General features: G+C 36.6%; 2 protein-coding genes across 2 annotated transcripts; one reads left to right on the top strand and one right to left on the bottom strand.

The window, feature by feature from the left end:
• Positions 1-32,479: 32,479 nt before the first annotated feature.
• LOC138856112 (uncharacterized) lies at positions 32,480-58,626 on the bottom strand (the record flags this gene model as incomplete). The annotated part of the gene is made up of 2 exons (XM_070106530.1): positions 32,480-32,720; positions 56,847-58,626. A coding segment is annotated over one exon (1,359 nt), but the record flags the coding sequence as incomplete, so codon positions are not given.
• LOC106623294 (venom allergen-1) lies at positions 41,232-42,666 on the top strand. The gene is made up of 3 exons (XM_014242751.3): positions 41,232-41,455; positions 41,522-41,919; positions 41,974-42,666. The coding sequence occupies exons 1-3, from the start codon at positions 41,312-41,314 to the stop codon at positions 42,242-42,244; spliced, it is 813 nt and encodes a 270-aa protein (XP_014098226.1). The 5' UTR covers positions 41,232-41,311; the 3' UTR covers positions 42,245-42,666.
• Positions 58,627-72,089: the final 13,463 nt, after the last annotated feature.

The following is a 72,089-nucleotide window of genomic DNA, read 5'->3' as shown; positions in this document are numbered from 1 at the left end:
TGGGTGGCCATTGCAGCTTAACTTATATATTACCGAATCAGACATAACCATCGCCGAATTCGATTTCACAATATCATCAATGTCAGGCAAAACTCCCCGTGCAGACAGATTTTCATATCCCATGCTTAAAAACTGTCCTTCAAGTCTTAAAAATAGAATTATTAAATTGTAAAACAATATTCTATATCAAGGTGTCTACCTCCAAAGCTGGAAAAATGCAGTGGTAGTAGCCATTCCCAAAACAAATAATGTCTCAACAGATGTACTTGGTTACAGACCTATATCACTCCTCTGCTGCATGGGCAAAGTATTAGAAAAAATTCTATCAAAACGAATCTCTGTGTTCGTATTAAAAAACAACCTTATAGCCGTATAGATGATTTACTTTATTTCGAAGACTTCGCCAAAACTGCCTTATTGAAAAGAAATCACGTATCTACTCTCAGCTTGGATTTCGGAAAAGCTTTCGATAGAGTCGGCTTGCACGTTAGAAAAGTGGAAAAGTGCTGAAAAAATATTTAATTTTGTTAAATCTTTCTTAATTAATTGTAAAATCACGCCCGAAATCAATAACACTTTTTCAAATACGTACAATATGTACAACGGGACTCCGCAAGGATCGCCATTATCAGTTATATTGTTTGTAATCGCATTTAACGAACTCAGTCTGATGATTTCTAAACATAAGCTCATCTCGCATATTTTTATGCGGATGATGTGCTGTTTTTCTCCAAACAAAACAATCTAAATAATGTAAAACAAACTTTCTTAAACATCCTAACTGAAATTTCAAAAATGTCTAATGGTTCAGGTGCGAATATCTCTATAAACATATGTAAATTATTCCATATTTGCAGAAAACACAAATGTAATAGCTTCAATCTACAGTATAATAAATAGCGCGATATCTCAGCTGTTATACAAGTCAGCTGTTATATAAATTCTATACGACAACACTGAAGAATACACAATTGAGGGAAAAAAATTTCAGACAAGAATTTCACACAGATGGCGCCACTAGAAGCCGCGCTGTTTAAAAAGTTCAGGAACTTTTTAATTATCCCTTGTAGGAGTAGAAACTATTGCGCCAGCTATTTAGACCATTTGGTCACAAGGTGACACACTTTAAACGCATTATTCACGCAAAGTTTTACCCCGATATAATCATTGTTGCTTGATTTGAATAATGGAAAGTGAAAGAATCACCCAAAAACCCATAACTTGGGATCTGTTTAAGCGATTTCAACCAAATTCGGTACATAACATTCTTCTTATATTCGGTTAATTCCCATATAACACCATTTTAAATTCCATCTTATTCTTTCACACTCCACTATGCAAATCAAGCAGAAAACAGAAAAAACAGAAAATTTGGGCCTCAGAAAAGTTTGTGCTCGATTTGTCCCGCAAACTTTGAAACAACACGAAAAAGACCTCAGAATTCAACATTCAATTTGACCAAAAATCGCATTCATATCATTAACCATTCACCCTATTCGCCTGATATGGCACCCTGTGATTTTTATTTGTTCGGAAAACTACATTTGGCCATGAAAGGAAACCGCTATGCTGACGTTGATGCCATCCAAAAGGCGACGACCGCCATCCTCAACGCTATACCGACAAATGACCTAAAAAAGTCATTCGATAACCTTCTTGAACGTACAAAACGTTGTATTCAGGCGGAAGGAGACTATTTTGAAACAAATAATATTCGTTTTTTAATAAAAGTCCTGAAACTTGTAATTATTAAAATATAGTGAAAGAATGAGATGGAATTTAAAATGGTGTTATATGGGAAATAGGCGTGGTTGTAATCCGATTTCTCCTATTTTTGCACTATATTATAGAAATATGAGAGTAATGTTATGTACCGAATTTAGCTGAAATCGGTTAAGCAGATACCAAGATATGGGTTTTCACCTAAACGTGGGCGGTGCCACGCGCACTGTCTAATTTTAAAGTCGGTTCCTATACAGTCATCTCATACCAACCCACAGATAAAATTAATTGTCTCTGGCGTATTTAGTGTTTGATTTATCGCGCTTTTAGTAGTTTTTAACAGTACCGTTATATGGGGAGTGGGCGGGGTTTTCACCCAATTTCACCCATTTTCACACTGGCGATAGAGGTGCTCTGGATCGTTTTTCCCAGATGCCGTTCCCTAATGGGATCATCTGTATCAAATAACAGTCTTGTATCTTATTGTGGAACATAGTTATGGCAATTAATGGCCAACCGTCTTATGGTACCAAGGAGTACACATATTTCTCGCAACATGTTGCTACAGAGTATAATAGTTTTGTTTACCTAACGGTTGTTTGTATCACGTAAAACTAATTAAATTAGATATAGGGTTGAAATCCAGGTGACTGTCTGTCCGTCCGTCCGTCCGTCTGTGCAAGCTGTAACTTGAGTAAAAATTGAGATATCTTTATGAAACTTAATACACATGTTTCTTGGTACCGTAAGACGGTTGGTATTGCAGATGGGCGTAATCGGACAACTGCCACGCCCACAAAACGCTATTGATCAAAAACAAATAAATTGTCGTAACTAAGCTCCACAATAAGATACAAGGCTGGTATTTGGCACACAGGATCGCATTAGGAAGGAGCATCTGCGGTAAAAAATTTGTTTAAAAAGTGTGCGTGGTTCCGCCCCTAAAAGGTTTAATGTGCATATCTCCTAAACTGCTAAAGCTATAATAACAAACTTCACTGAGAACAAATTTTTTTAGCACCTCTATCAAGCACTAAACAAGCCAGAGACATTAAATTTTATCTCTGGGATGGTGTGAGATAACTTTATAGAAATCGCGTTCACTATTAGTAAGTGGGCGCCCACTTTTAGGTGAAATCCTATATCTTGGGATCTGCTTAACCGAGTTGAACCAAATTCGGTACATAATATTTTTCTCATACTATTCTTCTCATCTACGAAAATGGGCGAAATCCGAATACAACCACGCCTATTTCCCATATAACAGCATTTTAACTTCCATCTGATGTTTTCACTTTCCAGTATGCAAATCAAGTAGCAGTGATTATATCGGCGTAAGACTTTGCGTGAATAATACGTTAAAGTATGCCACTTTGTGACCAAAAATTGTCTAAATCGAATCAAAACTGTTCAAACCCCTAGGTACTGAATATGTGGACCCTAGTGCCTATAGCTGACTTTTTACCGAAAATATCGGTCAACATAGAACAAGGCGGTAAGATGCACAAAGAAATATAAAACGAGTATACCGTTTGACTTTGCAAGAGTATAAAATGTTATTATTTAAGATCTATATAATTTAAGTTTCGAGCTGAAAGCCTCTGAAGCTAGTGCTCCTATTGCTTTGTATAATAATGATTGTATTATTATTTTTCATATAATAAATAAATAAATAATATTAACAAATCTAACGGAGGAATTTCTAGGCTCTTGAATGAAGCTATATCAGAGATAAATCATAGAAATTATACTGTACGTAACTAACATAAACCATAAAGGTCACAAATTTATATTAGGCACAGAATTATCTGCACAAGAAGCAGTATAATGCTGCATTGATCTTCATCTTTCGGAAGCAAATAATGCAGAAATACTTATAAATAACTCTCGGGCTGAGGAATGTGTTTCAATGGTAAAACCTAGAGAGGAACTTCAGAACATTCTTGCAGGTTCGACCAAAAATATTCTAAAAGACCGACGATCAGTTAGAAACTCTTTGCTTAGCTGATTTTGCATTTTTGCGATTAAAATTTTTCTCCAGAAAACTTAAATACAGATAAAATATAAGTGAATACCTTAAATAAGGCTATGAAATAACTCTCTGGCAAAATTTGATTTTTTTGCTACAGACAGACTTTGGTTGGTTGGTTGATTGAAAGTGCTCCCGGGCGGTAACTAAATGAAACTTAATCCAAAAACTCAGTAGATTTGCTAAAATAACATGATTTTTTTCCACCCCAGCTGCCCAATGTTTGAGAGATCACATGTTGGAGCATTGGGAGTTGTGGAATATGTCCCATCTGATCCCGCTAAGGCTAGGCATTCGTATTAACTTTGTTCCAATGTGTCATCATTCTCCGCGCATGCTCTGCATTTCGCCGAATCCAATTTTCCCATTTTCTAAAGCTGGGATCTTAACGATAGGTGTCCTGTGATGACCATTACACAACCCCGTTGCATTTATTCCAGGTGTTTATGTAATACCATACCGCAGACAAGCTTTGGTATAATACTATATCTTTAAATATCGAAAAATTCCTAGGAAATGGACAACTGTAACGTTTGCAAAGTAGAATTATTCAAAAATATAAAAACCTATTCTTAAGACAAAGACCTTATAATGCAAATATTTTAAATCCAGTAGAAGAGCATAAGACAGTGATCATGAGGGAGAAGAGGGGAAGATGATAATTTACCAGAAAGTAGGATTGTCCTGTCTCTTAAGGACGGTAGCTGGTTTGTTTAAAAAACGTACCAAACCTTGCATAATTCGGTATAGAAGGTTTAGCCCAGATTTGGCAAGAGTTGAGTATTTCCGCGAAATGGAAATGCTTTACTATCTATGGCGGAATGAACAGCAAAATCTTATTGAAAACGATAGTGAACAGTTATGCATAACATATCGTATTATAATTGAGGAAGATCAAAGAAAATATCATAAAAGTATCTGCGTCTCTATTTCAAACTAAAGTTTTCAGACTAAGTGTAACAGTAATACTAACAGTAAGACTAACAGTAATTTTAAAGAAAAATATATAAATTCTAATCAAGAAAATTTAAGTTACATGTAAAATTTGTGATTATATATTTATAACATTATATCCAATATATGTACCTATGTACAAGAAACTCTATTAAATCTTATGTTTAATATTGTAAATATTATATATAAATTAAAAAAATAATATAATATTTAAAGTTGCTAATATTTATTTTTATACTCTCGCAACATGTTGCTACAGAGTATAATTGTTTTGTTCACCTAACGGTTGTTTGTATCACCTAAAACTAATCGAGTTAGATATAGGGTTATTTATACCTATATATATAAATGATCAGGATGAAGAGACGAGTTGAAATCCGGGTGACTGTCTGTCCGTCCGTCCGTGCAAGCTGTAACTTGAGTAAAAATTGAGATATCTTTATGAAACTTGGTAGACATGTTTCTTGGTACCGTGAGACGGTTGGTATTGCAGATGGGCGTAATCGGACCACTGCCACGAACGCAAAACGCCATTAATCAAAAACAAATACATTGCCATAACTAAGCTCCGCAATAAGGTACAAAACTGTTATTTGGTACACAGGATCACATTAGGGAGGGGCATCTGCAGTTAAAAATTTTTTTAAAGTGGGCGTGGTTCCGCCTCTAATAGGTTTAATGTGCATATCTCCTAAACCGCTAATGCTATAATAACAAATTTCACTGGAAATGTTTTTAGAACATCTACCTACAGTGTGAAAATAGTTGAAATTGCAACTCCGCCCATTCCCCATATAACGGTACTGTTAAAAACTACTAAAAGCGCGATAAATCAAGCATTAAACACGCCAGAGACATTAAATTTTATCTCTGGAATGGTATGATATGACTATATAGAAACCGTGTTCAAAATTAGACAGTGGGCGTGGCACAGCCCACTTTTAGGTAAAAACCCATATCTTGGGGTCTGCTTAACCGATTTCAACCAAATTCGGTGCATAACGTTCTCTTCATATTTCTATGTTATAGTGCAAAACTGGGCTAAATCGGACTACAACCACGCCTATTTCCCATATAACACCATTTTCAATTCCATCTGATTCTTTCACTTTCCACTATGCATATCAAGGAACCATGATAATATCGGGGTAAAACTTTGCGTGAATAATACGTTTAATGTGTGCCACCTTGTGACCAAAAATTGTCTAAATCGAACCAAAACTGTTCAAGCCCCTAAGTACTAAATATGTGGACCCCAGTGCCTATAGTTGACCTTCTACCGAAAATATCAGCCAATCCACAAAGAAATCTCAAACGAGTTTGCGAGAGTAGAAAATGTTCGGTTACATCCGAACTTAGTCCTTTCTTACTTGTTTTAACATGTATTATTATTTGATTGATATAATAAATAAAATTTTTTATTCATTGTCAACAACTGCAATTCTACACGGCAAAAACAGATAAAACACAAAACAAAATAAAACAAGAAAAAACGTTAACTTCACCGAATCTATTATACCCTTTCACAAATACAAAGGCTCCTTACAGGAACTTGATTCCGATCATTCAATCTGTATAGCAGCTATATGCAATAGTCATCCGATCTTTACAATTTCTTCGGAGATTAGATTAAGGCATAAACTTAAATAATAAATCAAATGAAAGAGTTTTCCATACAAGCACTTGATTCCGATTGTTCAGTTTGTGTAGCAGCTATATGCTATAGTGGTCCGATATCGGCCGTTCCGACAAATGAGCAGCTTCCAGAGGGACTAGTTTGTATATACAGACAGACAGACAGACAGACGGATATGGCTAAATCAACGAAACTCGTCATGCTGATCATTAAGTATATAATTTATAGGGTCTCAGACGTTTCCTTCTGGGTGTTACAAACTTCGTGGCAAACTTAATATATCCTGTTCAGAGTATAAATATAGCAAAGGAAAACTCATTTCAAAGAAGAAAAGAAGTGGGAAGAGAAGAAAAGCAGCAAACACATTGGTGCACAGTGCTGTAAAACTTTACCTCTAGTAGCAGACGAAATCCCATTCCGACAATTTCCTATGATAAAAAAAAACTTCAAATAAAAAGTTTGTAAAATATTTTTCCACATAATTCCAACATTAGATAAATTATTTCTCATTCATATCATTCGCTTAATACATGCTTCATAAAATACATGCTCCATAAAAATTCGTGCTATCAGAAAATTCAGGCCTAGTTGACTTGAAGTTATGATTAACGATTTAAATCAATTATGAAACATTATGCCACAATCTGAAGTAAACGATCTGAGATTGATCGAAAATAGGTATTCTATATTTTAATTATTAAGAGCAGTCGTTACAACGCTAGTGTAAAAGCAATTGATAGTAGCATAAGAAAATAGAACATATAATGCCTTCAAAATGTATAAATACGTTCGATTTTTAAAACGCTTTTATTAGCTTCTATATGTTTGTGTATATGCATGTATGAATGTATGTATATATGTTTGTAACTTCTGTCTTTGAAAGCGAGAACTTGAGTAAACATTGAAATATCTTGATTAAACTTGCCACATTTATTCCTTGGCTACCAAGAGAGGGTAATCAGATCATTGTCACGCTCACAAAAAACCATTAAACGAAAACCTGTAAAGTTACACAACTAAGTACTAAATTAAGATACCGAATGGTAATTTGGTACAGGGGATCATGGCAACAAGATACACCTGTTGGCTGAATTTTTCTTTTATTTGGGTGTAGCCCTACCCTCAAAATGGTTTAATGTACATACAATAGCGATAGTTCACTGAATAAATGAGCCAGAGACATTAACCTTGACAGCCAAGATGGGGGAGAAAATTATAGGAACAAGTACAAATAATAAACAATGGGCGTGACCCCACCGACCATTAGGTGAAATCCTCTATCTCAGGATTTACCTGTTCAACTTCAACCAAATTTGGTATGTGAGGTCCTATTATGAAAATGGGCGAAACCGGACAACACGTCTACTTCTCATATAACACAATTTTAAATTCAATCTGATTCTAAATCTATGCAGATAATAGCATGAAGCATCCTGTAAAATAAATCCTCCCAAAAATTTGCAGCTAAAAGCAACAACTTTCCATGCTGTCATTTCAATAACAAATTTATTCAAACACATCTTTAAAGAAAGTGAAACCCCACGTGTGGCTAAATTATAAATATGGTTGAAAAGGCTAATAAACATGATTTTAAAGCAGTAAAAACTAAAAAATTAAAAATAACTAGTAAGGAAGTTCTTAGTTCGGGTGTAACCGAACATTTTATACTCTCGCAACTTGCAAGGATCAAAGCCCAAAAAATTACTTCAGGTGTTGGCAAAATCAACCCTTTCTTACACTGAATAAAAGGTTTAAATATTAGTTACAATATATTCTTACTGCAAGTTTTCTTAGAATAAATAACTACAAAACTAAAATATTTTTAAAATATATTTCAACCCTCAGGCACTTAAAACTCCACCCTAGTATTCCATAAAACAAAAAAAAGTTATTAGTAAATATAATACTTCATTTTGTATACTATACAGTTTGCTTTCAATTCTTTATATGTGAGGAAAAAGATATGTTCCAGTATTCCCCAAATAGTAAAAAAAATTTAATGCAAAAACCAAACATTACTTTAAAATGTTTATGCTTTCACATGCTCTCTTAAAACTCCGATTAGGTATGCCGCATTATACGTTGGAGCGTTGAATTTTCTCTCATGCAGGGTAGCTTTATCAATTTCACATACTAGTTTACCTCTTCAACGAGGTTTTCCAATAAATAGTTGGTAACCTCCAATTTGTTCAGACACAAGTTATTCACTCTATGTTACTTACCACATATTAAAAACAAATAATTTTTTAAGAACTTTCCCACATACAAACAAATATTCTAATACATGTACTTGCACAGCTAAAGTTCACATAGCGTGGAAAGTGCTCAGCAACCTACTTGACATGCATTTTATATAGAAGCAGTAAATTTAAGACTGAAGTGGTCGAAAATTAGAGCAACATTTTTTGAGGAAATATATTTAAAATTTTTCAACCACAGTTTTGCGGAAATTGTAATTTAAAATTTATATGAGTGAAAACTTGTAATCTTAATTTTGTTTGCAAAAAACGGTGTTAAAATATACATATTTTGCATAACAGAAATTGCTCAGAAAACCACACAATTGGTAAGCTAAGAAATTGGTTGGTGGTAATAATACGTACTTGAGGTGTTGAAAGCTCGCAAGAGAGCAGAGGATCTTGAATCTATTTATCATACTTTTTTCGAAAACTGAATTCTAAATTCAAACAAAAACAACCAAACACAAATCGACGGCTATCATCAAATAATACTTTATTTCAAAAGGTATGTTTTTCGACCGAAAACTTGAAATGAGCAGTTTATAAGCATAACATAATTCACAGCATTTATCATCAAAGGCGATTTCAAGGCGTAACTTCGTTGCTGTGGCTTGCTCCCCCACGGTAGTTTTGTGTAAGCATAAATTTGTTAAAGCCCATAACCGCAGGCTTCACAACGCCCAACAAATATACATATGATCTGCCTTAAGTGGAGTCAAGATACACTTTCTAGATTGTAAGATGAACCTTTGAACTTTGCACACACGGTTCGCCTTAAGTGGACTGAAGATATACTTCTTAGAACGTAAGCTGAATCTTTGTACTTAGTATTAAGAATAATAATGTATAAAAGAAAATCAAATAAAAATAAACGTGGCCAGTCGTTTTCTAGACTTACACGATCTTGGTCGTCATATCGAAGACTCTGTCTTTTTAGTAAAAAAAACACTTCATTTGTATGCTTTATCAAGTTCCGATGGTGTGTTGAAAAGTTTCCTCAAGGAGTCATTGCCAAATATATAATATATCAAATAAAAAATAACTTAATATTTATGTAATATTTGCAATATTTATACTCAATATAATAGCTGTCTTCGATTCGCCATTTCTCAGCTATGTCATTGCAGTGTTGCATCGCAAGCATCGCTAGTTTGTTTATAAATTTTGTATAGATTTTTCAATTTGCCACGCCTAGCGATTTATAAACATCTATTGTATGTTAATATAGGAATCCTTTTAGTCAGCGTCAAATTTATTAAGAGTTACTACAACATTCTATTATTGCTTCTTCTTATAACTTTTTTTCTAATTACATATACTTTCCAAACAACACAATATTAAATGACTACTAGGTAATTAAACAAATTATTTTTGTTATTTTTAGTTCGACTAGTATTCTTTCCATAAAACAGGTACATCTAAGATATTTCTGTTTGTAAAAATAATCCAATGTATATGGGATTTTTTGATCATTGGCAATAGAGATTTTATCTCCAAAGTGAAAAATTCCAATACATAATATTCCGCTTTACATAAAATTATTTTTTTCATAGAAACACTATCTTAAAAGTTATACACAGTTAAAGTTATACATCAAGTCATTTGTAGCTGTTTTTATGAAAATAATTGTCTAGACCTTTTTTGTTAGCGAAAAATCCTGAATTAGAATATATTTTTTTCAAAGTTGTGGACTAACTTTCTTAATGTGAAATATCAATCAAATTTTCAAAAAACAATCTACTTAAGAAATAACGAAAAGCCTAATGTATATACGACACAACCGAGATGGACATGCGTGGCGTATAAATAACTTTTTAATCTACCAAGAATAGGGTCGGTGAAATTCAACATATTTAATTTCTTAGAAAACTTCTGATTAGCAGAGTAAAGGAAAAATCAGATACCTTTTTGATACAGAAAACGAATTTCTAAAATACCAGTATATTCATATTTTTAAAGGGAACAAGTAAGGAAGGGCTTAGTTCGGATGTAACCGAACATTTTATACTCTCGCAAAGTCAAATGGTATACGCGTTTGAGATTTCCTTGTGGATTGGCTGATATTTTCGGTAGAAGGTCAACTATAGGCACTGGGGTCCACATATTTAGTACTTAGGGGCTTGAACAGTTTTGGTTCGATTTATCCGTCCGTCTGTCCGTCCGTGCAAGCTGTAACTTGAGCAAAAATTGAGATATCTTTATGAAACTTGGTAGACATGTTTCTTGGTACCGTGAGACGGTTGGTATTGCAGATGTGCGTAATCGGACCACTGCCACGCCCAAAAAACGCCATTAATCAAAAACAAATAAATTGCCATAACTAAGCTCCGCAATAAGATACAAGACTGTTATTTGGTACACAGAATCACATTAGGGAGGGGCATCTGCAGTTAAATTTTATTTTTAAAGTGGGCGTGGTCCCGCTTCTAATAGGTTTAATGTTCATATCTCCTAAATCGCTAATGCTATAATAACAAAATTCCCTGGAAGCAAATGTTTTTAGAACCTCTACCTACAGTGTGAAAATAGTTGAAATCGGGTGGCAACTCCGCCCACTCCTCATATAACGATACTGTTAAAACTACTAAAAGCGCGATAAATCAAGCACTAAACACGCCAGAGACATTAAATTTTATCTCAGAGATGGTATGAGATGACTTTATAGGAACCGTGTTCCAAATTAGACAGTGGGCTTGGCACAGCCCACTTTTAGGTGAAAACCCATATCTTGGGATCTGCTTAACCGATTTCAACCAAATTCAGTGTATAACGTTCTTTTCATATTTCTATGTTATATTGCGAAAATGGGCTAAATCGGACTACAACGACGCCTATTTCCCATATAACACCATTTTCAATTCCATCTGATTCTTTCACTTTCCACTATGCATATCAAGCAACAATGGTTATATCGGGGTAAAACTTTGCGTGAATAATACGTTTAAAATATGCCACCTTGTGACCAAAAATTTTCTAAATCGAACAAAACTGTTCAAGCCCCTAAGTACTAAATATGTGGACCCCAGTGCCTATAGTTGACCTTCTACCGAAAATATCAGCCAATCCACAAAGAAATCTCAAACGAGTATACCATTTGACTTTGCGAGAGTATAATATATTCGGTTACATCCGAACTTAGCCCTTCCTTACTTGTTTCTTTTAATAAACGCACATTCCAATATATACTTGGCTTTATTAATGGATTTATTGCCGTGTCAATATGAAATTTTCAAAATTTTTTATTGCTAAAGGAAATTAAAAGAAAAGGATTGTGTGGGTTTATAAAACCACGGTAAAAGTGAGACTTTTCTTTCACATTATAGCCATTTAACAAAAAATCGCTTCATCAATCTTAATTTTATGCTTGGAAAATGGAAATGATAAAAGTAGACTAGGTCTCCAACTAATATTTTTATTGAACGCTGTGTCTTAGAGTACGACATATGAACATAATACTTAACAATTATTTATATGATATACACATATTAAAAAGTTTCACTTTAAAAACTGAAAACAATATTTTATAATCGTTAAGGCAATTTGATCCATTTTTCAATTCTTTTCAATCATTCTATTATCAATTCCATCTTTATCATGAGATTCACAGTTTAAAAATATAACCAAGATTTTATGGTAACTAAAACCAAAAAATAGCAGAATGAGTCCTTTTCACTGTTAAATGAGAAAAAGAATGCTAATTCCAATGTTAAGAAATGTACGCTTAAAGATTCGTTTATTTACAATGCGCAAACGACTCTGCATATAATTTGTAGATAATCTGCATACATTCACAGATATCACAGGACATAAGTATTTAGTACATATACTTGTATATTTTCAAATTTACCTATTTTATGATGAATTCCATAAAATCTATTGAAATATATAATAAAGTAAGGCTTATATTATAACCTGAATATTTAATTTATATATGTTGTTGGGTCACCGATTGAAAACCAATGTATTATATCATATGTCATATGTTCTATATATTTTTGCTATTTCTTGCTCTCTACTTATTTGCCTAATATTCAAGGGCAAGCATTAGAAGTCAGTCACCTCAATGCAGTTAATAATTTTTTTTGCATTGTGTACATACTTACATATTTATTGCTTGCTTGCGCTTGCTTTGTACACTTATGCTACCGCTATGTTTTCGTCCACGCAATTATATGAATATTTGTTTGGGCACATTAGCAAGTCCCATTTAACATGTACTAAGCTTAATATGTAAGCAGCCTCTTGCAATTCTGCGTTCCCATTTTTTTATATTTCTCTTTTGTTAATAACTACATTATATACGAAGGAGCAATAGAGTAAAGTATGTACTTGGGTTACTCTCCTTTAATGAACTGTTTTTATATGACTTACATACTTATGTATATATGCACTAATAGAAAACGAAACTATGTACTTAGCGGAAATTATGTATTGAACGGTATTGCAATATTGCTTGGAATATTATTTAAGGAGAAGAATTTTGCAAATAAAGTTAGTCTAATAACTGACCACACATAGCATCATTACTCGGCCCTTTGTATTTTATCGCTGTTACAACTTCGCTTAAATATTTCGCTTTTTCGATATTTGCGCGGCTACAAAAAAAGCTTTGTAGCCCTACATGTTTTGGCGCCCTACGTGGGGCACGAGTGCGTTTTTTTGTTCTTTCGCAAATCATTTCAGAGTGTGGTCAGTATTAGACTGCAACGTTGGACATTATCGTCATTGGACATTATCGTCATTGGAAATTACCGACATTGGACTTTGTCATCATTAAACTTAGTCACCGTTAGAAATCTTTGGACATTGGAGTCACCAGCATTGCTCGCACAAAGCACAGCACACCAGTTTGCCACCGCTAACTCTCGTAGTTACCATTGCCTGTAGCTCATATTCGCATGTTCGTTGCATACCCACACATAAGTATAACTTGACTTTATAAATTTTGCGGTAAAATTAACTAATCACTTATTGCTTAACTACTCACTAGAAGTAGAAGTATTGTTATTTAAAATAATTTTGAAGCCTCCATAAAGCACGTACAAGATCCTGTTCTGCAATGTCTTTGGACGAGCTAAGACAACAACGCGCCAGCACCAAGATAAAAAATCACAAAAATATTACGCGCATTAAAAATATCGTCGACGCCAGCTTGCGACCAGGTGGAAAGGCTCTTTCAGCTGCGGAATACAAATGCCGTTTGGGCATCCTGGAGTCTTATTTTAAGCAGATTCTCTCAATTCAAACTGACATCGAAAGATTGGATGCTGATGATGGTGGACATGCTGAGCTGGAAGAACTTTACATCACAACTAAATTGATTATCCAATCGCAACTGGCAGAAGATAACAACGTTTCACTTTCGGACACAACTTGCGTGGTACAATCAAGTTCAAAACTTCCACCACTTAAGCTTCCTACGTTTGATGGCAAGTATTCAAATTATCAAAATTTTATCACCTCGTTCAAGCAAATAACTGATCGTGAATTCAATTTAACTAATATTTAAAAATTCAATCATTTGCGAAATTGTCTCCAAGGTCAAGCCTTAGAAACTGTAAATGCGTTTCAAGTGACAAATGAAAACTATCCGAAGGCGTTAGAACGGTTGAAGGTACGGTATGATAACAAAACTCTAATTTTTTTGGAAGGAATAAATTCGTTATATGATTCCCGAGCAGTTATGAAACCAAAGGGCATTCATCTAAGAAGTTTAATTGATAAAGCTTCAGCTATTTATGGTTCCTTGACATCGCTAGGTACCGACAGCCAAATATCGCAAGTTATGCTTATTCATTTAAATTTGCAGAAGTCTGATGAACAGACCAACAAAAAGTGGAAGGAGTTGCTAGATTTCAGAACGCTGCCGTCATGGGAGAATTGCATCGCAGTTTTGGAAAGACGCTACCAATGCCTGGAATCACTGGACAACACGCATGTTAGTACCTCGTCAGCTCAAGGTTCTAACAAATACTTCTGTTCGAAATCAAGGAATCAACCAAGAGGCTGTACATTTTCCAGCTCCAATATATCGTGTAATTTCTGTTCCAGTAACAACCATTAGGTTTTTTTAATTGCGAACGCTTTAAGTCAATGAACATTACTCAACGTTTCGAACATGCATAGAAAATTGGACTTTGCATCAATTGCTTATCAAAGGGACATTGAGTAGCCAATTGTCCATCATCACACAGGTGCAAGGTTTGTGCACGATAACACCACAGTTTACTCCACCGCGTTTCTACTTTAGTCCAACAAACACCTACTCAAGTATTTACAACACAAGAGGCAGTCGCGCATACACACAGGAATAATTCATCGTTGGATAACGTCATCCTTGCAACAGCGTGATGCATCGGGGAGCTACAGATTGGGTACAGCACTGCTAGATTCCTGTTAAAAGGTAAATTTTATCACAGATGATTTTTCGCAAAAGTTGCTTCCGCCAAGAAGTAAGCAAAACATACAGATTCAAAGCATCGGTTCATCGTCAACAAATATTAAATTCAAAACCTCAACTAATATCAAGTCGCAAGTCAGTGGTTTCGAACTTCCATTGACTTTTTGTATTACATCGCACATTGCTTATCAACCAGATCCGGAAATTAATATTTCAACATGGAATATACCAATCGACATGTTTCTGGGTACAGAAACGTTCTTCAGTCTTCTATCTGTCGGACAAATCAATCTTGGATCTAATTTACCAATCTTGCAAAAAACACTCTTAGGCTAGATTGTTTCGGGACGTTATAGGACGGGCAGTAACAACATATCCAAACCATCTTGTTTATTTTTAGCCAATGAATCTTTAGATGCCAAATTGGAAAAGTTGTGGAAATTGAAAAAAATCACTACCATACCAGAGGCTTGGACTCGTGAACAACAGAGTTGCGATCACATATACAATTCAACTGTGTCAAGAAGACCTTGCGGCAGAATAGTTGTCAAATTACCTTTCAAGGATGATTCGACATGTTTGGGCGAGTCATATACTACGGCATTGAGACGATTTAATGCACAATTGAAAACACACTACGTTGAATTTATGAGCGACTACGAGAGTTTGGGTCATATGAGCGTTGTAAAAAATCCAAATCTCAGCAAACTGCATTATTATATACCACATCATTGTGTGCTAAAGCCATCAGGTACAACAACAAAGCTTCGAGTTGTATTTGACGCTTCCTGTCGAACCACATCCCAAAAATCATTGAACGATATTCAGATGGTTGGCCCTACAATTCAATGCGAACTTTTTCTTCTTCTTATTCGTTTTCGATTCCACAGGTTTGCACTCACTGCCGACATAGTCAAGATGTATCGCCAAGTATTAATGCACGAAGATGATCGAAAGTTCCAGTATATTCTGTGGAGAAGTTCACCAACTGAAGATATTCGCACGTATCAACTAAATACTGTAACGTATGGAATGGCTGCTGCACCATATCTTGCTATACGGAGTTTGTTCTATCTAGCTTAGCAGCATTCAGAACAATTTACAATTAGACGACCTACTCTGTGGTGCTGATACTCTACCACTTTCTCAGATAAAGCAAGAGGTAATACAACTGTTAGAATAAGGACAGTTTAAATTAACAAAGTGGCATTCCAATTATCATCAATTCAGAGAAGACGACTCTTTAAAGGATCTAAACGTAGATACATCCATCACTAGTACACTTGGACTAAAATGGAACCAAAATCTTGATTGTTTTATTTTTTCATTTGAAGCAAAACTAGCACTGACTGGTCGACTTACAAAACTTTCCATCCTTTCTGTTGCATCATCACTTTACGACCCACTTGGACTTTTAGTTCCTGTTATTATAACATCAAAAATTTTGTTGCAAGAAATATGGCTACTAAAGTTAGGTTGGGATGAATCTGTGCCACAGAACATCGAATTTGCTTGGAAAAAATTTCTTAACTGCTTATCGGATCTTTCACAAATTAAAGTGCAGAGGCACTGTTTTTCGACAGATGTGGAATCTCTTCAGATACATGGATTTTGTGACGCATCGATTCGTGCACATAGCTGCGCAATATATACTCGCGTTCCCAACAAATGTGGCACTACTACTACCATTCGCCTACTCACTGCGAAGTCCAGAGTGGCACCCACCAAAAAACAATCGTTATCCAAATTAGAACTTTGCGGCGCTCTTCATCTTGCTCGTCTTTTAGCTAAAATTAAACCAACAATTTCCAACAAATCTTTTAACATTTTTCTTTGGACAAACTCACAAATAGTATTACATTGGCTTAAGAGACATTCTGCAACACTTTCGACTTTTGTTGGTAATCGAATTTCGGAAATTCAAGATTTAACCAAAGGCGCCCATTGGAGACATATACCAACGCATTGTAACCCGGCGGATGTTGCCTCTAGAGGATGTACTGTAAAGGAACTCGTTAATTCAATATGGTACACCGGACCAAAGTTTCTATACGAAAACTCAGATAAATGGCCAAAGAACAGCTGCGATGATATCGACATGGAAGTTGTCGATAGGGAGAAACGAAAATCAGCATTCAATACAATTGTTAGCACCAATTATATTTTGGAAATTGTGAATCAGCGGAGTAACTATATCACGCCTTTCTTTGCATAATTTGGAATATTCAACACATACATTTCGCTAATGAAATTCATCTTTTACAGAAAGAGCTTACGATAAATGGCCCGTTACGTTATTTAAATCCTTTTCTCGAGTATATCGAAGGATTTCAAATACTCAAAGTTGGAGGTAGATTGGAATCAGCAGATATTCCAGAAGAAAGGAAACACCCTATGCTGTTGCCAAACAAATGCGAATTTGTTGTACATTACGTTCGTCATTTACATCGGAAACTCTACCATGCAAGACCAAAGGCACTCGTAGCACTGATAAGACTTCAGATTTGGAAGTCAATGCGCGCGATTTAGCAAGACGTATCGTCAGATCGTGCACACATTGTATACGCTACAAGCCAAAGCTGATAAACCAAGTAATGGGACAGTTCCTTGTCGAGCGTTTAACTCCATCTCGTCCTTTTGCGCGGTGCGATATTGATTTCTGCGGACCAGTCAACGTATATTTGCGTATTCGAGGCAAAACACCTTATAAAGCGTACATTGGGATCTTCGTTTGTCTAGCGACAAAGGCGGTTCACATCGAACTAGTATCGGATCTACCCACGGAGGCATTCCTAGCGTCATTGAAGCGCATGATTGGAAGAAGAGGTCTACCCTCTTGCAACAAACTAGCTGAATTAAAATAATTTTTATTTAAAACCGAAAATAAAGATGCAATTATAAAATATTGTGCTAATGAATTTATAAATTTCAATTTTATTCCTCCAAGAGCACCTCTTTTCGGCGGTATTTGGGAGGCTGCAGTCAAATCGGCTAGGGGTCACCTCAACCGCACCATTAAAAATGCAAGACTTACAGCTGAGGAACTAACAACAGTCCTGGTTGAGATAGAAGCTGTATTAAATTCTCGTCCAATAACACCAATGTCATCAGATCCAAATGGTTATGAAATATTAATTCCGGGCCATTTTATTATTGGTAGTGCACTTAGGGCACTCCCAGAGCGGAGATTGTCAGCTAACATCAGCAACGTACAACGATAGAACCAGGTAATAAGCATTAATCAGATGTTTTGGAACAGATGGTCAAATAAATACATCAACGAATTTCAAGTACGATCAGAGTGGTTTTCGAAGCGACCAAACATCAACAACAAATCAATGGTTATCATCCATGAAGACAACTTACTACCTCAAAAATAGCACATTGGAAGAGTTATAAACTGCATTCCAGGAAAGGACTCTAAAGTGCGTGTGGTGGACATTCGAACAAAGAAGGGAATCATTCGGCGACCAATTCACAAGCTAGCCCTGCTACCTGTTTGAAATGCCTTTCAACGGGGCCGGGAAGGTGGGGTCACCGATTGAAAACCAATGCATTATACGGTCATATGTTCTATATATTTTAGCTATTTCTTGCAAGCAATTAGAAGTCAGTCACCTCAATGCAGTTAATAATTTTTTTTGCATTGTGTACATACTTACATATTTATTGCTTGCTTGCGCTTGCTTTGTACACTTATGCTACCGCTATGTTTTCGTCCACGCAATTATATGAATATTTGTTTGTGCACATTAGCTAGTCCCATTTAACATGTACTAAGCTTAATATGTAAGCAGCCTCTTGCAATGCTGCGTTCCCATTTTTTTATATTTCTCTTTTGTTAATAACTACATTATATACGAAGGAGCAATAGAGTAAAGTATGTACTTGGGTTACTCTCCTTTTATGAACTGTTTTTATATGACTAATGCACTAATAGAAAACGAAACTATGTACTTAGCGGAAATTATGTATTGAACGGTATTGCAATATTGCTTGGAATATTATTTGAGGAGAAGAATTTTGCAAATAAAGTTAGTCTAATAACTGACCACACATAGCATCATTACTCGGCCCTTTTTATTTTATCGCTGTTACAACTTCGCTTAAATATTTCGCTTTTTCGATATTTGCGCGGCTACAAAAAAAGCTTTGTAGCCCTACATATGTTTTATAAATAATATATTTATTTGCTTTGGTCATTAAAAGTTTTAATAATGATTGATCTGAAAGAATCAAGCGGTCGAACATTTATTCATATATGCATATGTATGTATGTATATAATTATGTGTGCATGTAAACAAATATAAAATAACGCATGATGTGTGTATATCTCTCTACATTCAACATATCTATGTAAATATGTACACAAATTGCTTCATGCGACATCTCCGGAGCCGAAGCTCACGTTCTTTGGTTTCATGTCAAAGGGTCAATGTGTCGACAAAGCGTCACAACATTTATGATAACGCGCTGAGACAGATGGCGCACGAACAGTGGAACATTTTGGAAATGAAGCGATTGAATGCCCTCTTCTTAAGGATGGACTCAGAGCCAAACGCGGAGTCAAAATTCTGAAAGGCAAGGATGACCCATCGTTGAGATGGGTGACAGAAGCTGTGGAAAATCGCAAAACTGGAGGTAGTGGACCGCAGCAACATTCCATTCATGCCTAAGGCGAAAGTCATAATTTGAGTAATAAACCGGAAACATGCGTTGCGGATACTTAAAAGGCAGAATCCGGACGTGCCAACTAGCGATTGGAGAATATTAAGCATGGTCAAATCTTTAAATGAAGATGGAGGCCAAAGCTATATCTTCCAGATTTACAAGGAGGCAGACGACATTCTCTACCCAAGGTTTGGAGATATGGCATTGGGCGTTGGAAGCGTATTCCTTCGCCTCAAAAAACTCCACTCCGTCGACGGCAACAAAAACATGCTGGAGAATAGTGAAGTGCAGAAAGATCGCGGCTTAGAAGAGATCATGGGGACTTCACTTATCCTATAGGAGGTGGAGAAGGTACATACTCAGCACTCTGAGAATCCGAAACCAGGAGCTGAATGTACGCCATGTAAACCTCCACAAAAGTAGGCCTCAGCCGAGCTTCTTCTCAACCTAAAGAAGAGCTGCTACGACGTGGCTTTAGTCCAGGAATCATGAATAGCATTGCAGTACATATACCTCGAGCGCGATTAACAAGTTAATTATTCTCATATTGACCTTAGTCTTTTACAGACGATTTGACGGTTGTAGCAGTAAAGGCAGTCAGGGATGACGACTTGCATTCTGCTATATGCCAAACGAGGGCGAGACACCAACAGCGGAGCTCCAAAGGCTGGCGGCTACATATATACATATAGGACCCACCTTCAGAAACGTCCTAGACATAACACTCTATACCAGTAGAGATGCAATGATAGAGAACAGGATGGTACTAAGCACACCGTCTTTCTTTGACCATAGGTACATATACTACTCCATTAGAAATGGGGGAACAAGAAGCTCTGGTCTGGCAGGTGCAGAGTACTGTTGGAACGAGAATAAAAATCTTTTGAGGGAATACAAAAAGTTGATGCGCAGGACATAACAAAAGTCCTGTAAGAACTTTTGTAGCAGCTTTGAAAATACCAACAAGGTGACGAAGCTCCGGAAACTATTACACAAATGCCCCGCATCGCCGAGCCGAATTCGCAGAAGTTGCGAGGAATGGAGGAACAACTGTGAGGACTCATTGGAAGACCTCATCACTTTCCTGGCTGTAAGGGCGAGATTAAATCGAGCTATGATGAAATATTTTTGTAATCTTCCCCGAACATATCGACCCATTCCCATCTCTCTGTACGGATGGAATCATTCCAGTCATTTTGCAAAATAATGTACATACGCCTATCCGTGCCGTGGCTAAAAGCGATTTTTTGGGGCCGCTCTGCTATCTCCGCTCCTATGAACATTAGTGGTGAATAAACTTTTAAAAAACTTAGACAACATCGCCCCAGGATAGTGACATATGCAGACGACATTGCCATCTTAATAACGGAAAGGTTCTTACACACCATTAGCAGTATTATGACCACCACTCTCAATACAGTCTAGAATTGGGCATCGCAAGCGGGTCTGGGATTAAATTCAGAAAAAATGGATCTGGTTCTTTTCACTAGAAAATTAAAAATCGCTCCATAGAGGCTCTCTTCGATGAATGGGACACAATTATCTCTCAAGGACCACACAAAGTAACTTGAGATAGTCTTGGACAGCAAACTGCTGTGGAAGCACAATGTAGATCAAAAAGTATAAAAGGTCAGCAACGCGTTATATACGTGTCGGCAAATGCTCGGCACAACCTGGGGCTTTTTCGTTAGTGTTACACACCGATTGTAAGACCAATTCTGCTCTACGGTGCAGTAGTGAGTTGGACAGGCTTACAGAAATCTACCTACCAAAAGTAAATATAAAGGGTTCAGATGCTCACTGCGCTATGCATAACGGGAGCTCTGAGAACCACTCCCACGACGGCTTTTGAACTAGTGCTTAACCTGCCAGAATTTACATATAGAACCTTCGGGCATAGCTTGGTATGCAGTGGCGGTTTGGCAAGTACCGACTACATGATCCCACTTTTTAAATAAGAAAGACGGTTCAGAGTAAACACAGTATACTGTCCAGGTTTAGGCATAAGGAAGCAATTTAAACTGCCTCACAACTGCAATATATTTCAAGCAGAGGTCTTTGCTATTGGGAAAGCCACAGAGCTAGCCTCTAACGCATCAGCAAACAATTCCAGAATTACATGGGCAACCAAACAGCAATCAGGGCTTTAACCTCGTTTCGCATATCAGTATCTTAGACTGCCGGGCAGCAATGGAAAGTGTCGCTAGGAGCAAGCGACTTCATTTCTTCTGGGGCCAGGTCACAAATGCATGGAATCTGGTAAAATCATTGGCGTGTACACGAAGTATTTGACAATTCATTACTGTTATCGAAATGTCTTTTTTCGCGTTAATATAGTCGAATACTTCTTTATCTAATGTGCAAATTAGATTTTCCGCAATTTTATCATCTCATTTCGCAAGGGCTTTGCTTTTGAAACGTTATTTCTACAGGAATCAACATTTGTAGAAGGTTCAGAACTTGTGGACAGGTTACTAGTTACCGTATTTGATAACTATTTTTCTATCTCTGCTCGCTTTTGTGCTCTGTAATCACGGTAATATTGTGCTCAAAACAGCTGTTTTCCCTCTAAATTCTCTGGACCCTTTAGAAGTACTCATCTCCCCCTATGAAATTGGTTTAAAATTATTGTTATCATTGTGGAGCATGAAAATATGTTTTCCGCGAAATTGTAAATTTAAAAACGTAACAAACAATCCCCGAATCAACAATTATTTAGACAGCACATACAGACGACGACACCACACGACAGCGAAATTTTCTTCGCCGTTAAATGTCGTCTTGAAGCCAGCTTCTTAAAGCCACACAAAATTAAAAATGATAATTTAGCGACTGTGAAAATAGCATTTACGTCGTTCCTGTTATCCAAAAATAAATGGTATCCCACTAAATACTCATTTTATTTTATGCCACTGCCATATGTTTTTATTAATGGTGTATGAATATGAATTGGCGTTTGTTGATTAATAATTTTAGGTCTTTCTTGAAATATTGTTTACTATTATATTTATAAAAATCAATAAATTGGTATACTGCACTAATTTCTTTAGTTGAAGAAATCCGCAAACTTCCAAAACCACACAAATTTTACAGGAGTTTCCAATAAGGGGACATTCATAAATTATGTAAGGCGTTTAAGGGAGGGGGGTGTTGAGTGAATCTTATAACTTCTTAGCATGGGCAGGGGGTAGTAAACTTGGTATTACGTAAGATTTTCAATTTAAAAATTCACCACTTTCGCGGTAAGATCATTAAATTTATTAGATATGCAAATTCCGGTTTGTATGATAAACTATATTCTAAATCACTTTTTACAGCAAAATGTGTCTAGTGGACCTTTTGCTTTGATGGATAAAAAATCTACAGATTCCTCTGTGGAATTATGCACTAGAGAAGTAGATAAAGCACACGAACTAATTTCAAAAGAGACAAAAGTTTCATTGATAGAGAGTGTGTTGAATACCAGTCTTTTACGTCGTGATTCGGGTCTTGGAGGCTCAAGAAATAACTAAATCTCAAAAAACTACTTAAAAGCAAAAAACGAACGGTGAATATCAAAAAAAAGTTAGAAAAAAAATACAGGCATTAATCAGAGACGTTATCAAGGATCCAGTTGTAAAACAACAATTGAATGTGCACAATATATTTGGTCGCCCGCGTTTGGAGGAATCTCAACCTGAGTTGTTGATCGGAAAGCAAGCTTTGGAGGTGGTGCAGATAAGAGACATCGGACTGAAATGGTAAGCTGTCGAACTCTAGATGATTTGGTTAAGGAACTATAAGCGTCAGATTTTAATTTATCACGAAGTGCTACGTATCTTCGTCTTTTACTTAGATAATCTACTACAATTGAAGCTAAAAAACACGTAGTAACAGTTCCGGTGAAATTAGCAAGAGCAACAAATAATGAGCACAAAAGCCATTCAGATGTTAAATTTTGCACTGCTTCGATTCGGGCTATCGAGTCTCTCGCCTTAATGCTTGAACCTTCACCTGCTCAGGTTTTCTTCTTATCACAGGACGACAAAGTGCGTATTCCAATCGATAAAACTGCTGTAGAAAAACAAGCACCCCTTCTGATGCACATGGAATATCGTGTGCGGCTACAAGATCACGATTGGGTCGTGGCAGAAAAAGATGAATTAATACCTTCAGTATATGCTGGTATTGAAATTACTGATCCGGGACGTGATAATGTTGATATAAGCCCAGCAGGAAGGATTGCTGATTGGTACCGTAGACATGTGCGAGAGTCTCAGTATTTACTGCAAATTCGCAAATGCACTAAATTAAAATGCTGTGGAAAATTAAGGAGTAATTTACGAATCATATTATTAGATGGATTTATTCTACCACCTCATCCTCTTCGACAAGCGAAAACTTCCGTCATAAAGACCAAGCAAATACAAATGTTTGTCCTTTAATTGTACAATTATCTCTAAATATTCGGATTCCTAGCCGTTTAGACTTCATTTTAACACCTTACGATTTTTATTGTCCTACAGTTCAAACACAGTTGATCGCCGTACATGTCCAACGTGTGGATTGTACTTCGCATCAAATAAAATATGAGAACTCATCGTCAATTAGCTCTCAAGTATCAGTGTGCTTGCACTGAGAATGTTCAACTGATTAAATTATTACGTCGTTAAGCTGAAGGTAGCCGGTGTCTCACATCGTACAACAATAATACTCATGATGTAAAAAATGGTATGACAATAAAAATATTTATATCGAAAAGTTAGAAGAGTCTATAGAAGAACAAAAAGAATCAGTCATTCCGGTAATCGAATGAATATCAGACTGGTTAGTTAGAACGTGGGTAAATAACAGTTAAATTTTTAAATTGTTTTCTATTTTATTCAACATCTGACTTTTACTGAACTAATTCTGGTCAAATCTGTGATAGATTGATAAAATTAATGTTATTGCAGTAAATTAAGAATATTAATAGTAAGCAGATTGTAATAAAAGATGTTTTCATAATAAAATGAGTTCTATTTTATGAGTAAGACCTTTTCTTACGAAAAATTCTTTTTGATGGGCAGACGGAAGTAGTTGTCATCTTATGATGTCTTACAGTAGGGGGGAGAGGGTTGAATCATCTTTCAAAATGACTTACGTTATTCATGAACGGAGCCTTAGAAAGATATTATTTAAAAAACAAAAAACGCAAAAATTGTTAATGAAATTGAAATTTTATTTATTTATTATTTAATGTGAAGTAGAATCGATACAATTAAGTTCTGAATATAACATCATTCAATTGGCCTCAACGACTTCTTTTTCTCGAACGAATTCGATGAACCCAATTTTCGAGTACTTCTTTCACTAAATCCAGTCGTATGTCATAAATAGCACGTTCAATATTGACTTCGAAAGCTTGAAGAGAGTCCCCACAAGAAGTAGTCTAATGATGTTAAATCACAACTTCTTGGAGGCCATTCAATGACACAATTTCTTGATTATCGAGTCTCCAAACTTTTCTCGTGTACGTAAACGTTGTTCTTGCGTATATCTCTCCATAATGATATAGTAAACATTACTGAGTACAATGAAAAACAAATACAGATCCTGACATATTATACGACACTTATTAATCATATCACCGGATATGAATAAGTCGGAAGGTGCAAACGCCATTCCCGGCTACCAAAAATTAAACCCACGGTTATTCGCATTACGAATAATCGCAAAGGTCAGCAGAACTGCATAAGCCTCCATTCGCTGCAAAAATGGCATGGTACGAAACTCTTTGATATGACAGAGCGCTGTCAAAGTCGACATTTTTTATAACATTATTTAATGTTGCCACTTATAAAAAATATGTTAAGGAATTATTTTTTAATTTTTTAAAAGTTTGTAGTTTCCACATCACCGCTGAGGTATACAAAAGGCGCGTTATCGAAGTTAGTTTATGACGCTCTGTTACCCCGTAGGCCTATATAATTCATATAGGTACAAAATAAAATCACAATAATTTCCGAAACTGAAAATAACAATATAAAAATATGAAAAATACATCTTACAAGAAATTTTACAAACAAAATATCACAATACATATAATATTAGCTGTTAGACAGCAAATATTTTTAATACTAATTAATTATTTAGTTAAAACTATAAGGACTTAAAAGAAAATAAGAGCTTTGAAAATAGCTAAGATTTATATATTTACATACATATATGGGAAACAAATTTAAAAAATAATGTTTACACACATATGCTACGGTAGAGATTTTACCACCTACTCCTAAAACCTAATCTACCTACAAGTGGGAAACGCATAAAATTTTCGGCTTAAAATTACGGATATTAAAGCTTCTATTATAACATTTAATTAAAATTAAAATTCTTATTTTTACGAATAATGTTAATAATAAATCAGTGTTGATGTTGTCACAACAAGAATTGGGTCTAACATTTTTTAATTTATATATGTCAAGTTGAATCAAATTCCTTTAGGAAAATGATTTCTAAGTCTTCTAAATAATCTAAAAATCCCTGCGGCGATCTGACCAAACTACACCTGTCAGCTTGTCTTCGTTGAATGAAATGAAATTCAATTGAAATGTCTTCTTCTTCTATATATGGTATGGGTTGGGAGCAAGCGTGTTTCTTATACATTTTTAAATAAATAAAACCGCAGAAATATGCAAATGCGTTTTCTTTTAAAAAATCTACTCCTAAATCTAACTCTCACTTTTCTCTTACTGCTATTCGATTAAATGTATAGCCTGGGCATGGTAGACCTTGAAATTCTTGTCAATGCACACACTTGCTATTTTCTGGTGAGACTATGCAATTGAAAAATTTTCGTTTTGTGGAACGGGTGCCCATTTTCCCTTTACTACGATATTGGCATATCTTAATCCCCAAGATTTTTTTAACAGGTTACAAAATATGTGAGGTGTTATTCTTACACTTCTTCCATCTCCTCTTCTACTTGTAATTGTAATAAATTGTCCTGATAAAGTCTTCTCGTCTTTAGGTTAACCCTTAATATAATTGAAAGAATTTATAATGTCAGACCCATTTTCTTCTTCTACTCTAATATTCTTTAAAATTCTTATTGCCTCATCTAAAAATTGAACTAGTCGTTTGACCCCGAATATATTTTTTTTTTTTTTGGAAAAACTGCTACTATTATAAATATCAAATAAATTATTAAAAAATAAAAGATAACTCCGCGGTACTTAAAAATCGAGCATAAGGGCACGACACAGTCCTGAACTATATGAAGCGAGTATACCAGAGGCTACGGTATCGCTCATAACCTGGGACGCTAGTTTCACACTCAGTTTTTGAAAGCTATTCGGAAACATACATATGTGCTTCAGATGGCTTGGGGGTATAACGCACGGGACATCCCAACTCACCGGACGCGATTCAAAACTGACTTTGATTTTTGAATTTTCTAAATAATTTTTAGTGATTTAAAAAAAATATATACATCCTTTCCTGATACAAAAGTGCAAGGTATGAGACCTATGTTTTGTGTTTGGGTGATGGCCTCATATATACATTTTTTTGGCAACATACCTTTACAGAATTTATGAACAATGAAATAGGAGAGTGGATATAACAGTCATTGCGCTATTACCTACTCGCGACGTACGATTTTCATCACGGTTATCTTCTACTCCTATAATTTTATCGTATTTATGGAGGTATTGAAAATAACTCTTGAGTGCCATTTCTTAACTCTAAATACTTTAAAGAGATATTACTATAACCGGGGTCTTGGGGCCATTCGGAAACGAACCCGTTAAGAGTTATCTCTTCCGGAAATCTAAGTGGTGGCTTTAGGCGGCTATATGGTAAAGGTTAAAGAAACCTAAAGCCAAAGTTTTAAAAGAATTGTCGTATCTACGACCTTTTGGTTGACGGCTACAATTTACTAAACTTTCTTTTTATAATTCTGTTTATTTGAGGAGGAAGATATCTACTTAAATTTTCTTCACAACTATAACCCTATCCTTATTTTTAATTTTCCTCTCTAAAGATTAATTTTTTCTGACATTTCTTTCATTTGAAATTTTAAATAACGAATCTCCTGATATTTTTCCTCTAATTTAACCTTTAAACTTGCATTTTCGTCCATTACCTTTTCATTTTTTCCTGCGAAGGATGTCAAGCTAAAACTTTTTTGACCTTGTTTTTCTAATAAAATATCGCACATGGAAATAGTTTCCAAAACTCCTATTTCCTGTGTTTATGCGACTTCGGTTACAGACCCTAGTAATAATAGATCGCTCGAACCTGGGGAGTTCTCGACCATTTTGGGTGCATAATCCAATATGCCTAATGCGTTAGTCGAATTAGGCTCCTCAAATTCTTCCTGAAAACTGGGTGTAGGAGGTAAATTTAGGTCTTGGACGACAGTTGGTGACAGTTTTTTCATATATTTAACTTCATCAGAGAAGTGACAGCCACAGGCCTACAAATATTTTTGATGGTTATTTCCTACGCTCAGTCGTTGCATCCAAAAAGTATACCTAAATACAAACAAATATACCCTAAACCTTAATAACTTTACTTATAATACTGAATTTTAAAATAAAAATCTACTATAGACTACCAATAAAACTAATGTAGCAGCATTTATTAGTATTTACGATACTTTCTACTCACATTACATTTATTTTTACTTATATATTATAATGATTATCTGATAATATAAATATATAGAGCGAAGCGATGTCGCTTGGAAAGGTCGAGCAGCTTCAGTTCTTGCGCAAGCTGTTTTTGTACGCTTTAACTTAAGATCTCGACGTAAAATACGACGTAAAATAACTTTGTGTACATTTGTTTGATTTAAGTCAAATATGCGCCGTTTTTTCGTAAACTTGTTGCCAACGAGATGCCAACTTCATTATACCCCTCTCGTAGAAGGCTGCGTCCCTATTGGCAAAGAAACTCGGAGAGCCAATTTTCACAGGCCTCTCTTGAGGCCAACTTCTCACCATTAAGCGCATTCGCCATGGACAGGAAAAGATAGTAATCACTTGGTGCCAGGTCCGGACTATAAGGTGGGTGCATTAGAACCTCCCATCCGAGCTCCTGGAGCTTCTGGCGCGTCGTTAAAGACGTGTGGGGCCTGGCATTGTCCTGATGGAACACAATTCGGCCTTTGTTGTTCAAAGATGGCCTCTTCTGGATGAGTGCTGCCTTCAAGCGGTCCAGTTGTTGGCAGTAGAGGACCGAATTGAGCATTTGGCCATAGGGAGCAGCTCGTAGTAGATGATTCCTTGCCAATCCCATCAAACACACAGCAAAACCTTCCTGGTCGTCAATCCGGCCTTGGCCACCGTCTGGGCCGCTTCCCCAAGCTTTGACCACGACCGTTTGCGCTCACTGTTGTCGGAAGTGACCCATTTTTCATCGCCAGTCACAATCCGCTTCAGAAACGGGTCGATTTTGCTGCGATTCGCAGATGGAAATTCGGTCCATCATGTTTTTTGCGTTAGTTCGTGTGACACCCAAACATCGAGCTCCTTTTTGAATCCAAGGTTATGCAAATGGTTCCAAAAGGTTTTCCGGCTTATCGTTAGTTCCTAAGCAATAAAATAAGTGCTCACGTAACGGTCTGTGTCCACTATTTCCATGATTTTATCGCAATTTTCGACGACAGGCCTCCCGACGCGTGGTGCATCTTTGACATCGAAATTACCTGAAAGGAACCTAGCTAACCACTTTTGTGCTACACGTTCATTTACAGTATCGGGCCCATAAACTAAATTAATTTTTTCAACCGCTTTGGCCTTGATCGAAGAAAAATTGGAAAATATAGCGAATTTTCTCTTTGCTGTTGTCCATCTTTGACGAGCGCTCACAACGTACTGAGTCAATTAATCGAAAAACTGTCAAAGACAAACTTTTAGCACGAATAAACGCGTTTTCAGCGCCGTATATTATGACATGATGCGACACATAACACTAGTACTATGGACAATAACGCCATCACTTAAATAAAAACCGAACGAACTTTTTACTTGACCTAATATTTTATAAATATGTACAACAGCTTAAATATGTTACATCAAATTTTTCACTTATATGTCCAACACAAGAATGAATTGAAAGACAAATCAAAATATGCAAATTTAAGAATTCAAATTAGAGTACCTCATTTTCAGAAGTTATTTGAAAGTAACAGTAAAGTAAAGAAGTTGATGATCATAAATGAGAGAGAAAGGTTATGTACAAAAAAAAGCAACGTTACAATATATATAGGGTGAGTTATTATAATATGTAACTACAAAAATATATATGGCGAATTATTATAATATGTTATTTCTCCATCGTTGGAATTGAAAATATATCTTAAATTCTAATAGTGTTTTCGAATTTCACTTTCCTCTTAATATTAGAGCTATGAATGGTTTATAATATAGAAATTTTGTATTTCGGTTGTTCTTTATGTCGTAAAGATTTATAATTTTTTATGTATCCATCAGACCTTTGTTCTTTATAAAATTCTCTATTTTCATTTCTTTTATTTGTACATTTATGTTTTCTTTTTAAAATATTTTCATAAACTTTCCTCTTATTACAATTTCCTAGTTCAAAGTTTATTGACTTTAATTTTGTTGCCAAATAATATGAATTATTATAATATTCTATTGCTTTGCTAATTTTTTCTTTAATTCTAACTGATTTTGGTTCTATCATTAATATTCTAATTTTTTCGGAAATAGTATTATGTAATCTTTCGATATCCGCATTGCCAGTGTGGTTGTTAGACTTCACTAAATGAAGATTTATATATAATATTATGTTTTAGATAATCTTTTATGTTAACACTTATAAATTTATTTTAAAATTAATTTAGTGAAATACCCTTTTTGAGATTAATAATAATTTTTTGATTAACCATCGATGTAGCCTTGGACTAATTTTTCCTTGCGATTTGATGAAAAGCCATTTCAATGGTTGATGATCTGACAGGATTTTAAACTTAGTACCGTACAGGTATGGTCGAAAATAATTCGTAGCCCAAACAATAGCAATAACAATAGTTCTCGTTCGGTAGCCGAAAATTTTTTTTCATGATCGTTTAATGTTCTACACGCATAACAATGGGTGACCACCCTGTTGTAAAATTGCGCCTAGAGCGTCAGAACTTGCATCTGTCACGAGCTGGAAATCTTTCTTAAAATCCGGGTACTTAAGTACCGGCGATTCTGTAATTATTTTTTTAAGTTTTTCGAATGAGTTTATAAGATAGATAGATATAGATTTTTGAATATACCGGTCTATCTGATACAGTTTTATTTCCATGTTCTATAATACTAGTATTTGTTAGATTTTGCCCTTCTACGTATATAAGGTCTCTATAGATGTTAAGAAATTTTTTTTTTATACTTTCTCTTTTTCTTCGTTTAAACCGCGAAATGAACTGTCAAGGACTTGCTTGATTTCTTCTAAACTATGAATTTCACTGAAAATTAACGGATTTGGGTGATAAATATTACTTCATTCCCAATAAACGTAATCTTTCGATTTTACATGTCTATAATTGCAAATTAAATATTTACCCTAGAAATCTACGAGTTTACAAGTCATAGTTGCATTTTCATTAAATTCTAAAGGAATATTTATGATTATTTCTTTCTCAATATAATAAGTGCTATTATTTAATGATGTAAAAAAAGTTTAGCATAAGTGGTGTTCTTTTATATTTTTGTAGTTTATTTATACCAAGTAGCGATGTAGTTGCACCAGTATCTATAAATGCTAAAACTTTTTCGTATTCTATAATTGATTAATATTACATTTGTTAGAATTTCTTAATGCTTACTTTCATGGCGAACTTAACCATTTTCTTTTAATATCTGGAAGCCATCTCTAATCTTTGTATCTTTGGAATTCATAATAACTGCAGCTCGGTTAATGTCAATATTATTTAAAAAAGCACGTAAAATAAATTTATCAATACGTTGTGCTTCGCACTCCATAGGCTTCTCATCGTCAAATTCAAATTGTGGCAACTAGCTTTCCTTTCATTGGTTTCTTGAGTTTTGGGAATAGGAAAAAGTCGCAGGGAGCCAAATCTGGTGAATACGATGGTTGAGGCACGGTTACGGTTTTGTTTTTGGCAAAAAAATCACGAATAAGCATAATCAAAATTTAGAAATCCCGGAAAAACTTCGCTGGCTCACGTTTCATGTCCATTCGAGAAAATTTAATGACATGAGCCAATTGATATGCCAACATCCTGTGCAACTTCCCTAATACTGATTCGACGATTTTTAAGAACAAATTTTACCACTGCATTTTTAACGTAAGATTTAATACATATCCTTTGATCAATTTCTTTTAAAAGTCACAAATCGAAGAACACACAAACATGTGACTAACCTTTTCAGTTGTCCAAAACAAACCACTAATCGAAATTGGCCCCTAATGCAAGCAAATGATAAACATAAGTATCCGATTATTAAAACAAAATATCGATAACCGAATGTACACAGCCCGCGAAAAATCTGAATTCACCTTTTCTTTTGAACACATCTCGTATATTATATAATTTAATAAAAACAATAATCACTTTCAATGCTGCTTCACCAAATTCCGCCCTTCCGTACTTACCGCCTGTATCAAACCAAATTTGTCAAAAGTTATACGGGAATGGCTATGCAGAAATCAGTTGTTTTCTTTTGTTTTCATTTGACCAATGTTGCTATTGTTCAATTTGTATACACAATTTTTGACACATTTAGTTTTTTAGTTATAATTTTTTATGATGTAAAAGCTCAAAACTAAAATCAAACTATTGAAAAAAGTATAACTATTTATAAATAAATGTATTTGACTGTAATTTTGAGTTAGTTTAAGAATATTTCAAATATAATCAAGTTTATATTTTAATTACTATAAAATATCGATACTGGCAATCAGCTCACTCGTTTCTACGGGAAAAATCCAATTTCCGTACGGTCTGTAGAAGCGGATGGTAGACGCGGTGGTGAGTGTTCATTTACATTGCGCACTCATAAAATAAGTCGTATCTGCTGATTCGGTCCACGGTTTTGCGTCGGTGACTGTTTGAACTATAAGAGATACTATCGGAAATATTGTCAATATTTAAATACTTAAATTTTTTTGTTTTTTGTATATTGTGTTTGCTAAGTTGTGTTTGACTACACGAAGGTAAACATTTACAAGCAGTCATTTATTATATATTATAGTCAATTATTATGTATACATACATATATATACTTGTATATCTAACATGTATGGATGTACATACCTATACATACACACATTAACGGCTTTTCATAATTTGAACCCGTAATTTAAACCAACTTGCCAACCGTTACAAAAATATTGAACGGTTTTGGTAATTTATTACAGTTTTTTTTTTTGGTACAAAGTATACACTGTAATTTAATTTACATGTAGGAACAATACAGTAGCTCGACAAATACGAAATTCGCACTGACTGAACGAAAGAACGAAGCGTCCATCATAGCGGCCTAAGAAATAGTAACGGTCAACATACTTGTAGTTTTTAGCATACTCGTATAAGGAAGGATTGTAACCATTGAAGTGAACGGACGTTTATATTTACATTGGATTTTGAATAAAAACCCTACAAATGGGGGCTCAACCGGGATTGTGATTCGAATGTAAAAAATGGAATATGTTACAGTTTCGGCTAAAAAATAATATTAAATAAATGATGCTGATCTGTTACTATATGTGAATAAGATACAATAGTTCAAAGCGTGATCTAAACTATTTAATCAGAATTCGTGAAGATTCGTCTAAAATCTGTATAAGTCAATAAGATAGAGCAAAGTGAATGAAACTTGTGATACATCTAATAACCATCAAATTGGCGGAAAACTTGGGGAAACTTTAGTATAGCATCCCCCAAATTTGGCGTTAAAATGATGAAGTTGCAGTTAGCAGGTGTGTGGTGGTAGAAAAACGGTTTTTTGGTGAAAGCGTTGTACCAGTGCGTTGGTCAGCGCAGCTAGTGACGTTGGTTTCTGTTGAAGAGACAATTTGTAATAACACATATGTAAAACTAAGAGAAGATAGTTTGGTTAGGGGTTCTACGCAAGAGATTCCCAGTACGCCAAAGCTGGCTGTTAGCCTGTGCAAACCCCAGTGAATTTCCACTAGCTGCTTAGATCGCTTTTACACACAGACTCTTTTGTAACCCAAACCGATGAGGGGACGACGAGGAAAGACGAAGGGACCTTTGTGTTCTTGTTCGTAATAGCTCTCTGCTACCCTTTTCAGCATTCCTTTTCACTTTCAAATTCTTTGAATGGTTGTAAGAGCGCTCGATTTCAAATGAATTCGTTCACAAATTTGAATTCTGTTATCTATTTTTTGTATGTAATATGCAAATATGTATGCATAGAATAATAGAAATATTTTGAAAAATTGTAAATAAGGAGAAAATTAAGATATAAATTATTGAGTAAAGAAATTATGAATTTTTAATACTTAAAGATTAGGAAATTTGTTATAAATTTGGCCTTGAAAATATTAGTAGCGGATATTCAATACATTCTGGTGGATAAGGGAATTCCCGTCTTAAGTATTTCTTTGAAACCATTAAGCGGGTAGGTATTATGCATATTTACATGTTCTACCACATTCATGCTAATTCATTGCAAGCAAAATGTGGGATCACCATCCCAACATACAAATGATATATGCAACACGATCTAAGTGTTGCGCAGTCGAACCGCACAAATATTTACGAAAATTTTGTGAAAAGGAAAGCAGAAAAACTAGACTCGAGTTGCTGGACTCTTTTTGACCGTATGAATGCACAGAGCGACACCAAAAGAGAATTTGAAAAATATGAGGGTCAAAAGAGTCCCAATGGAAAAGCCGTCTAAGTGCCGTTTCAGACAGGGATTCAAAATAGTCTGAGTTTTTTCAAATTTTCTTTTGGTGTCGCTCTGGACATTCACACGGTCAAAAAGAGTCCAGCAACTCGAGTCTAGTTTTTCTGCATTCCTTTTCACAAAATTTTCGTAAATATTTGTGCAGTTCGACTGCGCAACACCGCGCAACACTGCGTGCTGCCTATTTCATTTGTATGTTGAGATGATGGTCACACATTTTGCATGCTATGAATTACCATGAATATGGTAGAACAATATGCATAATACAAGTACCTGCCCGCTAAATAGTTTCAAAGAAATACTAAAGACGGGAATTCCCTAATCCACAAGAATGTATTGAATATCCGCAACTAATATTATCAAGGCCAAATTTATAATAGGATTTTCCTAATCTTTAAGTATTAAAAACTCATAATTTCTTTACTCCATAATCTATATCTTAATTTTCTCCTTATTTACAATTTGTCATAATATTTCTATTATTCTATGCATACGTATTTGCATATTACATACAAAAATAGATAACAGAACTCAAATTTGCGATCGAATTCATTTGAAACCGAGCGCTCTTGCGACCATTCAAAGAATTTGAAAGTGAAAAGGAATGCTGAAAAGGGTAGCAGCGAGCTGTTACGAACAAGAACACAAAGCGTGCCACCCGAACACGAGTAGCACGGTCCCTTCGTCTTTCCTCGTCGTCCCCTCGCCCACAATAAACTGGTATGAGACTCTTTTGAATCCCTGTGTGAAACGGCACTAAGATGGACGCTGAGAAAATTAGGGCAATGATAGTAGAGACGCTAAAAGAGAAGTTAAGGGAGCTAGGGTTGGACGTTACGGGCAGAAAAAAAGAGTTGCAATTGCGCCTGCAACAACAATTAGTTTTCGGGGACGAGCAAGCTGAGGACGAAAGCGAGAATGAATCGACAAATTCGTCTTACGCTGACGCTCTAGCTGCTTCAGCAAATGCGCAAAAGATGTTGTTTACGTTGCGTGATGTTCAAGACAGCGTTTCGGATTTTTATGGAAATGATACTTGTGACGTTCACCACTGGATTGTAGAATTTGACGAGATAGCTGACACAGTAGGGTGGAATAATCTACAACGGTTTGTATATACGAAGCAGTTGCTCAAGGAGGCAGCGAAATGGTTTGTGCGTGGGTTGGTGGGTGTAAGAGACTGGAGTAGTTTGAAACGCTCTCTTATTGCTAAGTTTGGGGAAAAATTATGTGCGTCCGAAGTGCATTGAGCATTAAGAAATAAACGTAAACATACAAAAGAAAGTTTACAAGAATATTTATACTTCATCATCGAAATCGGTAAGCCAATATCGCTCGATGAAAAGGGTATAATAGAATATTTTGTAGATGGTATACCTGACGCTAAAGCAAACAAGGGAATTTTATATCAAGCGAAGACAGTGGGCAATATGAAGGAACAAATTCGCATATACGAGAAAGTTAGGGGTGTACAAATAGCTGCAAACAAAGGATACGTGGGACAGATTACGACAGAAAGTAAAGGGTTGATGAAAAAGAAGTGTTTTAAATGTGACAAAGAAGGTCATATAGCGAGGGACTGTCTGGAAACCGGATCGATTAAGAGTATTTGTTTTAAGTGTAATAAAAGGCGCATTAGTGTAAAGAACAGAGAGACAGAATGATTAAAAGTGAGCGGGTAAATACGGTTGATAGCAAAGTGGAAACGTCTGCCAGTAAAGGTGGAATGATTTTCGTTGATGCCACTATCAATGGCTTTACCTTTAATGCATTAGTAGATACAGAATGCATTGCGTGTATCATGAGGTATGATACCCTATTGATGTTAGGAGAGATAGATCTAACTGGGGAAAAACAGAGATTGTTTAGTATTGGCAAAGGCGTGCTTACGACATTAGGCAGCTTTACGGCCGAAATGACAGTAGAGGGACTATCATGGAACGTAACATTTCACGTAGTTAGGAAATAGCAGCGAGGCACGCCGGAGCTGGGATGGCTTCTGAGGGTGTGTATGGTGGTGTTGAAGGGGTTGTGTCAACCCACCGTGAGTTAAGAGACTATGGGGATAGTCGGGGTAAGGTTTTCAGGGGACAAAAGAACATTACTAAATACGTAGTAGAAACAGGATCTGAAGTCATGGGTGACAAAGGTTTAATTGAAGAGTTTGAAGTACTGTGTTCAATTGAAACTGGAATATGCGAGGAGACAGATCGAGTGGATCTATCGCATCTGTCGCTAAAGTAGTAAGCGGTTAGATTGATAGTTACTGCCCTAAGATGCCTAGTCATGGGCCAGTAGAGATGAAGTTAATATTGAAAAACGAGAAACCGATATTTCAGCGACCACGTAGGGTGTCGCAGGCGGATCAACATCGTATTGACGAAGAGGTCGCACGAATGCTTAAGGAGGGTATTATACAGAATAGTGTGTCGGAATACGCATCGCCAGTTGTGTTAGTTACAAAGAAAAACGGAACAAAACGGTTTTGTTGTGATTTTCGCAAAATTAACGAACAAATAATAAGAGACAATTTTCCAATGACAGTCGTTCACCGGCGGTATTTTGTCGCTACATACGAGCAATATTCCAGGACATGCTTGCAGATGGAACTGTTATAATATACATAGACGATATCGCCATTCCCGCCAAGGATGAAATAGAAGGTCGGTAGAAATTAGGAAGAGTATTAAAGCATGCAAGTAAAAACGGTTTACACATCAGATGGGATAGATGTCAAAGTTTAAAGAAAATTATTAATTTCTTGGGGTTGACCGTGGAAAATGGTAGAGTTCTTCCTTACCAAAGAGCAAGAAGGAATTACAGCGGTTCTTAGGCTTGACTTCATATTTCAGACGGTTCATTTAAAACTATGCAGTTATTGCTAAGTCGCTAACAGATATGCTTCGCCAGGAAGAAAAATTTATTCTTGGGGAGGAAAAACTTTTAGCCATTCAAGAACTAAAGCGGGCGTTGGTGAACGCGCCCACTTTGAAACTTTTCGATCCAAATGCAGAAACAGAAGTATATTTGGGTGCGTCAAAATTCGGGTATGGCGCAGTTTTATTGCAAAGGGACCCAGAAGACAATCTATTGCATCCTATTGATATATATATATATGAGTCGTAAAACATTGAGGACAGAAGAAAAGTACAGTGCGTTTGAACTTGAGGTTCTGGCAGCTATGAAAGCCCTTAAAAAATGGTGGATATACTTAAAAGATATTAGGTTTAAAATAGTAAGCGATTGTAACCCTTTCACTATGACTGTCAAGAAACAAGACGTACCTGACAGGATTATAATGTAACTGCAAGAATACAATTATGTAGTTGAACATAGATCAGGAGCTCGCATGAGACACGTAAATGCTCTTAGTCGCGCATATTGTTTGTTATACTTACAGTGACCCCGTTAAGGAGTTGTTAGTAGTACCGTCTAGTATGGAAGACGAAATTTTTAAGCTAGCACATTGCCAGGATCATTTTGGCGCAAAAAAGACGCAGGAACTGGTGGAAAGAAATTATTACATACCAAACTTGAACAAAAAGGTGCAAAATGTAGTAAGTTCATGTGTGGAGTGCATAATTGTAGATTCGAAGAGGGGTAAGAAAGACGGCTTGTTGACGCCGATCGATAAAACCTGTGAACCACTAGGGACTTACCATATCGACCACGTGGGTCCTTTAACTGAAACATGTAAAAGGTATAACCATATTTTAGTTATTATAGACGCCTTTTCGAAGTTAGTTTGGTCATACCCAACGAAATCAACCGGGGTGGAAGAGGTAATTGATAAATTAGAGAAACAATCGACAGTTTTCGGCAATCCGAAAAGAATCGTAATGGATAGAGGGGCGGCTTTCACATCAAACGCTTTTAACAAGTACTGCACTAAAGAGGGAGTACAACACCTGTTGATTGCAACCGGTGTCCGACGAGGCAATGGACAGGTGGAACGCGTTCATAGGACCGTGGTTCCAATGCTATCTAAGAAATCTCAAAGTAATCCGACTCAGTGGTAGTCGCAAAAGTACAACAGATTGTAAACAAAACTGCACCTCGCACCACCAAAATGACACCCTTGAGAATTCCACAGGATTGAACATGCGTGTGACAAACTACCCAGATTTACAAGAAATTTTAAGAGACCTAGAAATAGAAGAGTTGAGAAGAAAAATTGTAAGACATTTAATCGAACAAACAACAACAAGGATTTGAATACAGCATAGGGGATATTGTAGCTATAAAGAAAACTCAGTTTGGAGTATCTACGAAATTGAGACCGAAGTATTTGGGACCATACAAGGTAGTCGCTCAACTAAACCATGACAGATACGAGGTCGAAGAGGTAGAAAATACGGAAAGACCAAAGGAAACGATGACAGTTGCGGAAAATATAAAGAAGTGGACTTAATTATTCGAGGTCGAATAATAGGTCAGGACGGCCGATTGTAGGAAAAATACGGTAGCTCGACAAATACGAAATTGGCACTACTGACTGAACGAAAGAACGAAGCGTCCATCATAGCGGCCTAAGAAATAGTAACGGTCAACATACTTGTAGTTTTTAGCACATAAGGAAGAAGGAGTGTAATCATTGAAGTGAACGGAGGTTTATATTTACATTGGATTTTAAATAAAAACCCTACATACGTGTATGTATGTATGTTCATAAATATATGAAAGGGAATCGAAATGACTAACTATGATTTCCTCCAAGGGCTTTTGGGGAATAAAGTGTATGTAATTACGTGTATGTACGTCTACGTGTGCTTTTATATTTCTCTCCAATTCCTGAATTTTGTTGTTAGGATCACTTCATCTTTGGTATTATTTGTGCGCCGTTGTGTGTTCATTTTTATACTTTCGCAACTTGTTGCTACAGAGTATAATAGTTTTGTTCACCTAATGGTTGTTTGTATCACCAAAACTAACCGAGTTAGATATAGTGTTATATACAAGTATGTGGTATCTTGGTTTATTAATACACGTCTGCTATCATAATATAATTAATGTATGTAAGAGAGATAGCAGTAGTGTAATTCTTAGGATAACAGTGTAAAGTAGAATGTAGGATAACTTAACCCTTAGTTGTACTAATATAAATGAACTTAATATTAACCCGTGAATGCATGAATTAAATAAATTTAAAGATATGTTCAATGTGGTTGTCACCACATACATATATACATATACATATAAATGATCAGGATGAAGAGACGAGTTGAAATCTGGGTGACTGTCTGTCGTCCGTCTGTGCAAGCAGTAACTTGAGTAAAAATTGAGATATCTTTATGAAAATTGGTACACATGTTTGCTGATACAGATACGATTGGTGTTGCAGATGGGCGTAATCGGACCAGTGCTACGCCCACAAAACGGCATTAATCAATAACAAATAAATTGCCATAACCAAGCTCCACAACAAGATACAAGACTCTTATTTGTTATACAGAAATTGAAAATTTTCTAAAAATCGGGAAGTTATTGGTTTAACCCCATTTTGCAAAAATCGAGTTCTCAACAGATCTCGACGTTCTGAGGGTCGAGGAAGCTTTCCCGAACATTTCTACGATGATGTCCGTATGTCTGTATGTATGTGTGGATGTATGTCTGTGTGTGTGGATGTATGTAAACCTCTTATAACTTTTAAATGGCTCAACCGATTTGAATAAACTAAACGGCATTCCAAAGGGTTTCATTGTACTTGAATTTCGTGTAAGTTTTCGAGAAATCTCAAAAATATTGTATGATGTAGATTGTGTGTCGTTCATACTTGTATGGGAGGTATGTTTGTGGGGATGGTTTTCGGGAACAACATAGGCTCATTTAGCCACTATGCTAAATATATTGATATTCGTGTATCCTTATATTTCTACGAGTATTCAACGGAAAAAAATCAAGATGTGATACTATTATAATACTACAATTCTTCTTTTATTCTATTTATAACTCATTTTGTTACATTCTTTATCACCTTTTTTTTCCTAAAGCAAGCTGGTATCAATAAAATGTATGCACCTGTATTTCTCTCTTAATTCGGTAGCGAATCTGCTTTGAAGGTATTTCGAAACATTATTCTCAGTCCTATTGTGTTCAAATTTATAAATTTTAATTATCTTTATTATTTTCTTTTTCTTTCGAATAGCACTACGTGAAACGATAAAAGTTAATGGTATTTTATGTTAAGTTCCCATTTGAGATTTTACTACTACTTTAATGTGTCAACGTTTTGCCTGAGATACTTTGTTGTCTGCATTTATCGATAATAATCGGGAATCCATCTGTTTTAATTTTTGCCACAGACCATGATTCAATTATATAAAGCTGTGTCCATACTGAGCGTGCTTCCTCTTACGAAAGAAGTGTCTGTATCTAGAATGTCAAAAAACTGTTTTTTGTTTTTCTTATGAATTTTCTGTTTACGAAGTGATGAATTTGTGTGATTTACAATCTATTCGTATTTAGTTATCACTCAAAAAACGCATGGGAAATCTTTGAAAAACTCATTTTGGAATCATAAAATGAAAAAAAAACACAAGGCAAAACAACTGCATTTAACATTACGGATCCAATTACTTTTGACAAATTGTCGTTTTTGGGATATTAACACATGCCATAGACTAATAATACCACTTTTTATTGAATCTCTCACAAATGCTACTTGTACATTTTCAATGAAATTGTAATCTAATTTGAATTGAAATATAAAAATTTTTTATATTTTCAATTTTTCTTACAATATTCCTTATTTTATATGTGTACTAGGCCATAAATATAATAGCATGTCAAATTTTCTCAACATTCGCTTTTATCTAGTCGCTTTTTCGATATGGCCTTGCGTTTCCGTCAATGCTTATTATTATTGTGATAAGCAGAAGGAGTTGTGTGGCACAAGTAAGCATTTTATGTGTAATCCGGATGATGTGGTAAGTGTATTTATATTATATATTATATTATTGATACATGCCTAAAGCACTAATCTTTATTCTTAGCCTAGTGCAGGCGAGCTCCTTGGACTTTTGCCATTGACAGGCAAAATTAAACGTCTTTATGTGGATCGACACAACGAGTACCGTAACAAACTAGCAGGGGGTGAACAAACTTTCAAAGGAGGTGGAAAATTTCCAAAAGCCACGCGGATGCGCGAAATAATTTGGGATGACGAGTTAGCCTATATAGCTGGGCACCATGCAAAACGCTGTAATATGAAGCATGACGCCTGTCGTTCCACTGAGCGATTTCCAGGCTCCGGTCAAAACCTCCATATACTGGGCTCAAATATAAAGCCAGAAACGGTAACAGACGTGGTAGTGCACGCGGTGGATGATTGGTGGAGCGAATATGTATTGGTGGATGATGGCAATCAAATGGTAGAAGAATTTCCAAAAGGGTGGGGGTAAATAATTTGTAATCAAAAACATAGTGACTTTCGTACGATTTTCAGCGCTGCCGACTGGCATGATATCGGCCACTTCTCTGCCATTGCAAACGAACGTGCAGCTTTCGTCGGTTGTGGTCTGGCGCTATGTCAAAACTGTTCATTTGGATCTTATTGTATTGAGGTTACCTGTAATTACTCAAAAACTAATGTAGCGGGCACATTCATGTATAAAAAAGGAAATTCGTCAGCATTCGAATGTGATCATTATGACAGCGTACAGAGTAGTAAATATCCGCATCTTTGTGAAAATACTGGAAAGATATTTACAGATTAGACTCATAATTAGATCTGTGTATTAACCCAAAACAAATGATATCTAAATTTACAGTTTTTAGTCGTGGTAATTAAAATCCAGATTGTTTTAATGACAAAATTAAAACAGAAAGTGGTACTACGAGTATACTTTTCCCACGATCACAACTCTCGGGAGTATAACTCGTTAATATGTTGAGATTAAGCTCATGGGTTGTGAAATGATTATTAATTGTGCTATATTAGGGAAATTTCTTTCATTTCAAAAATTTGTATATTTAAAGCTTTGAAAAACACTTAGTAACTCAAAAATTTCTTTATTGTTCTTGCGACATGGTATACTGCACGAATGCTTACTACATGATGTATATATTTAAGAGTGTATAACTTTTAAAGAAATAACTGTAAGGAAAACCCCAATAAATTCTTTTTTGTAGAGCGTAATGTTTTGTATTAGAATTTTCTTTTTGTTTAAGTTATAGGTTTATTTTTTAATTAGATTAAGATTAAAAATTCTCATGATATGTACATGTAGTATGATTATTTACGGTCTAAATTAAAACTAAATAGCTCGCTTACTTTGGATAATTGCTTTTATGAAAACGGCTGAAACCTCAAGGAGCGTCAACAAAAAATTAATGGTATGGATATGTGGTTTATAATTTTTGTATACTCTTGCAAAATGTTGATACAGACTATAATAGTTTTGTTCACCTAATGATTGTTTGTATCACCTAAAACTAAACGAGCTAGGTAAATTATATGGTGTTACATATATATTAATGATCAAGTTGACCAGAAGAGTTGAATTTTGAGTGACTGTTTGTCTCTCCGACCGCCCCTCTGGACAACCGCCACGTCCACAAAACGTAATTAAACAAAAATTTATAAGTGGACATAACTAATTACTAAATTAAGATATTAAAACTGTTATTAGGCATGGGGGTTCACAGTCGCAAGAAGCACCCGCTTTCTAAGAGGTTTAATGTATATATCTCCTAAGCCACTTAAGGTACAACAACTAAATTCGGTCAAGACAAATCTCTTAGGCACACCTGCCACTGTAAAAATTATTGAAATCGGGTAATCACGCCGCCCATTCGAGCTATATCACTCAAATTTGCACAACACAAATCATTTTGACATTTCTTAAGACAGCGTGAAAATAGGCGAAATCGAATGTTAACCAAGCCCACTCTCCATATAACGGTTTGTTAAAAACTATTAAAAGTGCGATAAATCATAAATAAGTGCGTCAGAGACATTAAATTTTACTTCCAAGACGGCACAAGAGAGCTACTAAAAAATGAGGATATTTGCAGCTAAATTTAAATCACTGTATTGCAACACAAGACCTGCTCAAACAAACGATTATAGACAAAAATATTGATATCGCGTTATTAAGCGAACATACTGTCAGCGTTCGGAAAGCACTTGGATCACAGACAGTACTGGCAAGGCAGCAATATGGTCTTGTAAAGAGAAACCTTTTATGTCGCATTCCAGGCAAGCTCACAATGGTTTCACATGGGCAAAAATAAAAGGCATATATTTCGTAAGCTGCTATGCCCGTCCCAGCGCATCAATTAAAGATTTCGAGGACTTTCTCCTGAAACTGTCCCTGGAAACCAGAGGCAAATCGCCAATAATAATAGCGGGTGAATTTAACGCATGGTCTACTGCTTGGGGCAGCAAAAGAACAAACTGTCGTGGGCGTCTTATTTTAGAATTCCTGAGCCAAACGAACCGCACGTTAATGAATAGCGGCACGAAAAATACTTACCAAAAAGGAAATTAAGGTTCCACAATAGACCTAATGTTTACTAATGACACATTGAGCAGACGCATTAAGTGGGAAGTGTCAGACATCTACACAAATAGCGATCACTCGGCTATAATTGCTGAAGTTCTGTTCTCTAGGGAAACGTTTCCCCCCCCAAAATTCTTCACAGAGGCAAAGCTGGAGCCAAAAAAATTTCAATAAAGACGTTTTCGAGATAGTCTGGAGTGCGGCAAAGACACAAGGTGAAGACGCCGCCCACTAGGTATCCGCAGTGCGGAAAGAACTGGTCGCAACATGCGACGTAACTATGCGTAGGACAACACACCGAAATAAACGAAGGCCAGTATATTGGTGGAACGAGGAAATAGCCACGCTTACGAAACTTTGTCACTCAGCCAGACGTCGCCTACAGCGTAACCAGAATGGCACAAATGATATTGAGTTTAGGGAAACGATTAAAAGGCATAAGAAGCTCCTGAAGTCAGCGATTACCCGCAACAAAATAAATAGTTCCGAAAAGCTTTGTAATGAAGCGAACACGGGGAACTACGTACCAAATTTGCATGTCCAAATTTAAAAATAAGTCCCAGCAGCCTACTAGCGCATCCTTTATGAGAAGAGTAGTCGGGTCACTATTTCCGACACACCACCCTATCTCCTTCGCTAAGCCACGAAACGATGCTGCAGAGCCACCATTGTTGGTCACTGAAGATGAAATATTGACCATAGCTAAAATAATAAAAAGCAACAAAGCGCCTGGAATAGATGTCATACCCAACAGAGCCCAAAGGAAAGCCATGACTATAAATCCCAGTTTGTTTGTAAAAATGTACAATGCGTGTATTATAGAAGAGGTGTTCCCCGACCCCTGGAAGATACAACGTTTGTTACTGCTCCTAAAACCAAAAAAGCCACCGGATGAACCTTCATCTTAACGACCATTGTGCATGCACGACACGACTGGTAAAGTGTACGAAAGCATTGTAAGAAACCGCTTGGAGCTAGCAATCCGAAAGCTGGCGAATTATCAGAAAGACAATACAGCTTTACAAAAAAGAGGTCCACTATTGACGCACTAAGAGAAGTCGTTGATACTGCGAAATGTGCAGTAAGTGGCAAAAGATGGAAAGGTGGCACAAAAAAGTATTGCGCGCTAACTACTCTACTGCCCAATATCTCGTAAATATTATAACGAGCTATTTTAAAAATCGCATTTTGCTATTCGACACCGACGAGGGCACTCAGAGCTACACTATCTCTGGTCGAGTACCGCAAGATTCGGGTTTAGGCCCCCTACTATGGAACTTGATGTACGACGGGGTACTAAGAATACATCAACCAAAAACGTGAAAACAATAGCGTATGCGGATGATCTCATAGTGGTAGCAGTGGCTAAACATTTAGATGATCTCAGGCTCAAATGCAACGATTGCATAAATGGTCTGCGCCAATGGTTTGCTACCATGAGCTTAGAGCTGGCCGAGCAGAAAACTGAAGTTTTGCTCATAAGCACAAGGAAGGTGAAAGAAAGGCACACAGCCGCAGATGAAGTATCAGGGAGTAATACTTGATTCCAAATTAAAATTTTAAGAACACCTGGCGCATATTTCCGGTAAAGCGAATAAAATTTATAATGCTCTATCGAGAATGATGGTCAATAGAGGCTGCGTGCACTCCAACCGGCGGTTTTTAATAGCAAAAGCGATGAGTTCGGTGATATTATATGCAGCGCCAATATGGATACAAGCGCTAGACATAAAATCATATGCTAGACAAATAAACGCAGTGCATTGGCTTTCTGCAATCCGAATAATAATAGCTTTTCGAACGATATCAAGTGATGCTGCTGAAGTATTAGCCAGCATGCCGCCTATTGACATCCAGGTGGACGAATTCGCGCGACTGTACCAGCTCTCAGTGCCGTCTTCAGGAGTAAAAAAAGAGGAGAGAACCAAGAGTCTAACAATGTGGCAGCAACGGTGGCAATCCTCATCTAAAGGACGATGGACCCCCAGACTGATTCGGGACATTTATTCGTGGATAGACAGACGACACGGGGACCTATATTTCCTAAATTTAAATTTGAGTGGGTATTGATACTTTAGAAAGTATCTATTCCAATTTCATCGTGATGTTAGTCCGTTTTGTCCGACGTGTACAGAGTGCATAGAAGACTCTGAACACGTATTTTTCAGCTCTAATTATGACAAAACAGAGATACTTACAACAGATTAGGAGTCAGTCAGTCCGAGACTTAAATGTCCTTTTCTCTCCCATGAAGTAATACTTAATCCAGTGGTTCCGTGGGAGAGACATGAGTTGGGATTAGGTTAGGTTTAGCGGATTTAAGTTCTGCACTTCGGCTTTCGATGCTTCCCCCTACTATAAAAACAAAAAACAAAAAAAAAGAGAGCTTACTAGGAGCGGGTGTCAAAATTGGACGATATCACATTACTTCGGACCTGCTTTATCAATTTCAAACAAATTTGGTACTTATTATTACTTTAACATTCCCATGTCACAGTGCGAAAATGAGCGAAATCGGAGTACAACCGCGCCTACTTCCGTATATCATCATAAATCACCTTTAAATTCCACATGATTTTTATACCCTGAACAGGATATATTAAGTTTGTCACGAAGTGTATAACACCCAGAAGGTAACGTCGGAGACCCTATAAAATATATACATAAATGAGCTGAGTTGATTTAGCCATGTCCGTCTGTCTGTCCGCCTGTCCGTCCGTCTATATATACGCTAACTAGTTCCTCAGTTTTTAATATATCTATCTGAAATTTGCACCTGTCCTTTTCTCACTAAGATTCTGCTCATTTGTCGGAACGGACAATATCGGACCACTATAGCATATAACTTTTTCATTTGTTAATGAAACAATGTATCCTCCAAAGAAATTGTTCGGATCTCAGCACTATATCATATAGCAGTCATACAAATTGAACGATCGGAATCAAGTTTTTGTAAGGAGCCTTTGTATTTGTGAAGGGTATTATAGCTTCGGTGCAACCAAAGTTAACGTTTTTTCTTGTTATCTTTCCAGTATACAAAGTATACAAATCAAGCACGAATTATTATCTCGGGATAAAACTGTGCAAGAATTGTGGCATCAGGTATGCAAACTCAGGTCTAAAAATTGTCAAAACCGGACCATAACTATTCAAGCCCCTAGCTACCGGAAATGTGGACCCCAGAGCCTATGACTTTTTAGCGAAAATATCGGTCAATGTGTAAAATATATACTTGAAATTAAATGAGAATCCTTTCCTGATAATAGTAATTCTGTACGCCAAAAATTAATTGAATCGAGTCAATATTTCCCTAGCCTCTATATACTTAAGATTTTCAAACTTCCAGTTGCCCTTATACCATATATATCAATGATTACAAATAATATCTGAGCAAAATTATTTAAGCGTATAATATTGGATATACTTTAGTTTAATGTTGAAAATATATGAGATTATATTATGACATACATACATACGTATACTAATATCAGTTATTCTAACAATCCTTTTTATATTAACGGTTTAGCGTTGAACATGAATGGAGTTGGTCTAGACCTAGGTCTTAATCTCATATCCCTAATATTATCAATACCGATGTTCTGGTTGCACATCCACTTAATATATATTATATTAAATTTAGTCTTTTCGGTTAAGTTTTTTTCAGATATAAAGCATTTGAGAGTGATTTTTTTATAAATTTCGCTTACTGGAATAAAATTATATTTATAAAACTAATTGATTGACTAATTGAACTAAACCTAAATCATCCACGATTTTGTCGAATAATGATTATTGAATTCATTGCAACATTTTGCGACAGAGTGTAATAGTTTTGTTCACCTAACGGTTGTTTGTATCATCTAAAAATAATCGAGTTAGATATAGGGTTATGTATAATATATATAAATGATCAGGATGACGAGACGAGTTGAATTCCGAGAGGCTGTCTGTTTGTCCGTCCGTGCGCGTGTGCAAACGATAACTTGAGTAAAAGTTAAGATATCTTAATGAAACTTGATACACGGGTTCCTTGGCAAAAACGTAAGTACGAGTTCTTAGGTGGGTGTACTCGGACCATTGCCACGTCCACAAAACGCCATTAATCGAAAACCTTTAACATGCCATAACTAAGCACTAAATTGAGATAAAAATTTGTTATTTGGTACGGGGGTATGCACCTGTGAACTAAAAATTTTGAAAGAATGGACGTGGCCCCGCCTTCTAATAGGTTCAATGTACATACATATCTTCTAAACCTAAAAATGCTGAGGACAAATCCTATAATAAATGGATGACGCGCTCCCCCACAACGGTTTTGTTAAAAGCTACTTAAAGCCCGATAAATCAAAAACCAAATGCACCAGAGACATTAAATCTTACACTCAGGATAATAAAAGAGTGCTTTTTAGTAGTCGGGGGGAATCGCCCACATTTAGGTAAATACATATATCTCTGGACCTTCTTGACTAAAATCCTGTCGATCTTATGTTACATTGCGAAAATGGGCGCCTACTCCTCTTATAGCACCATTTTAAATTCGATATGAATCATTCACTTTCCAGTACACCAATCAAGCACCAATGGATATATTCGGATAGAACTTTTCACAAATACTGTCTTTGAGGTATCCTTGCACGTTGTAAGAGTATAATACGTTTGGTTACGCCTGAACTAAGCCCTTCCTTACTTGTTTAATATGAGGTTTTGCCAACAACTCAAGGTATCCCCCGTCTTTGATTCTTTCAAGAAGTTGCAAGAGTATGAAATGTTCGTTTACACGCGCCCTTCCTTACTTGATTTATCGCGCTTTTAGTAGTTTTTAACAGAAACGTTATATGGGAAGTGGGCGGCGTGATTCCTCGATTTCAATAATTTTTACAGTGTCGGCAGGTGTGCTTAAGAGATTTGTCTTGAGCGAATTTAGTTGTTGTACCTTAAGGGGCTTAGGAGATATATACATTAAACCTCTTAGAAAGCTGGGTCACGCCCTTTTTCTAAAGATTTCTATGTATGTAACTCCATATTCTAGTTCATTTAGTTTTAGGTAAACAACCGTTAGGTGAACAAAACTATTATACTCTGTAACAACATCTTGCAAGAGTATAAATACGCCAAACACAATAAATTTTACACCTAGGATACAAGAGGAGGGAGTCGGGGTAAAATTCCGGACGATGGGCGTGGCACCGCCCACATTCCGGTGAACACGCATATCTCAGGACCTACTCGACAGATATCGACCAAATTGGGCCTTTTTCCGATATAACACAATTTTAAATTCCAATTCATTCTTTCACTTTCCTGTATACAAATCAAGGGCCAATTAATGTATCCGGATAAAACTTTTCACAATTAGTGGCTTCGAGATGTCCCTTTTTATGACTGAAATTTGTCAAAATCAGTCCACAACTGTTAAAGCCCCCAACTACTAGATATGTGGACCCCAGTTCCTATTGCGAACTTTTCATCGAAAATATTGGTCAATCTGTGAAATACATTATTGAAGTTCGAAAAAAATCTTTTCCTGATAATATTATATTAAGCTTGTATGTCGAAAATCGATCAATATGTTTTTGTAATAATTGTGCATCTTTGTGCCTACAATAGATAAATAATATCTTGATTAAACTTAGTACACATGTTCCTTGGCAAAAAAGCAAAGACGAGTTCGTAGATGGGCGTAATCGGACTACTTTAAATTCTAGATGGCACAATAGGGCTTTATAGGAGTCGGTGTCACAATTGGATGATGGCGAGGATCCGGCCACTTTTAGGTGAAATCACATAACTCGGGACCTGCTCGACCGATTTCAATCAAATTCGGTTCATAATATTCTTATGTTATTCCTATGTTACAATGCGAAAATGAAGGAAATTGGACTACAACCATACCTGCTTCCCATATAACATAATTTTAAATTCCATCTGATTCTTTTATACAAACTCCGTAAATTGGGTCTGCCTTGGTCATCGGTGCCCTTTTTTGGAACATTCCATAAAGGTGAATTATAAGATCTTTTGTTTGGTTGAATTCTTCTTTCACTCAACAATTTCTCAATTTCTTTCCTGACAAACTCATGGTCAGGCATAGGATATGGGTACTTTCATATCGGATCTTCTGATTTAGTCCTAATTGATGCTTGTATAGTGGTTGTAAAAGGAAATGTTTTACTAGTAAAATTATTTCTTTAGATATGTTCACTTACTTGACCTTTAAACTCTTCATTATTTATGGTAAAGTTAATTTTCGGTTCGATTTTTGGAACCAACTATTTCTTGTATTTTAAACTATAATCTAATAAATGTATCTCTGCTTTTATTTGTCGTAATCCTTGGTCTCAAAGGATCATGTCGAACTCATTTAATTCGTTATTTTCGAAAAACGTTAGATGATGGCCATACATAGTGATTATTTTTTGTTTTAATCTATGACTGAATAGCCGTGTAGGGTGGTTTTGGTTTTAATTGGTTTTATCCTAACAGAGTTACCTTTGTTACAATTTTTGTTTATATAGTTTTTTTATATAGTAGTGGATCCGGTATATATTAATAAACTAACGGGTGTACCAGTGAGACCACATTTTATTTGAATGCAGGGCAACCCGTTTAGTCGCCTAAAAAAGTACTCCCTGATTCATATTGTTCTTCACAATTGGAAAAATCTACAGATTGTAAGTATGCTTCTTTCTCTTTGTTTATTTGTTTAATTCTTTATGTAACATTTTGACTACTACAAGTATATGCCCTATTCCTCTTATATTATTTGGATTGTTATAGTTACCACTATTAGTTGTTGTCTGAACGTATTGTCTTGAACTATCCGCATCGATAGGTACGGATGCAGCTTGCTTTATTGGTAGTTGATCGTTTCGTTGCATCATCACGTTTGGCCTGTATTGGTGATGGTGTCTGTCTTCTTGGTGTGGGTAAGGTTGTGTTGGCTGGTTGAAGAGAGGTTTGTAACCATGATTGTGGTTGAATCTTGAGGGTGTAGTTTGCATCTCAAATTGTTGATTTGGATTGTCCTGATATATAGTACATGCAATCGCGTATGCTGATTCCAGGTTGTTTGGATTGTTACTGTAAAGAGTTCCGCTTGTGTATTTCGAACTAAGTTCACGGACAAATGTCCTAACCGCTTCTTGATTGACATAGTCTTTCATAGCCGTATTATTTTGGTCGTTAGACATCTTGATTTTGAAAAGGGCCAAATTAAGTGCTTTGGGCACTTCGCTTTTGCTAGCGTTCTTCTTCCTTGAATAATCTTCTTCATTTCATCCAATAAAACAGTAAGGGACGTTGATCAGCAAATGTGTAGTTCAACCGATTGATTATTGAATAGAAATTCATTTTCGTGTTGTGGCTTGTGAGGGTGTCGGCGCGGCTGGCCCCGTATTTTTGGCCTAATAATTCCTACGGCACTATATTATTTTGAATGATGGCTGTGGTCTTTTATTGCTTCCATAAAAGTCCACGCTTGCGACCTACTACTTTTATTCAATGCCAGTTAGTTGACACTTTTTTCAGACATCTAGTGTTGAAAATCCTACTTCCCGTGAAGTTTGTATTTTATTTCTTTCTTGTTATTTTCAGAATAAATATGTGGCTTATTCGGTTTGAGCCCCCAGTTAACAAGCTAGACTTGTTTTTGATCAAAAAAAAAAAAAAAATTTAATGCAGCGACGTGCACTTCTTGATTTATTCACTTACTAATTTTTAATGATACATCATTTAGTTATCTTACGACTATTTATACTAAAATGTGCATTAATAATTGTTTCGGTGAATATTGTTGGTTACCTGATAATATTGTTATTTTTGTTGATAAAGATTTTATGTGTTTATGTGATGACGTTGTTTTCGAAATTTTAGTTTATTTTCATGCTAATTATGTGGTGTGTGTGAAGGGAATAAGGAATCCTTAACTCTCTCCGACATGCTTACATACATATGTATGCGTGGTCGATTTATTTTACAGCCTTCTAGCTGCACATTTGCACCTGCTGAGAAAGGCAGAGCTGCAACCGCCGAATAAGGAGGAGCTAGCGGTGGAGCCACCTAATTTTAAACTGGAACCGCCCATAGTGGCAGCCAAAAAGACAAAGGTCTGCTGAAGAGGCAAAGCCGTCGGCCAAAAGACCAAACGATGAAGTAACACTTAGTTCTTCTGTTCAGAAAAGAACGTCTCCTCCCAATGACCTAATAAATCTCTCTTCTCCTTGCCCTCAAGGTGATAAGCCGTCAACTTCCAAAGAGCTCAATTCCCCAAAAGCTCTATCTAATAGTAATAAGTGTCTCACAATTCCAGAGGCTCCCCCTATTAACTTAGTAGCATCAGTTAATAACTTGACAGTTATTCCACCTAAAAAGTCTATATTTATTTCGAGACTTGCCAAAGATACCTTGGTGGAGGACATTAAATCTTACATTTCGTCACGTTTAAAAATCGATGATATCAATATACGTAAATTTAACTTCAATTATGATAGAAGTATATCATCGTTTAAAATAGACGTATCTCTTGAAACATTCAAAAAGATCTTAGATAGTTCATTCTGGCCATCTGGGACTTTTGTACGCGAATTTAAACCTAAATTTAGAAGTCAAACTGAGGAAAACAGTGTTAAATTACCAAAAGCAACCACCGATATAAAAAACTGATTGGTAGAAATTCGCTAAGCATTTATTATCAAAATGTTAGAGGTCTTAATACAAAATTAACTGACTTGTATTTGAACAGTTCCAATTTTAATGTCCATATAATTGGATTTACAGAAACTTGGTTAAAACCTCACATTTTTGATAATGAGATTTTAAACAGCGAATTTCAAATTTTTAGATGTGATCGACTGAACAGAATCGGTGGAGGTGTTCTATTTGCCGTGCATTCCTCTATCCCATCTGAAAATATTCTTGTTCCAGGGACCGATTCATTTGAATTTAAATGTATTAGAGTATACGTTAATAGTTGCTTTATTTATTTAACCCTATCTTATATACCACCCCATTCGGACTTATCTGTATACATGCAGCATGTTTCTTTAATAAATAGTGCTACCTCGATGGCAAATAATGCAGATTCAATAATTGTATTAGGTGATTTCAATTTACCGTGTGCTTCGTGGAAACCTTTCGATGACTATATCGTGCCGATTTGCAATCGGTCATGTTTTAATGAGTTTTTCGAAAAAATGTCCGAGTTGGGTCTGAACCAAATTAATTTGATTCCGAATAAATTTGGTAAATGCTTAGATTTAGTATACGTTGATACCTCTGCAAAGTGTTCCGTTATTCAGAGTAATCCTCTTGTTCTACCAGAGGACTCATATCATCCTGCTTTGGAAATATCTGTCGAAATCTCAGGCATTGTACGGGATAACAATCATCAAACTTCGTGCTTCTGTACTCGGTTTAACTTTGCAAAAGCTAATTTAAAAAAATTAAATACAGAACTTTCTACAATAACATGGCCTAATTATAATGGTGACATTGAATTGAGTGTCTCTCATTTTTTTAATAACATTAAGGGCGTGACGCCCGCAAAATCATTTGTTGATGTGGCCCGGAACCGCTTTAATATTTGTGTGATGGATGAGGGAGATCCCGAAGGGAAAATCCCCAGAGCCCAATGGAAATGGGTGCAAGCTGCGTATACCTATGATTCCGCAATTTCAACCAAAGAACAAATAGAACTTAGACATCTTCGTTAAACAGTTCACATATTCTTGTCAAGAAGCAATAGAGGTTGCTTGTTAGGTAGGTAGGTAGGTAAAGTGGCTGCCATTCGACACACTTAGGCCTTTAGGAGGCCCATTGTGATACCACTGGGACTGTGATCCCCTCACTCTACTGGTTCCTCTCTGAACCACCCCGTACTTCTGATGAACTTCATCAGTGTGACAAGTTTTATCTGTGCAACCTCCGAGACGTCGTCAAGAAACCCACGACCCATGGTTGCGATTCTTTTCCTATATAGTGCTGCGCAATCGCATAGAAGATGTTTAATGGTCTCCTCCTCTTCTACTTCCTGACAGCTTCTGCAATAGTCGTTATATGGGGCGCCAAGTCTACTTGCATGTCTGCCTATTAGACAGTGGCCTGTTAGTACTCCTACGAGAGTTCTTATGTCATTCCTCTTGAATTTTAACAGTCGGCATGTGCGGCTCATATTCCATTCTTGCCACGTTTGCCTGCTGGTTGAGCAGGTCAGGGATTGATTCCACTGACACTCGGCTATATTAATGACATGTTTGTCGATTAGGTATCTACACGTAGCCAGAGGCATATTTATGTCCACCTTACCAGGATCTAGTTGTAGGGTGGTGCCTGCTCTGGCTAGTTCATCTGCTACGCAGTTACCAGGGATTTCACTGTGTCCTGGAACCCATTGCAGATTTATAGTGAAATAGGATGACAGATCCGCTAGAAGATCATGGCAATCCTTCACTGTCTTCGACGAAATCCTATGAGACATCAGAGATTTCAAAGCCGCTTGGCTGTCTGTATATATAAATACACTTCTTGTTGTTATTACGCTTTTTGTTAGTACAAGAAGGCTTTCTTTAATTGCAGTGACCTCTGCTTGGAAGACACTACAGTGGTCTGGTAACCGGAAGGCGATTTTGGTATCTAACTTAGCCGAGAAGACACCGCCGCCTACTCGGTTATCCAGTTTGGAACCATCCGTATAGAAGCTAATCCCTTCTTCCTTGTCCACTACATCCCGTTCCCACTCCTCTCTGGAGGGAAAGGTAATATTGAGGACCGAATTTAGGTTCAGCTCCACCGGATTGCGAAAATCCGTAGTTATGGGAAGAACCGGGAACTTCCTAAGTATCCTAGAATGTCCCTTGTTACAGGCGACTAATAGGGAGGCTTCCCTCAGTCTTAGAGCTGACTTCGCTGCCATTTGCTTGCAATATAAGTCTGTTGGCAGCAAGTGTAAAATTATGTTGAGTGCCTGGCTTGGCGTAGTTCTGAGAGCTCCACTGATGCAAATACTAGCTGCTCTTTGTATACTTTCCATGCTTCTAATCGCATATTTCTTTTCTGTAATTGGCCACCATACTACTATCCCGTAGGTCATGATCGGCCTTACAATTGCTGTGTACAGCCAGTGAGCCACCGGGAGTACTGTGTTTCTTAGTAAACAATACTAGTTCTGTCTTGCTAGCATTTAAATTCAGTCCGCATGATACGGCCCATCGATTAATCTCGTTTAGTATTGTCTGCATGAGACTAGCGAGGGTGTGCGGGAACTTGCCCCTAACCGAGACTGCCACATCATCAGCGTAGGCCACAACATGTACCCCCTTCTTTTCTAGGTCCACAAGCATTTTATTCATTGTCAGGACCCAGAGAAGTGGGGATAACACGCCTCCTTGGGGTGTACCCCTTCGGACAGATCTGTACATCGTTGAAGCTCCCAGCGTTGAAATAATTGACCTGCCCAAGAGCATCTGTTCAATTAATTTCCGGAGAGGCTCAGATATGCTCAGATCTTTAAGCGCGCTCAATATGGCATTCGGCTGGATGTTGTTAAAGGCACCTTCTATGTCTAGGAAGGCTACAAGGGTGTATTCTTTTATTTCCAGAGATTTTTCAATCTCTGCTACCACTGAGCTTAATGCCGTTTCTGTGGATCTACCCTTCGAGTACGCATGCTGCGAAACTGCCATTTTTCTTGGGTTTAGTATGTCCTTTATATGTATTTCTATTAGTCTTTCCAGCGTTTTTAAAAGAAATGATGAAAGACTAATTGGTCTAAAATCCTTTGGATTAATATGTGAGCTTTTGCCCGCCTTTGGGATATATATCACCTTAACTTCCCTCCATGTCGAGGGAATATAGTTCAATTTCAGCGCCCCTCTAAACATGGTTGTTATCCAGTTTATTGTGTAGCTCAAAGATTGCTGTAATTGGGCCGGGAATAGACCGTCTGGTCCCGGCGTTTTATAAGGCTTGAAGCTGCCTATTGCCCAATAAACATTGTCATCTGACACTATGTCTAGCGGAGGGGTCTCCGAGCTTACTTCACTCCCCATTATATGCCCCCCTGTGAGGTTCTCGGAACTGTCTGGGAAGTGAGTGTCCATTAGTAGGCCCAGAGTCTCTTTACTGGATTCCGTCCAGCTGTGATCTGGCTTCTGAAGGTATCCGATGCTGTGTTTCGACTGTGTCATTATCTTTCTCAGTCGGGACACTTCTGCTGTATCTTCGATGTCGCTACAAAAAGATTTCCACGAATTTCTTTTTGCTTTTCTTACCTCCTTTTTGTATGCCCGAAGGTGGTTGTGATAGTTATCCCACTCTATATCTTCTTGGGATAGTTTGGCAGAATTGAATTGCCTTCTGCAATTCTTCTGCATGTTCTTAAGTATTGGGGTCCACCAAGGAGGTCTAATTCTTCCCCTACTGTGCGTTAATGGACAAGCTACCTCTAGTGCTTGACGACAAGACTCTGTGAATCGTTTAACAAGGATGTCTAGGTCCTCTTTCTTTTCCGGTTGGAATGGTGGAATCATAGGAATACGCTTTTTTAGCTCCTGCATGTGCATCTGCCAGTTCGTTTTCCTATGATTCCTAAATTTCTCTTCCCTAACTACATTTTCTTCAATTATACACTCAATGTAGCGGTGGTCTGAGAAGGAGTGTTCTTCCAATACCCTCCAATGTGTTATTTTATCCACCAGTTCTTCCGATACCAGTGTTATATCTAATACTTCCTGTCGGTTTCTGGTTATAAATGTGGGCGTACTACCTTTGTTACATAACAGAAGCTTACTTCCTATTAGATAATTAAAGAGCAACTCACCCCTTTCATTAATGTCCGTGCTTCCCCATAGATTATGGTGCGCGTTGGAGTCGCATCCAAGTATGATCGAACACTTGGATGCTTCGGCGTCTCCTTGAACAGCTGCGATGGTACTGCTACCTCGTCGTACGGCATGTAGCATGATGCGAGCCGGTATTTCCTCTTGCTCGTCTCCCAGCTTACCACCGTAGTGTCGTTACTACTGTAATTGTGTAATAAAAAGACATTAAGCTTTTTGTTAGCCAATATACATGTCCTAGGCTTACCTACACAACCATTCGCGTATAGATTGTACCCTGGTGTCCTCAGACCGCAAATACGCCCTCCGTTAACCCATGGCTCCTGAATGAGGACAAAGTCAGGCCGTTCTTCTGCCATGCGGTTAACTAGGGCTAGAGACGCTAGTTTGCTGTGGTGTAAATTAATTTGGAGAAGACGCATTAGTTATGGTCTTCTCTGCATCATCATGAGAGTCGCTTAAAAGCTCACTCTCAGTGTAGAGTTTAGAGAGTCTGTCCGCAAGTTCAGACCCCGAAGTACACTCACCTTGATCCGTGATCTCTGCGTCGCTCGAGGACTCCACTGGATCTTCCTCGACTTCGCACTCCGATTCCGATGCCAAGTTTTCTCCTGCATCGGCGTCTGATTTGTAGGTCATGACCTTTACTTTTGTGAATCCGTAGTTGATCTCTCCGCCACTTTTCGCTAGCGGTTCTACGGATTCTTTTGTTAGAAGCAGCAGAATCTGCATTGTGGCTCGCTTCGTCTCCACTCCAGATTCTGCTGCGGGGTCGTCAAAGGCCTTGACGAATCTCCATCCCTCCGTTGGCAGATTTGGGTTGCAGGCTCTTATGAGCTGCATTATTTGGTCCGGCTGCGATGGTGTAGCCGGGATCCATACCCTTGCTCTCGGTCGGGATGGGATATCTTTCCTGTCTACCGCCACCAATTTGGCTCCGGGGTAGACCTCTCCCACCTTAGCTATTGCTGCTTTATATAGCTGGACCGATCTCTCGTCGTCACACGCTATCATCTTTATTTGCCCTTGATACCATCCGGCATCCGCACATGACGGGGGTGGACCTGGATTGCTAAGTAGCACTTCCAAAGCCACATTCGTCAGTGCGGCTTGCACCCATTTCCATTGGGCTCTGGGGATTTTTCCTTCGGGATCACCCTCATCCAGTACACCAATGACAATGCGGTTTCGGGCCACATCAGCAAAAGATCTTACGGGCGTCACGCCCTTAGTTTTCGGTCTCTTAGCTGACGGCTTAGCCTCTTCAGCGGACCTTTGTCTTTTTGTTGCCACTACCGGCGCTTCTAGTTTGAAGTTAGGTAGGACAGCTCTCGCGCAATCAATGGATTCTCGGAGCTCCTTTGTGAGCTCCTCATTGTTTGGCGGTTGCAGCTCCACCTTCTTCAACAGGTATGCAGCGCGTCGCCTCTCTGCATACTTTGCTTTTGCCGGGTCATCAATCCTGAAGGAAGGCCACTCTCTGGCTGACCCACTACTGGCAGCTTCGCTTTTAGCATCTCCTACCTTCTCCTGCTTAGCTGCCAAGCCTCGGCTACAGGGGTTGGTATGGGCTGCCTCCAGCGTTGCTGTTTTTGTGGCGCCAGCCTTGGCTACTGCCCCCTTAGTATTCGCCTTTGCTCCAGGACCAAGCTTTGCTCCTGCCCTCGCTTTGGCTGTTGTCGAGCTCGTGCCAAACGCTGCTCTTCTCTGGGAGCAACCCGCTCCCTCCGGTCTTTTTGAAGGAGGTCCGGACTCCTTTTTGTTTTTTATTTATAAAGTTAATGTTTTGGCTCATATTTTGGACCCACGAGTGTAGGGGAAAGTATGTCCGCTTGCGCATAGCCCCCGCTACGCAAGTAAGGCTATCTTATTACGGAGGGCGCCAGGTATCCGTAAGCTCCGTGCGAGACTGGGCTATTTAAGGGCCCCCAGCCAGGTTGATCTTCGGCACGGGTCGCATGACACCTTGATCCAGCCCTTTACCTCCTACCATGGTAAGACCTCCTATCTGGATGCTGCACTATCGAAGAGTACCGAACACCCAGATAGGAAGCCTGACCTTAGCTAGACACCTCACTACTAACGACGTGAACCTGTGGTATCTATTTCCAGTCGGCACCCTCGTGGAGGGTTCAGCGGAGGATTTTTGCCAACCAGGTTGCTTGTTAAGTAACATGTAGTATACAAAAAGATTGAAGCAATTTAATTTAACCAAACTATCCCAAAGAGAAGAGGAGTGGGATAACTAGAATCACCTCTTAAGTTCATACAAAAAAGAAGTAAGGAAAGCAAAAAATAAATTCGTGGAAATATTTTTTTTACAATCGTCTCGACTTAGGAAAGTAATGGGACAATCGGTGCACAACATTGGATACCTCCAGAAGCCAGTGGAGCAGTTATGTAGAAGCAGAGTCCCCTCCTGTCGACATAGTGTCACACAGTAATGTTTATTGCGCGATAGGCAGCTTCAAGCCCTACAATCGCCTGGACCTGGACGGTTTATTCCCGGCTCAATTACAGCAGTCCCAGAGCTACATAATAAATTGGTTAAGAACCATGCTTATAGGGGCACTGCAATGAAACTGTATTTCCTCGTTATGGAAAAAGGTCCAGCTGATATATACACATAACCAATAAAGTCTGCGTTGACCCGAGACATTTTGGTTCCAACAAGATAAAGACCCGAAGCATACTGCGGAAATATTTAGAGTTTGGCTCTTGTACAATGCTCCTATACAACTTAAAACGCCCCCTCAATCACCTGATCTCAATCCTATTGAGCATCTATGGGATCTGTTGGAAAAAAGAATTCGTCAGCATACAATAACAAGCAAAGAGGCTTTGCGAAGTGTTATGAAAGAAGAATGGTCTCAGATTACAGCTGAGAAAACAGATAAGTTGGTAAGATCAATGCCAAATCGATTGAGCGAGGTTTTAAAACAACGCAGCTATCCAACAAAATATTGAATTAAATTTTTCTTTATCATTTTTAATATTGTACTTTTGTAACTAATTTTAAAGCTGAACGCAGACTTAATGGTGCCTATGTTTACTTGTTCTTACACTAAAATCCCGTTATCACAAAAATGAAAATAGGAACATACATTTTCGTTTTTTTCATTTTGAACTTAAAAATTTAAAGAAGTAATACATGTAGAAAATTTGAACTGAATTATCTATTTACATTGTGTTTTCACTTCACTTAAAAAATAGTGTCGGGTGAACGCAGACTTTATTAGCTATGTGTACTTATACCAAAGGCGGCAAAAGCTCACACACTAATTCAAAGGATTTTAGACCAATTAGTCTTTCCTCATTTCTCTTGAAAACGTTGGAAAGACTAATAGAATTATACATAAGAAGTAAACTAAACCCAGTAAAAATGGCACTAAGCTCGGTGGTAGCTGAGATCCAAAAGTCTCTGGAGATAAAAGAATACATCCTCGTAGCTATCTTAGACGCTTTCAATAATATTCAGTCAAATGAAATACTGTGCGCACTTAAAGATTTGAGCATCTCTCAAAGGCAAGTCTCAAAGGAAATTAATTGAACAGATGCTTATGGGCACGTCAATTATTTTAACTCTGGGAGCTTCAACGATGTGCAGATCTGCTACAGCACTTTACAAGTGTAAAAGAATTGTGCAGCCCAGATGGGGGTTAGCGCCTCGGGTAGCCCACTGGCGCTAGACAGCAGTTGTAGGACCGATTATGACTTACGGTATATAGGTATGGTCACCAATAACGGAAATGAAATACGCGGTAAGGCGTATGGAAAGTATACAAAAAGCAGTCAGTATTTGCATCAGTGGAACGCTCAGAACAACGCCAAGCCCACAGACCTTTTTTGTACGTTTTTATACTCTCGCAACCTGTTGCTACAGAGTATAATAGTTTTGTTCACCTAACGGTTGTTTGTATCACCTAAAACTAATCGAGGTAGATATAGGGTTATATATATATAAATGATCAGGATGAAGAGACGAGTTGAAATCCGGGTGACTGTCTGTCCGTCCGTCCGTCCGTCCGTGCAAGCTCTAACTTGAGTAAAAATTGAGATATCTTTATGAAACTTGGTAGACATGTTTCTTGGTACCGTAAGATGGTTGGTATTGCAGATGGGCGTAATCGGACCACTGCCACGCCCACAAAACGCCATTAATCAAAAACAAATAACTTGCCATAACTAAGCTCCGCAATAAGATACAAGACTGTTATTTGGTACACAGGATCACATTAGGGAGGGGCATCTGCAGTTAAAACTTTTTTTTTAAAAGTGGGCGTGGTCCCGCCTCTAATAGGTTTAATGTGCATACCTCCTAAACCGCTTATGCTATAATAACAAAATTCACTAGAAGGAAATGTTTTTAGCACTTCTATTGACGGTGTGAAAATAGTTGAAATCGGGTGGCAACTCCGCCCACTCCCCATATAACGGTACTGTTAAAAACTACTAAAAGCGCGATAAATCAAGCACTAAACACGCCAGAGACATTAAATTTTATCTCTGAGATGATATAAGATGACTTTATAGGAACCGCGTTCAAAATTAGACAGTGGGCGTGGCACAGCCCACTTTTAGGTGAAAACCCATATCTTGAGATCTGCTCAACCGATTTCAACCAAATTCGGTGCATAACGTTCTTCTCATGTTTCTATGTCATAGTGCGAAAATGGGCGAAATCGGACTACAACCACGCTTACTTCCCATGTAACACCATTTCCAATTCCATCTGATTCTTTCACTTTCCACTATGCAAATCAGGTAACAATGATTATATCGGGGTAAAACTTTGCGTGAATAATGCAATTAAAGTATGCCATCTTGCGGCCAAAAATTGTCTAAATGGAACCAAAACTGTTCAAGCCTCTAAGTACTAAATATGTGGGCCCCAGTGCCTATAGTTGACCTTCTACCGAAAATATCAGTCAATCCACAAAGAAATCTCAAACGAGTATACCATTTGACTTTGCGAGAGTATAAAATGTTCGGTTACATCTGAACTTAGCCCTTCCTTACTTGTTTCTTATTACCATGGATTTCGAAGTTTTACAGAGTTGAATTTAAGTCTGGTCCGACTTATGAGTGGGAAAGGGGCGAGTGGATAAGGACGCTGGGATAAGCATCTATATGAATGGTTCCTATTTCACGATAAGCCTGCAATGGATCCCAGGATATAGTGATATCGCACTGAACCGTGTAGCAGATGAACTAGACAGAACAGGACTTTCTACTCAGAAAATGTCCTCTTGAAGCCAGCTTCATCATCTCAAACATATGATTCTATTGTCGTCGGCAAAACTAGAAGTGGTTTTAATTTAGCGACAGCGACAACTGCAAGCCTGCTGCCGTGAAGTCGTTCTGTTGTCCAAATAACTGTGTCCAGAAGGACGTGTGTATTTTATTTTTTGACAGATGCTGCCTATCACTTGTCGTCGTCTATGTCCCGCGTTTGAAAGAATACAAGATTACGCCAACCGTCATCTCGTGCCGTAATTCCTTTGAGCTGAGAAAAGGAAACATAGTTTGTAGTGTAAAAGTTTTAGGAAAATAATGAAATAATGTTGCAAATTTTTTAATAAATAATTTTATCAATTGACAACATAATTGCCAATTAAGTGAATGATATACACGGCCGAACATTCTAGCAGGAGGTATTGCGATCTATTATAAAGATTGCGATGTATTAAACATTGACATTCCACATTTTCATATGAGTGTAATAAACTCCACTGCACATACAGTGAACCTACAAGAACAGTGATAGACATCTGACCGCTAATATGACAGTTACAGCTGAAAACGTTTTTAACAGCGTGCAGAACAAAGTTTCTTTCATTTTCTTATACTATGTTCGCACCGAATTGAAATCCTCTTGAAAACACTGGATTGTGGAACCAAAGTCGTTCTGACCGATATTGTGTGTTTTCGATGAGTTTTCATTGACAGTTCACACATCTATTTATTTACATTTGTTATGTATCCTACAAGAACAGTGACGGTCATCTGATGGGTAATATGACAGTCATAGCTAAAAAAATTTTGTCAGCGCGCAGAACAAAGTTTCTATCATTTTTTTAAGATCCTTGTTTTCTTTTTATACTCTCGCAACCTGTTGCTACAGAGTATAATAGTTTTGTTCACCTAACGGTTGTTTGTATCACTTAAAACTAATAGAGTTAGATATAGGGTTATATATATATACTTGTAAATGATCAGGATGAAGAGACGAGTTAAAATCCGGGTGACTGCTTGTCTGTCCGTCCGTCCGTGCAAGCTCTAACTTGATTAAAAATTGAGATATCTTTATGAAACTTGGTAGACATGTTTCTTGGTACCGTGAGACGGTTGGTATTGCAGATGGGCGTAATCGGACCACTGCCACGCCCACAATACGCCATTAATCAAAAACAAATAAATTTATTTGGTACACAGGATCACATTAGGAAGGGGCATCTGCAGTTAAAATTTTTTTAAAGTGGGCGTGGTCCCGCCCTTAATAGGTTTAATATGCATATCTCGTAAACCGCTAATGTTATAATAACGAAATTCACTGGAAGCATATGTTTTTAGAACCTCTACCTACAGTGTGAAAATAGTTGAAATCCGGTGGCAACTCTGCTCACTCCCCATATAACGGTACTGTTAAAAACTACTAAAAGCTTGATAAATCAAGCACTAAACACGCCAGAGACATTACATTTTTTCCTTGGAATGGTATGAGATGACTTTATAGGAATCGCGTTCAAAATTAGACAGTGGGCGTGGCACCGCCCACTTTTAGGTGAAACCCCATATCTTGAGATCTGCTTAAATGATTTCAACCAAAATCAGTGCATAACGTTATTTTCATATTTCTATGTCATGGTGCGAAAATGGGCGAAATCGGACTACAACCACGCCTATTTCCCATATAACACCATTTTCAATTCCATCTGATTCTGTCACTTTCCACTATGCATATCAAGCAAAAATTATTGTATCGGCTTAATACTTTGCGTGAATTATGCGTTTCAAGTATGCCACCTTGTGAACAAAAATTGTCTAAATCGAGTCAAAACTGTTCAAGCCCCTAAGTACTAAATATGTGGACCCCAGTGCCTATAGCTGACTTTTTACAGAAAATATCGGTCGATATAGAACAACGCGGCAAGATCCACAAAGAAATCTAAAACGAGTATACCATTTGACTTTGCGAGAGTATAAAATGTTCGGTTACATCCGAACTTAGCCTTTCCTTACTTGTTGTTTGTTTGTTTTGTTTTTTTCTGAGTCATTGTTGACCATAAATCCGTCATAGCTGAAAATTGTCAGTTATGACTGAAACGCTATCAGAAGTGAAAAATTCTTTTGCGCAGTACATAATATAATTTTTATTTCTTTAATAAATTTCAAACTTTTAATCAAAATTAGTTTTAATAATATACTTAAATATAAAAATAAATGCAACAAAAAATATAATAAAATATGAAAATATAATAATAAATTTTCACTTGATGCCATCTCCTCCTCTCAATAGCTCTGGGTACGTCTTCCTCCAATCAGTGGATAGTTCTGAATTTAAAAATGCAAATGTAAATTAGCAGTACTAACATATCAAATGCGAGTGTATTGGTGAACCCATCATCAGTTTCTTGTAGGGTACGTTTAGGCCAATTATGGAATGTAAACATATTGTCAACTGACATTTAGGGCTGGCAAAATATGTCTTCTAATAATATCGATTAAACTAGAGCAGGCACCGATTATAATGAGTGGAATGTAAGTTTTCAAGGGGTTTTCAGTGAAAACTGTGTTTTCGTTTGACAGATTTTGTATGGATGAAAACACAAGTTTTCGCGTGAAAACCTCTTTTGTATATGAAAACACGAATTTTGTGTCGGTGCGAACATAGTGTTAAGGATATTGTGCGAAAACTGATGTAAACAAACGTATGTGTGTGAGTTTGAATCTCTTTTTAACACATGGGACATCTATACTGCTTACCCTCATGCCTTTTTCTGAGTCAATGCTGACCATAAATCTATCAAAGCTGAAATTCGTCTGTAATGACTCTAAATCTATCACAAATTATAATTCTTTTGCGCAGTAGGTAATATACACTAGGTAGAGAAAGTCTCCGCTCAGTGGGTACAAAATCTTTTAAACTAAAATAAAAGTTTGACTAATTAAGAGATTTACAATTTTTTTTGTGTTGTCCATATCTTTTCGTTTAAAAAAATTTACTTTTTTTTCAAATAATTCAATAAACAAACGCCACAGAGCTCATTGTCATTTTTAAAACAATTAACTTAAACGGAAAAAGTCTCCACTCATCAAACAGTACACAATAATATCAAGTAATTATAAAAAGTTTAATGGCTGGTGGGGTAGTCTCGAAATTTTAGAACTTCTGGTAGACGTTTAAGCATGGAATGTACTAATTTCCCCGTATTTTCAGCTGACATTTTACCAGAGAATGTTGAAGAGTAGAGAAGGAGCAAATGTTAAATGAAAACTTTTTGAGTACTAATTTGTAATTCCACAAGAGGGAACATCGAAAAGTATAACTTCGAAAAAGAAAAATACACCACACAATATGCGAAATGCTATATATAGACACAACGAATATTCCTATATTAAAAATCGTTGCGCATACCTATTTAGATTTATGTTTTCAATTTCTATGATATGACAAATTTATAATTATGAAAAACCTTTTGAATTAAAAATCTGTATTACCGGTAAAAACCCCAGAATTCATAATAAAATAAACATTTAATAAGCTAGTTTTCTAACTTATGTATGTGCGTTGCGTAAGCAATATACTTATTAAACAAATGATAATAATAAAACGGTGGCTAAGCGGCCACGTTTCCACTTTTGTGGTGGCTTAGGTCGTAAGCGGGAAGGGGTTAAGCACAATCCGAATACGAGCCTATACGTTCGAATCCTAAAACGAATTTTATTTAATTTTTTTATTTTATTAATTGGAGTCTAAGCATATCATAATTCAATTTCTTTAATAGCATATTTAACTTCCTGAGATAATTAAAATATATCAGGAAAATATAATATGTTCATATGTTTAGGTTTATTGAATATTTCCTTTTTATGCGTATTTACACAAATGTGATAATCACACATACATTCTTAAATACACGTACGCTGATGCTTGCTTCTTCTTGCCACGCACAAGCAATGACTTTTGTCTACGCTTTTTGCTTTTTGCGAGTTGAACGATCGCAGGCAAGGAGGGATTGGGGCGCACCGCCACATAATTATTTCAGATACATATTTTATTTATCGAATTCAGTTTGAAAACGATTATAGGTATGAATTTATTGGTATATATATATATATATATATATATATATATAATATATATATTATATTACGAAAATAATTCATAAATGCATCAGTATTTTTCAATACAAATTAAGCAACATATCAATATATTAAGAGCCCTCACTTGACACGCCTATGTGCATGGTGGCAAGCCAACGAAATAACGGCGAGTTCGCGCGGACATTGTGTTGTTGAAAAAAACCAAATGACGACTTTGCCGACAAACATACATATTTGTATACATACATACAAACGAGCTCGCATACATATTGACGCCAAATTTTGCGCATCGTCGCGGAGTTGACAAAATTTGTTTCAATCGACAATTTTACGACAATGTCGATCGGCTATGTTGTCTCGTTTGTCCTTTTTGCAGGGCTTTGCTGTTGAAAATTGACTTATGCTCTTTTGAAATATTGCGATTACCGATTGGGCTGCATTTTCATAGCGTCGTATTTGGATAAAATGGGCTAAATCGACAAACTATGAAATAATGATAATAAGTAAACATATAAAAGTACTATATGGACTGTGCTAAGAATATATAGAAGTAGTTAATGATTTCATATGAATGGCAATTTAATATAAATTTTGTAATTTAATGCCATAAATAGTGCATAATATGAAAAAATATAAATATTATTTAAACTCGAATAGGTCATGTTGCCAATTCTCCTTTCTGAAGTGAACATCAGACAAATTCTTCAATTTCTGATTTTTAGCAAATGTTGTGAGGAAGCAGCTTGTGGACATACAAATGCGAGGGGGATGGTAGGATTTTCAGTGGTGGCTGTCAAATTGTAAAATTGAATTTTTCTCGTTTTACTCAATTTCATTCATTTATTTCGCATATGCGTAGGAATTCTATATGAAAACCAAATGTGGCTTACCAGGCGCACAAAAAAAATAGCGCGGCGCAGAGTTATGAACGAACGCACTTTGCTTTGAAGCAGACGCACGTTCCTTATGAATGAATTTGTTGTCATTGTAATATGAAATACTTAGAAAATATGCCGCGAGTTTGCTTGAATATTATTGGACGATGATGGCGTTTACGTTTTTTGTCACTTGCGCGAATGTTTGATTTTTTGCGAAAGACATATTGAGGGACATAAATATGTACATATATGCAAATATATTTGGACATGCGAATGAAGGAAGGCAATTTCAAGAATATTCACATATGGACATATGAACATTTGAAGCAAGTAAACAATAATAGCTGTTTGAATTCACAAATTAGACTCAAGAGATTGAATATTGTCTGTGGTGCTGCTTGTATAGCAGACTTCTTTATTGCAATGTGAAATATTTTGCCTAAGTTCAAATCCTATCAGATATTTTTTTATACTCTTTTTTTATTTTTATATTCCTTTTTTATTAAATGATATTTTAATTCTATTTTCATATTATTTCCCTCATTATTTATATTTTCTTGTCGGAAGTCAATTACTTTCATTTTTATTATTTCAATTTTTGTTTATGCGCATATCAAAGAACATCTGCGCATATGTATGTATATACATTTTGCTTATAGAGTGGTGTAGTTCGTTGCGTAAATTGACAGCTGTGGTGACATTTTATTTTCGAACTTGCGCGTTTTCGATGTTCCTTCTTAGCAATTAACATTTTAGTACTGCTAACATTTGCTCCTTCTCTACTCTTCAACATTCTCTGATTTTACTCCATTCATCCAATAAAACGGTCTTGAGCATTTCTGTGCTAGTATGCGTATGTGTGCAAATTCTACGCTCCAATAAAGTCCATAAATGCTCATTTGGATTGAGGTCAGGTGATTGTGGAGTTGAATGTAGCTGTTTTGAAGTATTGTAAAGAAGCCAAGGGCTAACAACTTCTGCTGGTTGCTTAGCGTCATTGTCCTGTGGGAAACACAACACGTCTGGCGTCCTAAGTCCTAATTTGTCAGCACTAAAATATTTAGATAATCAAATTTATTCATTATATTTTCGATAAACTCATTGCCACCAACTCCACTTGCTGCCATACGCCCACACAATAGAACACCATCCCCACCATGCTTTACGGTTGTAGTAAAATTTCGTGCTTCAAAAGCCGTACCAGTTTTTCGCCACACCATCTGTCTTCCTTTTATTCCAAATATACAATATTTCGTACTATCCGACCATAACACCGATTCCCAGAAAGATATATATTCGTTTGCGAAACAAATGCGCTTCCAACGATTTTTTAAGGAAATAAGGCCTTTTTATTATTTTCTTGCTGTGTCGCTGGATATTTGGGAAGCGGTTAAACGCGGATTAACCTTTACAAAAGATACAACTTTGCATGTTTTCCGATTAGTCAATATTCTGGGACGTAATACGTGGAAGTAATAATTCCCGTTTTTTTGACACGTCCAATTTGTTGTAAAAAGTAAATGACAAAAAAATGTTATTGTGGAATATCCATAAGAGAAAAGCATATACCATCGTGAAGTTTTCTGTAGACCTTCTCAATGTGTACATTATTTTGACAAATCTTGTAGGGTTCAGCCTGAGTTTGCAATGTAAGCGGAAAAAATGTAATTACTTACGACATCGCATTAGAAACCTCAAAAAACAAAAGTATTTTTGGATGTTATTATACAACCTTCCTCTTGAACCACTCTATCTAATAAAAAAACCGCATCAAAATCCGTTGCGTAGTTTTAAAGATTTAAGCATACATAGGGATATAGGGACAGAGAAAGCGAACTTGTTTTATACTATGTATTGATATACAACTAAGAACAATACACATAAATTTAAAAAACTTTACAACGAAAAATTACTTAATAAATTCCAAACCAAGCATTTTTGGTTCTGTTGTGTCTCAGCTCAAAAATTATCTCTCCATTTCACGAATTTATATGCAAATCTAAATTAAAAAGCAAATTAGTTTATGTGATTTTATTTAGTTTTGCAACTTTTATACCTTGCATATACTTTCTTTAACTTTAATTTATATTTTCTAATATAAAACGGCAAGAACATCTTCTAATTTGAGCAACGTGGAACTTGTTTTATATTACGCAAAGAATGTCATTCTTATAATTTCACTATTTCTCGAAACTGCTATGGAAATGTGTGCTGTCTCTTTTTCACATGTGTATACAAAATTTGCTTTGGCAAACCCGTAAACATTGACTCTTATTTTACTGTTAATTTCACTGCCAGTGGTGACAGTACTAAAGAATTCAGGTATTTCATAGTAAAGTATACATAGTAAGCATTATATGTCGTAAGTGTCTCTTTTTACCAAAAACAGAGACGGTCAGTTGACAAGTAAACTATACGTCACGACTGACATAAAAAATGTGAATTCAATTCAGGTAAATTCAAGAGTTTCGAATTTCAACTTGGAGTTAGTAGACGGTCATTACAACGGATAATTCATGATGACTTTAACCTGTTTCCGTACAAAGTTGAAATAACAAGCCGGTTAAGCCCTGCCTATTCACCTGAAATTTTGCCAACAAATTATTGAAATGGCCGAAGAACACAATAACTTAACTAACTTGATTGCCTGTTTATGTCTGATGAGGAAGTAAAACTGCCGTATATGGAATGAATCAAATCCAGAAATAATCCACTAACAGAACTTTACTCAGAATGAGTCAATGTGTGGTGCGCAGTTCCATCCTGGTGTATTGTCGGGCCAAGGTCACCTGACCTGACTGGACCAGACTTTTTTTTATGAGGTTATGTCAAGCAAGAGGTGTACAAAACAAATCCCAGAAATCCGACCGAAATGAAGCAGTCCATTAAATCAATAATTGATGCAATCCCGACTTTAACCATTCAGGCCACCATGTATAAGTTTCTAAATAGGTACGTGGCAGAGCATGGAGGTCATTTACGGTCCATAATTTTTAAAAATAATTAATTATATAAAATAAAATAAAATTTGCTATAAAAAAAAGTTATTACGGTTTCTTTTGTAGCACGATCCGTGCACCACCCTGTATGTACAATATACCTCTCTCTTTCTCTTTCTCTATATTTATGGCACACTAATGCTGCTTATGCTTTTTATACTTTTACTTCTACATCGCCCTTAATATGTTCCAATTTTAATTTACATTAATATAAATGCATATTTGGCAAAAAACATTTGTGGTAATGCAAAATATGCGAGTATGTAAGTTTTTTAAAGAACACCCAACTGAAAAAATTAGCGAAACTTTATTTTAACTCTATGAATATTGTAATATTACAAGTATATAATACAAGGAAAAGATATAGCGTAAATTATATATGAATAGAAAATGTTTTTATTACATACTTTACGTATGTACAAGTATATTGAAAATATTATAATAGTTTGACCAAAACTGCACACGGGCTCGGAGAGAATATGACTTAGAGAAATACTTATATACCTTTACGTATTTCATAATGTTATAATTGAAAGATTATAGCAATATGCTTTCACTTTCCACATGGAAACCCATTAATTAGACTTACTTTGGGGACTAACGTAGATTTGCTGGGAAAAATTGCTATAGGTATTTATAAACGTCCGTTTTCAGCCGTAGAAGGTTCCGGATTTAAGAAACTAATACAAAGTTTTTGGGGCGTTGGCACGAAATATGGAAAAAATATAGATCTGGACGATTTGCTCCCAAAACCAACAACCATTTTGCGCAATGTAAGAAAAAGTGAAAGCAGAAATAGAAGAAATTTCATCTGAAATAAGAAAATATGTAGAATCCGGTTACGCTTCTGCCACAATTGATTTGTGCTAAGATGACTACGTTAAGCGAGATTTTTTGTGTGCCGCACTGCATTTCGCGAAGCACTTCAAATTATATGATATTGTACTTGGAATGACATCCATGGATACCACACAAACTACTGGGGTTAATATTAAGACAAAGCTTCTGGATATATTTGCAGAGTTCAGCATTAACAGTTAAGACAGCTTTATTTTTTGACTTCTTGACTGAGCAATGTGAAAAAGTCATTAGAAAACAACGTGAGGCTTAATTGTCCTCCTTGCCGGCGATCGTTCAACTTAGTTCAACTTCTAGCTGTTCGCGCAAAAAGCAAAAAACGAAGAAAAAGTCAGGGTTTGTGCAGGGCAAGAAGAATCAAGCATCAGCGTACGTGTATTTTAGAATGTATGTGTATTTGTGTAAATGCGCATAAATAAGGGAACATTCAATAAACCTAAACATATGCAAATATTTTCCTGAAATATTCTAATTTTTTCAGTATGGAAAATATGCTACTTAAGTAACTGTATTGAGATCAGCTAAAATGTCAAATAATAAAATAAAAGAAAAACAAAAATTATGATTTACAGCAGCGTTTTTCAACGCGTAGGACTTAACCCACCATTTTGAAAGGGGTCGCGAAGCATTTGTTAGTTGCAAAAAGTTGGGAAAATTACTTAAGAATAAGAACAAACAATAAGTTAAAAACAGTTTATAAAAATCATTACACAACATTATTATTTGTATCTAACTAACGAAAACTAAAATGTATTGTAAATATAAATATGAGATCTCTTCCATATTATACAAATCAGTAAGATTAAAAAAAAAAAATTAACCAACGAGTTTACTCTTAATGGGAAAGTTGTGCTTGTTTTGCGTTGACTAATTTCTCCCAGCGTGGATCTGTTCTTGCTACCTTGAAAATTGAATCGTTTTCCAAATTCAAACGATTTCTTTCCTTACTTTTAATTTCAGCCAAGGAAGAAAATGTTAGCTGGCACAAGTATGTGTGGTAAATGGAATTAAACACTTCAAAGCCTCTGTGGCTAACCCTTTCCTTCTTAACCAAAAGGGATCCAAATCAGCAAACTCAAACTCCAATTGCAGCATTCCATCGGCAGATAAGTCAAGCAGTTATCTTTGAGTTTAATTGTCAAATTTGTCACATGTATAGCTG

The sequence above is a fragment of the Bactrocera oleae genome, chromosome 3 (assembly GCF_042242935.1).
Source record: "Bactrocera oleae isolate idBacOlea1 chromosome 3, idBacOlea1, whole genome shotgun sequence".
NCBI lineage: Eukaryota > Metazoa > Arthropoda > Insecta > Diptera > Tephritidae > Bactrocera > Bactrocera oleae.
This window is presented reverse-complemented; position numbering and strand designations above follow the sequence as displayed.

Excerpts from the sequence above, each read along its gene's own strand:
- LOC106623294 (XM_014242751.3), top strand. The coding sequence starts at position 41,312 with ATGTCAAATTTTCTCAACATTCGCTTTTATCTAGTCGCTTTTTCGATA. Across the intron at positions 41,456-41,521 it reads TGTGTAATCCGGATGATGTG|CCTAGTGCAGGCGAGCTCCT; the intron begins GTAAGTGTATTT and ends CTTTATTCTTAG. Across the intron at positions 41,920-41,973 it reads GTAGAAGAATTTCCAAAAGG|CGCTGCCGACTGGCATGATA; the intron begins GTGGGGGTAAAT and ends TACGATTTTCAG.